This window comes from Haliotis rufescens, unplaced genomic scaffold (genome assembly GCF_023055435.1).
Source record: "Haliotis rufescens isolate VD_foot unplaced genomic scaffold, xgHalRufe1.0.p SCAF_144, whole genome shotgun sequence".
NCBI lineage: Eukaryota > Metazoa > Mollusca > Gastropoda > Lepetellida > Haliotidae > Haliotis > Haliotis rufescens.
The window spans coordinates 44,661-116,749 of record NW_025963829.1 but is presented as its reverse complement, the minus strand read 5'-3'; the positions used below and the strand labels follow the sequence as shown (position 1 = coordinate 116,749).

Genomic DNA, 72,089 nt, shown 5'->3' with positions numbered 1-72,089 from the left:
GGACATATGTTTCCATGTTGAGTACTTGAATGAGGGACATATGTTTTCATGTTAAGTATTTGAAGGATGGACATATGTTTCCATGCAAAGTACTTGAAGGAGGGACATATGTTTCCATGTTAAGTATTTGAAGGATGGACATATGTTTCCATGCCAAGTTCTTGAAGGATGGACATATGTTTACATGTTAAGTACTTGAAGGAGGGACATATGTTTCCATGTTAAGTACTTGTAGGAGGGACAAATGTTCCCATGTTAAGTACTTGAAGGACGGACATATTTTGCCATGCCAAGTACTTTAAGGAGGGACATATGTTTCTATGTTGAGTACTTGAAGGACGGACATATGTTTCCATGCCAAGTACTTGAAGGAGGGACATATTTTTCCATGTTGAGTACTTGAAGGACGGACATATGTTTGCATGCCAAGTACTTGAAGGACGGACATATGTTTCCATGCAAAGTACATGAAGGAGGAACATATGTTTCCATGTTAAATACTTGAAGGATGGACATATGTTTTAAAGTTAAGTACTTGAAGGATGGACATATGTTTCCATGCCAAGTACTTGAAGGAGGGACAAATGTTTCCATGTTAAGTACTTGAAGGAGGGACATATGTTTCCATGTTGAGTACTCGAAGGAGGAACATATGTTTCTATGTTAAGTACTTGAAGGACAGACATATGTTTCCATGCCAAGTACTTGAAGGAGGGACATATGTTTCCATGCTGAGTACTTGAAGGACGGACATATGTTTGCATGCCAAGTACTTGAAGGACGGACATATGTTTCCATGCAAAGTACATGAAGGAGGAACATATGTTTCCATGTTAAATACTTGAAGGGTGGACATATGTTTTAAAGTTAAGTACTTGAAGGATGGACATATGTTTCCATGCCAAGTACTTGAAGGAGGGACAAATGTTTCCATGTTAAGTACTTGAAGGAGGGACATATGTTTGCATGCCAAGTACTTGAAGGACGGACATATGTTTCCATGCAAAGTACATGAAGGAGGAACATATGTTTCCAAGTTAAATACTTGAAGGGTGGACATATGTTTTAAAGTTAAGTACTTGAAGGATGGACATATGTTTCCATGCCAAGTACTTGAAGGAGGGACAAATGTTTCCATGTTAAGTACTTGAAGGAGGGACATATGTTTCCATGTTGAGTACTCGAAGGAGGAACATATGTTTCTATGTTAAGTACTTGAAGGACAGACATATTTTTCCATGCCAAGTACTTGAAGGAGGGACATATGTTTCCATGCTGAGTACTTGAAGGACGGACATATGTTTCCATGCCAAGTACTTGAAGGATGGACATATGTTTCCATGTTGAGTACTTGAAGAACGGACATATGTTTGCATGCCAAGTACTTGAAGGATGGACATATGTTTCCATGCAAAGTACATGAAGGAGGAAAATATGTTTCCATGTTAAATACTTGAAGGATGGACATATGTTTCCAAGTTAAGTACTTGAAGGAGGAATGTATATTTCAATGTTAAGTACTTGAAGAATGGACATATGTTTCCATGCCAAGTACTTGAAGGAGGAACATATGTTTCCATGCCAAGTACATGAAGGAGGAACATATGTTTCTATGTTGAATACTTGAAGGAGGGACATATGTTTCCAAGTTAAGTACTTGAAGGAGGAATGTATATTTCCATGTTAAGTACTTGAAGGAGGAACATATGTTTCTATGTTAAATACTTGAAGGACGGACATATGTTTCCATGCCAAGTACTTGAAGGAGGGACATATGTTCCTATGTTAAGTACTTGAAGGAGGGACATATGTTTCCATGTTAAGTACTTGAAGGAGAGACATATGTTTCCATGTTGAGTACTTGAAAGAGGGACATATGTTTCCATGTTGAGTACTTCAAGGAGAAACATATGTTTCCATGTTAAGTACCTGATGGACGGACATATGTTTCCATGTTGAGTACTTGAAGGAGAGACATATGTTTCCATGTTGAGTACTTGAAAGAGGGACATATGTTTCCATGTTGAGTACTTGAAGGAGAGACATATGTTTCCATGTTAAGTACCTGATGGACGGACATATGTTTCCATGTTGAGTACTTGAAAGAGGGACATATGTTTCCATGTTGAGTACTTGAAGGAGGGACATATGTTTCCATGTTAAGTATTTGAAGGATGGACATATGTTTCCAAGTAAAGTACTTGAAAGAGGGACATATGTTTCCATGTTGAATACTCGAAGGAGGGACATATGTTTCCATGTTAAGTACTTGAAGGAGAGACATATGTTTCCATGTTGAGTATTTGAAAGAGGGACATATGTTTCCATGTTGAGTACTTGAATGAGGGACATATGTTTTCATGTTAAGTACTTGAAGGAGAGACATATGTTTCCATGTTGAGTACTTGAAAGAGGGACATATGTTTCCATGTTGAGTACTTGAAGGAGAGACATATGTTTCCATGTTAAGTACCTGATGGACGGACATATGTTTCCATGTTGAGTACTTGAAGGAGAGACATATGTTTCCATGTTGAGTACTTGAAAGAGGGACATATGTTTCCATGTTGAGTACTTGAAGGAGGGACATATGTTTCCATGTTAAGTATTTGAAGGATGGACATATGTTTCCATGTAAAGTACTTGAAGGAGGGACATATGTTTCCATGTTGAATACTCGAAGGAGGGACATATGTTTCCATGTTAAGTACTTGAAGGAGAGACATATGTTTCCATGTTGAGTATTTGAAAGAGGGACATATGTTTCCATGTTGAGTACTTGAATGAGGGACATATGTTTTCATGTTAAGTATTTGAAGGATGGACATATGTTTCCATGCAAAGTACTTGAAGGAGGGACATATGTTTCCATGTTAAGTATTTGAAGGATGGACATATGTTTCCATGCCAAGTTCTTGAAGGATGGACATATGTTTACATGTTAAGTACTTGAAGGAGGGACATATGTTTCCATGTTAAGTACTTGTAGGAGGGACAAATGTTCCCATGTTAAGTACTTGAAGGACGGACATATTTTGCCATGCCAAGTACTTTAAGGAGGGACATATGTTTCTATGTTGAGTACTTGAAGGACGGACATATGTTTCCATGCCAAGTACTTGAAGGAGGGACATATTTTTCCATGTTGAGTACTTGAAGGACGGACATATGTTTGCATGCCAAGTACTTGAAGGACGGACATATGTTTCCATGCAAAGTACATGAAGGAGGAACATATGTTTCCATGTTAAATACTTGAAGGATGGACATATGTTTTAAAGTTAAGTACTTGAAGGATGGACATATGTTTCCATGCCAAGTACTTGAAGGAGGGACAAATGTTTCCATGTTAAGTACTTGAAGGAGGGACATATGTTTCCATGTTGAGTACTCGAAGGAGGAACATATGTTTCTATGTTAAGTACTTGAAGGACAGACATATGTTTCCATGCCAAGTACTTGAAGGAGGGACATATGTTTCCATGCTGAGTACTTGAAGGACGGACATATGTTTGCATGCCAAGTACTTGAAGGACGGACATATGTTTCCATGCAAAGTACATGAAGGAGGAACATATGTTTCCATGTTAAATACTTGAAGGGTGGACATATGTTTTAAAGTTAAGTACTTGAAGGATGGACATATGTTTCCATGCCAAGTACTTGAAGGAGGGACAAATGTTTCCATGTTAAGTACTTGAAGGAGGGACATATGTTTGCATGCCAAGTACTTGAAGGACGGACATATGTTTCCATGCAAAGTACATGAAGGAGGAACATATGTTTCCATGTTAAATACTTGAAGGGTGGACATATGTTTTAAAGTTAAGTACTTGAAGGATGGACATATGTTTCCATGCCAAGTACTTGAAGGAGGGACAAATGTTTCCATGTTAAGTACTTGAAGGAGGGACATATGTTTCCATGTTGAGTACTCGAAGGAGGAACATATGTTTCTATGTTAAGTACTTGAAGGACAGACATATTTTTCCATGCCAAGTACTTGAAGGAGGGACATATGTTTCCATGCTGAGTACTTGAAGGACGGACATATGTTTCCATGCCAAGTACTTGAAGGATGGACATATGTTTCCATGTTGAGTACTTGAAGAACGGACATATGTTTGCATGCCAAGTACTTGAAGGATGGACATATGTTTCCATGCAAAGTACATGAAGGAGGAAAATATGTTTCCATGTTAAATACTTGAAGGATGGACATATGTTTCCAAGTTAAGTACTTGAAGGAGGAATGTATATTTCAATGTTAAGTACTTGAAGAATGGACATATGTTTCCATGCCAAGTACTTGAAGGAGGAACATATGTTTCCATGCCAAGTACATGAAGGAGGAACATATGTTTCTATGTTGAATACTTGAAGGAGGGACATATGTTTCCAAGTTAAGTACTTGAAGGAGGAATGTATATTTCCATGTTAAGTACTTGAAGGAGGAACATATGTTTCTATGTTAAGTACTTGAAGGACGGACATATGTTTCCATGCCAAGTACTTGAAGGAGGGACATATGTTCCTATGTTAAGTACTTGAAGGAGGGACATATGTTTCCATGTTAAGTACTTGAAGGAGAGACATATGTTTCCATGTTGAGTACTTGAAAGAGGGACATATGTTTCCATGTTGAGTACTTCAAGGAGAAACATATGTTTCCATGTTAAGTACCTGATGGACGGACATATGTTTCCATGTTGAGTACTTGAAGGAGAGACATATGTTTCCATGTTGAGTACTTGAAAGAGGGACATATGTTTCCATGCCAAGTACTTGAAGGACTGACATATGTTTCCATGCCAAGTACTTGAAGGAGGAACATATGTTTCAATGCCAAGTACTTGAAGGAGGAACATATGTTTCTATGTTAAGTACTTGAAGGAGGAATGTATATTTCCATGTTAAGTACTTGAAGAAGGCACATATGTTTTTCATGCCAAGTACTTGAAAGGCGGACATATGTTTCCATGCCAAGTACATGAAGGAGGAACATATGTTTCCAAGTTAAGTACTTGAAGGAGGGACATATGTTTCCATGTTGAGTACTTGAAGTGCGGACATATGTTTCCAAGTTAAGTACTTGAAGGAGGAATGTATATTTCCACGTTAAGTACTTGAAGAAGGGACATAAGTTTCCATGCCAAGTACTTGAAGGACGGACATATATTTCCATGTTGAGTACTTGAAAGGCGGACATATGTTTCCATGTTAAGTACTTGAAGGAGGGACATATGTTTCCATGTTGAGTACATGAAGGACGGACATGCGTTTTCAAGTTAAGTACTTTAAGGAGGGACATATGTTTCGATTTGAATACTTGAAGGACGGACATATGTTTCGAAGTTAAGTACTTGAAGGAGGGACATATGTTTCCATGTTAAGTACTTGAAGGACGGACATACGTTTCCAAGTTAAGTACTTGAATGAGGAACATATGTTTCCATGTTAAGTACTTGAAGGACGGACATATGTTTTAAAGTTAAGTACTTGAAGGAGGGACATATGTTTCCATGTTAAGTACTTGAAGGACGGACATATGTTTTAAAGTTAAGTACTTGAAGGAGGGACATACGTTTCCAAGTTAAGTACTTGAATGAGGAACATGTTTCCATGTTAAGTATAAAAAGGAGAAAGATTTGTTTCACGTCGATTTCAACAATATCGTTAATCAGTTATTTCAGAGGAGAGCCCAAATTACAAGACGTTTACCTTTAGGGGAATATACGAAGGCGGATTTGGTCCTGACACACACACATTTTCCAAACGACAATCAGGTGTTCCGGGGACAACTCACAGACGTAAAAAAGCACCTCCATTTGAGGTGCCCTTTACCACAGAACCAACCCTGCCCCCTTTAAACACAGACATCAGCCAGACACACAGGCAAGTATGTATGATCCGCCGCTTCTGTCAGATCAATAAATGCCACACATAGATCAGCGCTCTACAGATAGGATTACACAGATGTTACACAACATACACTTCCTCCTCTTATTTCAGTACTTTGGAAATTTGTGCATTAACAGCAGTTTTATAGGTGGTCGGGTATACTTTTTACAATAATACCTTATTTGATAATCTGTTTTTGACAACATAAATTAATTTCCCCGAACATAAACTCACCAATGCTTATAACATTATATCCAAATTAGTGTATCTTTATCATTTTTTTATTAAAAAATGGTGAAATAGGAAAGTGGGAATGTGTACATACTCATTAAGGCAAATTTTGATTTACCTGTACCATATCCCTTTTGTGGGTTTCATCTAATAGCTTCAGATTTGTGCTACCTTGGATTTTTCCCACACAATAAGGTTATATGCAGTGATATACATTACTTACATACTTGTGTTGAGAACCTCCTAAAGATGAGGGAGTGGATGATTACGTTTCATCGTACCTCGATGGCCGGAGTTGTTGCTCATGCCTTCAGTCACGGGTTTTTCTGGCCCAGCCTCGATTATTTACAGGCCGTCGCGATGTAGCTGAGATATAACTGATTGTTGTGTTCATTCAATCCATACTTCTAGAGATTATAACCAATTATGCAATGATGGGTCGTATATTCAACAACTAAACAACAAAGAAAAAGTTGTCATTGCCATACAATATAGTGTTAATACGTGAAATAATCAGATTGAGAAAAAGATGTAAGTTTTCGATAGGATTTACTTCCGGGTTCATTATATTGAAATATTTTGATGACATTGGAGTTTGGATAAACAGTATTCAATTAAGTACAACTGATCAATTTAAATGTTGGTTTAAATACAAACGTGATAAAGGTATGTCGCCTACAGGGAGTTCCCAAAATATTTTTAATGCTTACATCACTGAGGTATCACTCAAAGAGCCGTTCTAAATCCATTGGCTAGTTTTGTGAAAACACATTGTCTCTGGAATTATGCCTTTGTGAAAAATACGTTACCAAGTACGTTAGTGATATTGTAGACTATACAACTCACATATCCTTCTGTTAGAGTTATATTTTCTCCTGCCATAAAACGAAATGACTGATTACTTTAGACAAACGGTCTGTGGTTAAATGTTACGACTTACGATCACCTCAGTTTTAATGTTGTTTAATGAAATATGGCCGAGAAAGATATCATGCTTTGACAAAAGTATGAGATATCCCAACATGCATGCACACGATAATATCAAGAATATTACACATATCAAGTGTGTACGTGCATTTGCTCTGATCAGAGCATTAATGATACACGGATATGAATGTTGTACAGATAGGAGTAAACACCTGTGACACAGCATCACAATCGCCGCTACATTACACCTGACGTTGAAGGAGGCGTGGTATTACAGTGATAGACATTGTAGTGATGTACGTGTACGTGTTGCAAGCTGACAGTTGCGGTGGGCGGCGTCATATTTATGGGGCTATGATATATAGGACATCATTATTATTGTTGTTATTTCTGACTCACACGAAAACTGGACCACAGTCAAAACGTGGCTGTCAAGATAACGAAACATACAAACTGAATAACCCCACTAGTTCTAATGTTACAATATTCAGATATATGTGTTTGAAATACAAGATGGTTCAATTGCCAAACTCAGGACACGTTTAAGTTCGGTTCACGTACACAATCGCTCTGGTACTGGCGTTTTCAACATGTATAGATGTAAAGTGCAATTTTTACGTGGTTGGGTATCTCACAACACTATTAATAACCCATCTAGTAATCTGTGTTTAACACAATTACTTGACCACCCCAAAAAATGCCAAATCAAAAATGCACCACTCCTTTTAAAGGAAATATGTCCTAACTGGTGTACCTTTGTCATTTTGTTTTATATATAAAAGGTCATTGTAAACTTGAATGCTTTTAAAGTCTGTTTTTATTCTAAGTGCTTTCATGGCAGTGATGCAATATGATAAGCAGTCAAGGGGGAACGTGAAAAAATTCGTTATGATTTAAGTCGAACAGCCTACTCAGATCCTTCGCGTATCTATGTTTTTTTAAATCGTGGGGTGTGTGCTGTGGATGATATCTGCTCATAGAGAATGTTTCAGGTTTAGCACTACAATTATTTTTTCACACCACTAACAGACACGTTAGGTCGGAAACCATAAGCAAGTCTCGTGTTCATGTTTTGCTTGTTTATAAAGCGAGACAATGTGTTCGTGGAAACATAGACCAAGCTGAAGGTGCTTGGTGAGTAATGGAACCGTTTCTCATTTTGTCATGTATCCAGTGAGCTAAGGAACTGCAACTCGCTCGTAGGATTGCATAAATTAGTCGTGCAATGATCTGCCGATAGTGTGTTCAAATCCTGCGTTTCCCTTCTTGCTGATCTGTTTCTTTATGTATATGAATCAGAATTTCTGCTCGGATTTGCAACCTCAAAACAAGGTCATTTGGCCAAGAAATTAACTTAAGCTTCGGGTAAAGCGATTTATAACCATCAAATAGCCAATTTCCTGATTTACCCACCTGAACTAGAAATAAATGATACCAGGTGTTCGCGAAAAGGTGAGCGTATATTTAAAATTCTATACGAATACCACAATAGTCATAAATACCAGAAGATCACTTTTCGAGTATCGACCTTGTTCTATATTAACCTCTCAATACACTGCTAGTCATTTCCTGGAAGTCGTGGGAATTATCTGAATGACGTTATTGAAATGTTTTCGAATTTCATTGAGCTAGCCTGATGAAGTACAGTGTCTGACAACAACATCGTGACCCTGTATTATATTATATATTAGTATTGCCCAGCTGACCAACGGGACAAATTCCCCTTCCCTACCGCCAGACACCTCTAGGATTCCAGGGATGTGTACGTCCCAAGTTCCCCATGCATGTGTTAAGAGCCAAGTGAAGAGTGAGTGAGTGAGTATGGTTTTACGCCGCTTTTAGCAATATTCCAGCAATATCACGGCGGGGGACACAAGAAATGGGCTTCACACATTGTACCCATCTCGGGAATCGAACCCGGGTCTTCGGCGTGACGAGCGGATGCTTTAACCACTAGGCAACCCGACCGCCCCCCAACTGAAGAGGACCAAGTTGCTGATTGCGTGTCGTCATACCGCGACCGCCTGGGTCGTTGCTCATGCTTTCAGTCAATGGTTTGTCTGGTCCAGCCTTGATTATTTACAGGCCGTCGTGATGTAGCTGAGACATTGCTCATAGTTGTGTTAAACAATATTCACTCACTCCATCCACCCACACAAATCTTACAATGAAGGAACGGAATGAAACGCTCATTATTTGTTTACAATAGGATCTAACAAAGCTTCTGTCCATTTCAGAAAAAAATAAAGGTTGAATGATCGAATCGTGGAGATGACCTGATTTAGATCAAGTCGACTTCAGATTCATGTCTCAATGTATGCAAAGTTCTTTGGGAAAACATTTTTGTTTGTATATTTCATGCAGTTGTACAAAATATATTAAAACACGCTAGTCGATATGAGTTGAATAAAGCGTGGCAATCTGACGTTGTTCACATTTCACAACTGTACAGCATGTTGAGATCAACTAGTAGTGAGTTATGTCTGTCTGGAAAGTTGGAATGTGTTTATTTATTCTGTTAAAATGCAGAATTTTCAAAGGAAATTCAACCACTAAACAATTGAGAAAATGTTCATTGCCATACTTTTTGTAAGCTAATGGCAACGCTATCGTATTGATACATACGTGAGATAATCATGTTTAAAAATTGCTGAAAATATTCGATTAAACTTCCGAGTTCCTGAAATATGTTAAAGACTTTGCAGTTGGATATGAAAAACATTTAAATAAAAGTGATAAAAGTTATTGTTGGTTTGAATATTAAAATGACAAAAGTCATACATTTTTTCACACTTTGGAGACAGTTGGGTAACAAGTTGAATACATGTCAGATTCTCTTGTTCACGGGTGCGGTCGGGTAGCCTAGTGGTTAAGGCGTTCGCTCGTCACGCCGAAGACTCGGGTTCGATTCCCGACATGGGTACAATGTGTGAAGCCCATTTCTGGTGTCCCCCGCCGTGATATTGCTGGAATATTGCTAAAAGCGGCGTAAAACCATACTCACTAACTCATTCTCTTGTTCACGCTTTAAGCTTGGCCAGATATGAAGAGAATGTTTATCATAGCACCGCAACATTCTTTACCCCAAATGCATGTGCAGTCAAACAATCTTTTGGTCAAGTGGTTTAGACATACTTGCTCTTCGAACATATAGCGTGCATTTCACAGTCATCACGCTGCATGGGTGTGTTGGGACTATGTTGAATTGTGTCTGTTCAATTATGAAATTGTTCAGCTTCGTAAAGTTTCCTTTGGCCGTATATATGTAAATTATACAGCATACAATTCAGGTCATCAAACTTGAGAGATAAAAGCGACAAAAACATTTCCATAATCATAAGAAATCTCTATTAAAAGTAGGGTCCATTGTACAATTCCTACTGTATCATATGTATGTGTTTATGAATCACGCTCAAGTAGTGATGATACCAGGTGTTTGCTAACGGATGAACTTACCCTGCTTAAGCAATGGAACCCGTCACAAATACATGCAAAGTCAAGCATGTGATCACAAGAACAGATACGGGAACATATGGTTTACGTCAAAGTCGGGAACTGCATAGAACATCAGTTTTGCCCCCTTGATGAGGTCATATAAAAATGTACACACACGACTACAATAAAACCTTTTGACAGCCGTACTAAGACCCTGAATGCTGTAACCCTGATCAACAAGGCTTTGTACTACAGTGTTAAACTCCACGAATATGTTATATTCTAATACACATTTTGGCGAGAAGCTGAAAGTTCTGGTATCCACACGTCATTTTATAAATGAGCAATCACTTAAATATGCAAGGATAATACAGAATGATAGGGATGTCGCATATGACACAATGACGTGGATATGTGCACATGTTCACTGACATGACCCGCACCATATCCGGGAGTCAGTTATGCTTCGTGGGTCACAGTGACACCAAATGACATATGGACACAGGAGATAACGTGTAGGCAATGATTGTGGGTGGTGTTACCATCACGTTCATTGCAGATCACCTACTGAGTATGATGTTATTACTAAAACTAGATGATCAGTATCAGATCAGATCCTCGTTGGAGTCCGTGAAAACATCTGTTTCAAGCCAACTGAAAATCAATCTTCTCTCTCGGTAAATGATGTGTAAGTTCCCAGTAAATGCATATGATATGGTTTATTTACTACATTTGGACATGGGGACAACACCTAGTACTGAAGCTAATACGTTAAACTATTAAATTGTGGCCTGTGAGTAACAAACTCTACATTTTAATGCATAAAGGATATATTGACAGGAATCACCAGTCTATGTAAACTTGAACAGTGACTTTAATGACTGTTGTCATGAGTTCTCATCTCATGTCTACTTGAACAGTGACTTGAAATACTGTTGTCATGAGTTCTTATCAGATGTCCACTTGAACAGTGACTTGAAATACTATTGTCATGAGTTCTAGTCCCATGTCCACTTGAACAGTGACTTGAAATACTATTGTCATGAGTTCTAGTCCCATGTCCACTTGAACAGTGACTTTAATGACTGTTGTCATGAGTTCTCATCTCATGTCTACTTGAACAGTGACTTGAAATACTGTTGTCATGAGTTCTTATCAGATGTCCACTTCAACAGTGACTTTAATGACTGTTGTCATGAGTTCTAGTCACATGTCCACTTGAACATTGACTTGAAATACTATTGTCATGAGTTCTAGTCCCATGTCCACTTGAACAGTGACTTTAATGACTGTTGTCATGAGTTCTAGTCCCATGTCCACTTGAACAGTGACTTTAATGACTGTTGTCATGAGTTCTAGTCCCATGTCCACTTGAACAGTGACTTTAATGACTGTTGTCATGAGTTCTAGTCCCATGTCCACTTGAACAGTGACTTTAATGACTGTTGTCATGAGTTCTAGTCCTCTGTTCACTTGAACAGTGACTTGAAATACTGTTGTCATGAGTTCTAGTCCCATGTCCACTTGAACAGTGACTTGAAATACTATTGTCATGAGTTCTAGTCCTCTGTTCACTTGAACAGTGACTTGAAATTCTATTGTCATGAGTTCTAGTCCCATGTCCACTTGAACAGTGACTTTAATGACTGTTGTCATGAGTTCTAGTCCCATGTCCACTTGAACAGTGACTTTAATGACTGTTGTCATGAGTTCTAGTCCTGTGTTCACTTGAACAGTGACTTGAAATACTGTTGTCATGAGTTCTAGTCCCATGTCCACTTGAACAGTGACTTGAAATACTATTGTCATGAGTTCTAGTCCCATGTCCACTTGAATAGTGACTTGACATACTATTGTCATGAGTTCTCATCCCATGTCCACTTGAACAGTGACTTGAAATACTATTGTCATGAGTTTTAGTCCCATGTCCACTTGAACAGTGACTTTAATGACTGTTGTCATGAGTTCTAGTCCAATGTCCACGTGAACAGTGACTTGAAATACTATTGTCATGAGTTCTAGTCCCATGTCCACTTGAACAGTGACTTTAATGACTGTTGTCATGAGTTCTAGTCCCATGTCCACTTGGACAGTGACTTGACATACTATTGTCATGAGTTCTAGTCCCATGTCTACTTGAACAGTGACTTGAAATACTATTGTCATGAGTTCTAGTCCCATGTCCACTTGAACAGTGACTTGAAATTCTATTGTCATGAGTTCTAGTCCCATGTCCATTTGAACAGTGACTTGAAATACTATTGTCATGAGTTCTAGTCCTGTGTTCACTTGAACAGTGACTTTAAATACTATTGTCATGAGTTCTAGTCCCATGTCCACGTGAACAGTGACTTTAAATACTATTGTCATGAGTTCTAGTCCCATGTCCATTTGAACAGTGACTTGAAATACTATTGTCATGAGTTCTAGTCCTGTTTTCACTTGAACAGTGACTTTAAATACTATTGTCATGAGTTCTAGTCCCATGTCCACTTGAACAGTGACTTGAAAATCTATTGTCATGAGTTCTAGTCCCATGTCCATTTGAACAGTGACTTGAAATACTATTGTCATGAGTTCTAGTCCTGTGTTCACTTGAACAGTGACTTTAAATACTGTTGTCATGAGTTCTAGTCCCATGTCCACGTGAACAGTGACTTTAAATACTATTGTCATGAGTTCTAGTCCCATGTCCACTTGAACAGTGACTTTAATGACTGTTGTCATGAGTTCTAGTCCTGTGTTCACTTGAACAGTGACTTGAAATACTGTTGTCATGAGTTCTAGTCCCATGTCCACTTGAACAGTGACTTGAAATACTATTGTCATGAGTTCTAGTCCCATGTCCACTTGAATAGTGACTTGACATACTATTGTCATGAGTTCTAGTCCCATGTCCACGTGAACAGTGACTTTAAATACTATTGTCATGAGTTCTAGTCCCATGTCCACTTGAACAGTGACTTTAATGACTGTTGTCATGAGTTCTAGTCCTGTGTTCACTTGAACAGTGACTTGAAATACTGTTGTCATGAGTTCTAGTCCCATGTCCACTTGAACAGTGACTTGAAATACTATTGTCATGAGTTCTAGTCCCATGTCCACTTGAATAGTGACTTGACATACTATTGTCATGAGTTCTAGTCCCATGTCCATTTGAACAGTGACTTGAAATACTATTGTCATGAGTTTTAGTCCCATGTCCACTTGAACAGTGACTTTAATGACTGTTGTCATGAGTTCTAGTCCAATGTCCACGTGAACAGTGACTTGAAATACTATTGTCATGAGTTCTAGTCCCATGTCCACTTGAACAGTGACTTTAATGACTGTTGTCATGAGTTCTAGTCCCATGTCCACTTGGACAGTGACTTGAAATACTATTGTCATGAGTTCTAGTCCCATGTCTACTTGAACAGTGACTTGAAATACTATTGTCATGAGTTCTAGTCCCATGTCCACGTGATCAGTGACTTGAAATACTATTGTCATGAGTTCTAGTCCCATGTTCACTTGAACAGTGACTTGAAATACTGTTGTCATGAGTTCTAGTCCCATGTCCACGTGAACAGTGACTTTAAATACTATTGTCATGAGTTCTAGTCCCATGTCCACTTGAACAGTGACTTGAAATACTATTGTCATGAGTTTTAGTCCAGTGTTCACATGAACACTGAAGCGAATCAGACACATTTTATCGTGGGATTGAGTTCAAGATTTGCCCTGATTGTGTTTCTTGATTTTTCGAGCGCCATACCCGTGTTTGTTGGCTTCATCAAAGCGGTCTGGGATATGCATCACTTGCTTGCCTCCTACATGTCATACTGCTGTGACATGCTGTGACATGCTGTGATATGCTGTGACTTGCTGTGATGTATCTGAAATAATTTCAACGCGTCATTACCATCACTCACTCACTCACCAACCCACTGGTATTTTCTCACTCACTCAAGATAAAAGCAGGATTATGTTTGAGTGATAGGTTCAGTGTAAATCAAAACTCAGTGATATCGCAACACTACCTTGAGATATTTCAATGTTTGTTTATGTAAGTTTTGAAATAAATGACATAATATTATGATATACTTATCTGTTCATTGATATTATTGCTAATGTTATAATATAAGCAACATTAATAATCAACAGACCACCTAAAACTGCTCGAGTCCGTTTGGTGGTTACAGCAAAGCCATTAGGTCATGAGATTATCATTTGTCAAACAGAGCATATGTTGTGACTAATTGATAGCAACACGTTGAACTGTCGTGAGGTCAAAGGTTGTCGCTGCATATGACGGTGATGATCTAAGCTGTTACTGATGCCTGTATATAACTACTTTGTGTAGTGATCTAATTCATTAGTAGTTTCTAAAGCTATATTGACTCACTTATTCCAAAACCGGCCCTTTCTGAAGAGACGTATTGTGAGTATATGTGTTGTTGACTGTTTTGACTTCATTTTGGCTAAGAGTGAGTCATTATGCATACCATGCGCGGTTCCACACGCGTGCGTGAGTGCGTGCGTGCGTGCATACATGCGTGCGTGTGTAAAAACATATGATACAAAAACCGAAATATTTCCCGGTTGAATTATTTGCATTCATCAAGCATTACCTATACCTGCAGGAACCATTTTCAACTGAAGGATAGTGTATAAACATTTTTACAGTTATCGCCTAGAAGTGTCTGTATGCATTTTATTGTACACAGATTTTATCAGATTTTTCAATGTTTGTTATTTTAGATTTTGTTGTATAAACATTCAATGCAATGTCATGTAGTAGTATTTGTTTCCTATTTATTCCCTTTATCTGAAAACTGATAACCCATTTCGCAAATCACTCATTTTCAGTGATCCATTCATATTAATTTCACAGCTATTTTGTCTTTGCGTTGAGGTTTTTAATTTACATGAACTGGACACACACACAAACGCACACAAACGCACGCGCGCACACACACACACACACACACACACACACACACACACACACACACACACACACACACACACACACACACACACACACACACACACACACACAAACGCACGCACACACACACACACACACACACTCACACACACACACCACCCTTTCACTTCTCACGTTGTTCCACAGCTAAACGTGATGAAACTGCTGTTGCTGTTGCTGCTTGTCCTCGTGTGTTTAGAAATGCAACAGACTGACGGCCTTAGGCCTAAGGGACGTTGGTTGTTTCGGTCTAAGAGATGGAGGAGGAACGCGAGATGGTTAACCAGTACAACAAAGTTACACGGAAGAGGTGAGTACCTGATATTGTCTTCACGTTTTACAACCAATCATATCTTTGCTGGGGGCGATATCAAAGGCCCCGTTTATTGGCTAATAGAGAACAGATAGTACCGTACGCACGACCCCATCCCTACCCATCCCGTCAGTATGAAATAAGGTTATTCTATTAAATGCACACAAACTGATACATACCGTATATCAGCTGATAATTCCTGTTTATTTCACGTGTAATAGTAATGAGGTTGATTATAGAACAATACAGGCAATGATAATCTCAAAACATCTGTATCGACAGCATCTGTTATACCGTTATATTATAACTGTACCAATTCGGGACATAGCTATCACATACTACACAAGAAATTACGCTTTTGGAATATTCCATCCATATTTCTATGGAGGTTCACCATGTAAAGAATAGAGCCCGTGTCTCCGCAGCCTGGTTCCCTGGTATGCTGAGTGTAGCGCCAGCGCATCATACCCAGGGAACCAGGCTGGTGTCTTCGGCACTCCTTCAAACCGGATTTTGCTTTATTCTTTTTTAATTTCTACAGACACTATTTAGACCTATTTATGCATAAACGGGTTCAAGGTTAAAATTATCTGAACATGATGCGCTTCAGATCTTGAGGGCGAAGACATTTACAAGGAACGGAATACTGACCAATCACAGGACGAGGTGTCATTCAATGCGAGAGATGCACAAATGTTGATGACATAAGCTGATGCCGGTAAGGATTTCTGTACTTCCATAACCGCAAAGACAAGTTACGCTGCTTGTATTTCAATTTCACATCCATTGATGAAATAGTCACACTTGGTGTTCTGAAGTGTAATACGTCCGTGTGTACTTTACATAATATGGAGACCCGTGAAGATCCGGGGAAGAATAGGTCTTCAGCAACCCATGCTTGCCATAGAAGGCGACTATGCTTGTCATAAAAGGCGACTAACGGGATCGGGTAGTCAGGCTTGCTGACTTGGTTGATGCTTGTCATCGTATCCCAATTGCGTGGTTCGATGCTCATGATGTCAATCACTGGATTGTCTGGTCCAGACTCGATTATTTACAGACCGCCGTCATATAGCTGGAATATTGCTGAGTGGGGCGTTAAACAACAAACAAATAAACAAACAAACAAACATAATATGGACCATCCACACAAGACGATAGGAATATAAGCGTATATCTTTTGATACAATGAAATGAATATCAGCGTATTTTGTGAATGTGATAGTTAATGCTAAACCTGATGCATAGAAGGTATTTTAACATAATCTCGGTAACCTATTATTTATTACCTTTTCTGAAATGTTGAATAATTTTAGTCAGTTACTTAAATATGGCGATGTTTTGTATTTTGCAGGTACTGCGGTGAACGCGTGAGAACTACGACTAATCTGTGTACAGATCAGATCATGACATCATAAAATGTCTTCATCGTTCGTGTTTTTGTTTTTATTATTATTTTTTGTCGTGTTAAAAAAAAAGACTAAGATAAATGCTTGTGTAGTTATTATGGAACACGCACCCCGATGTTTTACTAACATTTAACTGTGCCTTGGGTATATTTTTAGATGCAAGACATACGTAAAAGCAAAACTTATTTCTGAGGGATTCTTTGACGAAGAACTTGAAATCATACGCGCATTCTGATTGGTTTGTCGTATTTTCGCACATAACATTCATCGATAGGGGGACGAGACTTCTTGCAGGTTACGGAAAGGGGCGAGTGGTGACGACTGGTCTAAGGGACTTAACTGTTCAAAGAGAATTTCGGCGTATGCATCTTTAAGAAGCGCACGTAAAATAATCACCTGCCACTCGCTTCCTGTCGCCTGCTTCCCCTGACGTTACCTGCTGTCCAGGCGCATGTGCCTGACAGACATATATTTTATACATCAATAAACCTGATTGAAAGGAAGCAGCAGGCATTATGTGCAACATTCCGAATTAATATAATGCGCAATTCCACGTACTGGTGTGTCCTTCAGATTCGTGTATATCATTCTGGAGATGAACTGTCAGTAGCGGACGCATTAGAACTGAACTATCAAACCGACCCTACAATGTTGACATTTATGCATTAGACATTCACACATTTGGATCTCGTATCAAAACATCTGTGTAACACGTGGAAATCATGGTATGGTCTCTGCGTATGACACGACAACACAACACACGTGTACACATTGAATGTACAGGAACATCTCCATTGATGGAAACAACAATTAAATAGGTCTGATTCTACGGAAGCATTTTAGGGCCATGTGTTTTTTTAAAAGAAAAGTCGATACTGTCTTGAAATTTCAAGATACTAAGTTGAAATTTCAAGAAACTAAGTTGATATTTCAAGATACTATCTTGAAATATCAAGATACAGAAGTTGAAATTTCAAGATACTAAGTTGAAATTTCAAGATAATAAGTTGAAATTTCAAGATACTAAGTTGAAATTTCAAGATACTAAGTTGAAATTTCAAGATACTATCTTGAAATTTCAACTTAGTATCTTGAAATTCCAAGAAAGTAACGAAAGAAAATTTTAAAAAGAAATGGCCCAAAAAGGGTTCCGTATGATTCAGTTTGTCACCCACTTTGGTTATGTGATAATGTGTGAGTTGTTTTGTGACGGATGTATTACATCATGTCTTCTCCACACGGTCTCATATGGCTTTACTTAAAACTTGTATGTCCAGCTATCATCGTGTGGACAGCCAGATTAAATTTATAAAACTGTTCATTTGTGTATTGAACACATACATACATACATACATACATACATACATACATACATACATACATACATACATACATACATACATACACATATATAAACGCATACACACACATAAACCTACACACACATAGCAATACAACACTTAAACGCGTACACACATACATAAATGTATAAAACTGTTCATTTGTATATTGAACATACATACAGACAGACAGACAGACACATATACACACGCACATAAACCTACACACACACATAACAATACAACACATAAACAAACGTACACACACATACAGTCGCATACACATACAAACATACAGACATGCATATATATGTACATACGCATACACATGCATATACATGTACATACGCACACACATGCATATACATACACTTACACACATCTCACATACATAGCACACACATGCACACAGATACTCATACATACGCACACATGCACACATACGCAGACGCGCACACACGCACGCGCGCGCACACAATTCACAATTACACACACACATTCACACACACATGGATGTGTGCAATCGAGCAGGACATTATCCGAGGACAGCAGCGAGACTCAAATGGAGATGAAACTTGACCCTTTCATTAAACAATATGGTTAGAATTGGTCTTCAGTTCCCCAAACTGACTATGCCTGTCAGAGACGAATATGCCTGTAACAGGTGCCTGTACCTGTAAGCCTGTAAGAGACGACTATGCCTGTAAGAGGCGACTATGCCTGTAAGAGACGACTATGCCTGTAAGAGACGACTATGCCTGTAAGAGGCGACTATGCCTGTAAGAGGCGACTATGCCTGTAAGAGGCGACTATGCCTGTAAGAGGCGACTATGCCTGTAAGAGCTGACTATGCCTGTAAGAGACGACTATGCCTGTAAGAGGCGACTATGCCTGTAAGAGGCGACTATGCCTGTAAGAAACGACTATGTCTGTAAGAGGCGACTATGCCTGTAAGAAACGACTATGCCTGTAAGAGACGACTATGCCTGTAAGAGGCGACTATGCCTGTAAGAGGCGACTATGCCTGTAAGAGGCGACTATGCCTGTAAGAGGCGACTATGCCTGTAAGAGCTGACTATGCCTGTAAGAGACGACTATGCCTGGAAGAGGCGACTATGCCTGTAAGAGGCGACTATGCCTGTAAGAAACGACTATGTCTGTAAGAGGCGACTATGCCTGTAAGAAACGACTATGCCTGTAAGAGACGACTATGCCTGTAAGAGGCGACTAAGCATGTAAGAGGCGACTATGCCTGTAAGAAACGACTATGCCTGTAAGAGGCGACTATGCCTGTAAGAGGCGACTATGCCTGTAAGAGGCGACTATGCCTGTAAGAGACGACTATGCCTGTAAGAGGCGACTATGCCTGTAAGAGACGACTATGCCTGTAAGAGGCGACTATGCCTGTAAGAAACGACTATGCCTGTAAGAAACGACTATGCCTGTAAGAGGCGACTATGCCTGTAAGAGACGACTATGCCTGTAAGAGGCGACTATGCATCTAAGAGGCGACTATGCCTGTATGAGGCGACTATGCCTGTAAGAGGCGACTATGCCTGTAAGAGGCTACTATGCCTGTAAGAAACGACTATGCCTTTAAGAGGCGACTATGCCTTTAAGAGACGACTATGCCTGTAAGAGACGACTATGTCTGTAAGAGGCGACTATGGCTGTAAGAGACGACTATGCCTGTAATCATTTATTATTTCCATTGTCAGTTAAACTTCTTTGCAGTCACCATACTTGTACTTTAGCAAATAAAACGTCAACACCAGAGAGCAACCAGTCTCGGTTATCCGCCGAAACAGATTTCACCGGGCGTGAACAACAAAATGTGGTGAAAATCACATGAATGGACCAATGAAATTCTGTGACGATTTCAGGTGAAATTTTCAGGTAATAACCAAATGGACAGTGTCCACCCTCGGGTTCCTGCTATCACCAGCCTTTAAAAACAGGCTCATTACTGCATGGATGGATGATTGATCAATGATATCGTTTTTCATATAACACTCGTGGAATTGCATACATGTAGACACACAAAGATTTGCTTTGGGTAGCCATATAGTAGTAGTAGTAGTAGTAGTAGTAGTAGTAGTAGTAGTAGTAGTAGTAGCATCAGTATATATACTGAACCAAATTAAAAACTTCACAATCCTTAAATTTTAACATTTTGACCAGTTATCATTTTGGGCCCTTATTGTGTATTTAAACAGTAATGGCCACATATTGTCTTCACATATTGTCTTGTGAATCGATCAAAATCATGTGCACAGCACTTTAGTAGCAAAAGTGGTTTTTCACGTGCAACTGGTCACGTGGCCATAATACCGCACATGTTTTCAGCCATACTTGTTAGCAGTCATTAAAAAAAACCAAAAAAAACCAAGAAAACAAAAGTCTTTACGGCCATTTGTCATGCCACGCCTTTCAAATGTGCAACGTGAACGTGCCATCGGCATGTTGCAGACGGGAACGCCCGTAGCTGAAGTCGCAAGGACGATGGGTTGTAGTCGACGGACTGTTTATGATTTACAGACGCGTCTACAGCAAACGGGTACCACCGCTGATTGCCCTCGGCCAGGTCGACCACGTGTGACGTCACATGCAGAGGATCGTCAGATTGTCTTACGTCACCTACGCAACCGATTTTTGACGGCTACATCAACCAGAAATCAACTGTTTAGGGGTAGACTGAGTGCGCAAACTGTTCGAAAACCGTCTGAGAACTGCTCACCTTCAAGCACGACGGCCGTACTGCGGGCCGATTCTGACTCAATTACACATACGTCAACGTCAATTGTGGGCACAGCGACACTTACGATGGAATTGGAATCAAGTCGTCTTCAGTGATGAATACCGATTTAATCTTCGATTTGCTGATGGTAGGGCGAGGTTGTGGAGGCGCCGTCATGAACGTTACGCCAAGTGTTGTGTACAGGAAGTTGACAGATTTCGAGGCGGAAGTGTCATGATGTGGGGTGCTTTCTGTTGCAATGCACGTTCCAGGCTTCTTGTCATCCGTGGCAAACTCAACGCTGCTGCTTACCGCGACCAGGTACTGGCACCAGTACTTCTGCCTTTTATGGCAGCACATGGACCCGCTTTGATCTTCCAACACGACAATGCCAGACCCCACACAGCAATTTTGAGAAGTCAACCTCATGGACTGGCCGTCAAGGTCTCCCGACCTCAATCCCATCGAACACGTCTGGGATGCTCTTGGCAGAAGTCTGCGCACTCTCCAGAACCAACCACAGAATTTGCAAGATCTTGGCACCATTTTGCAGCAACAATAGCGTCGTCTTCCCAATCATGTGTTATCTGTGAATCTGTGAATACACTACGCAGTGCCATGGACCTTGAACTTTGTTGTCTTAAGCTGTAGGGGAAATGGGATGTAGGGGTTTTGGGAGGTTACCCCCGTGATTGTGCATTTCATTCATTCAGATAGTTTTAATTATACAGATTAATCTGGATAGTAGTGTATACAGAACCTGTGAGACCTGTGAAGATCCGGGGTAGAATAGATCTTCAGAAACCCATGCTTGCCCTAAAAGGCTACTATGTCCAGACTCGATTATTTACAGATCGCCGTCATATAGCTGGAATATTGCAAAGTGCGGCGTTAAACAAGCAGGCAAGCAAACAAACAAACAAACAAAACTGAGTTACCACTGTTACTTTGCAATTCATCGTTCTCATTCAGAGCCAGATGGACTGTAATTTACGGTGGCCCATGAGGGACATGGAGTTTTTCAATATTTTGATATTTCACTTACTGTTAACGTAACCTTTTGCAAATTAACACGATTTGTCATACAAATGTGATAAACCATGTATAAAGTAGATATTGAATCGCTGAAAAGTGAAGAGAAAATGTCAAAAACAAAAACGAAAAGGTCAAAAACGAAAATGTCAAAAACTAAAATGAAAATGTCAAAAACAAAAACGAAAATGTCAAAAACAAAAACGAAAATGTCAAAAACATAAGCGAAAATGTCAAAAACAAAAGCGAAAATGTCAAAAACTAAAATGAAAATGTCAAAAACAAAAACGAAAATGTCAAAAACGAAAATGTCAAAAACAAAAACGAAAATGTCAAAAACGAAAATGAAAATACAGAAAACTATTTCCACCGCGGTGATAATATTTACATCATCAAACATATTCTGCTTGTTTGTGGCCTGTTGACTTCGTAACTGTAAGGGATTCACATTTTAAAAAAGTGAATCTGAAAGATCTTTTTTTTTCGTGTGAGCGGGCATCTGATCCAAAGTTACTTGACATAAATTGGTCTGTATCATACATTTTAAATATTTATGTGAATAACTTATTGCATGGTTTTAAATTCACTTGTTTAATCACATTGACCGAGAGAGGGTTACAGGATATAGCACAACAGGAATGGATCAGTAAATACTACCCGAGACAGCATATTTTGCCATTGCACATAAGCATGTTTTCGGGGCACAGTGACACACTATAGCAACAGCTTGTGTTTACATCCCCAGTGACTTCCTGGTTTGGCTATAATGCTGCAGGTAAAACCACTTTGCAATTCGGCAATGTAAACATTATTTTCGATGACCGACTTTTGTGACGAGGGTCATCATGACACGGAAACTGTATGTTTGAAACGTTTGCTAACTGATACCATAAACAGTATATGCAGATGGAGAACAGCATATGCTTAGACATAATGTTTCCATAATTTACAGAAATGGATTGGTTAACAAGCAATCTAAGCCCATGAAACAAACTCTACGGAGCAATAATATGAAGAAACATTCATTCTCGTGATACAATAAGATAAGGCTGTACAATACAGTGTAATACTTGTAGCTAGAAATTTGGAATATGTTAAATGGTTAAACAATCTATCTACGTTATTTCCTATGGTGAGTGAATCCGACTGTTTCAGTCTCCACGTTTATAGAAATCTGTGTTTTATCGCCTATATTTACGAGAACGAGATCGATTTATCTGCTGGTTTTCATTTGATGCTGAGATATTTAACTAACTTGGTACTTTACAGAGACCCGTGAAGACCTGGCGCAGAATAGCTCTTCGGCAACCCATGCTTGCCGTAAAAGGCGACTATAGCCCCATTCACATGGACACTTTTACTTACGTGAGAATATATACTTACATAAGTAAATTTACTTATGGTAGCATGTGAAGTTGTGAACGCATTTGCTTACGTGAGTAAATATACTCCAGGAGTAAATAGACATGAGTAAAAGTATATTTGCTACACCTGATGAGGTCTAGTAAAAGTTTATTTACTCATGAGTATAAATGCTCCTGGAGCAAGCCAGTAAATTCTTGTGGCCACCTTGTGATCCAGCTCCAATGGTCCCCTCACATACATTTCCTGTGCAGGAAAATACGGCTGTAGTTCCTTGCAAAGAACATGGAATATTTCGCGTGTCATGCGAAAGTTATCGATCCACAGTTTATCATCAAATGATCGTTTGACGACATTGTTCCACCAGTGTTGAGAACGTTCTCTCTTCCAAAGTTCTCTTTCCTGGCATAATCCTAAGACTAATCCCATACTAAGAAAGTATGGAAAAGTCTCTCTTTCGCCTCTGGTTGACTATCTTCGACAGCAACATGGCCTCAAATATTAAAAGTCCACAATTTATTTATGAAATGATGTTTACTTCTGCCTTGCATAAACTTCACGTGAAAGCAATGTAAATATACTTTTGCTTACATGAGTAAATTTTGTCCATGTGAATGGGGCTTATGCTTGTCGTAAGAGGCGACTAACGGGATCGGGTGGTCAGGCTCACTGACTTAGTTGATGCATGTCATAGTATCCCAATTGCGTGGATCGATGCTCATAATGTCAATCACTGGATTTACTGGTCCAGACTCGATTATTTACAGACCGCCACCATATAGCAGGACTATTGCTGAGTGCGGCGTGAAACAAAAAACAAAACAAAACAAAACAAAACAAAACCGCACCTTACAACCGTTTACAAACATCATTAAAAAATGTAAATTAAAGTTGGAGGACATTTTTCCTTCAAACCCTTCTCCATGCAGTATTTCTTTATGTGGAACCAAAAATGGCAAAACAAATACTGATTCAAATCTAGCTTTATAGCTAAAACATACTGCACTACACCTTAAAGAGGTGTGTCAAACGAAAAACTCAGTTATGTAATTGAATGTACACTTTCATAATTGATTTATGTTCGATAGACACAATAGATATTATCGACACCAGACGGCCGGAATAAATCGGGCATCAGCAGAAATGGTTCTATATTGTATTAGAAATGTCAATTCTGAAATCACCCAATCCTTTACATGGAAGTTAGGGTATTAGAGAAAATATACCATCCATCTAATAACCTTAAGTGCAGTCAACCTTATTGCATGTCCAGAGAAAATAGGGGCGGTCGGGTAGCCTTGTGATTAAAGCGTTCGCTCGTCACGCCGAATACCCGGGTTCGATTCCCGATATGGGAACAATGTGTGAAGCCCATTTCTGGTGTCCCCTGCCGTGATATTGCTGGAATATTGCTAAAAGCGGCGTAAAACCATATTCACTCACTATTACTCTTATGATACAAATAGCGGATCCTGAAACGGCTTGGGGACGCAACACTGGCGCTGTACAATGAATGGCGGCTAAAACGGAACATTGCTATTTCATTTCAGAAACAAGAGTGTGAAAGCTTAAATTTTGTGTGAATGTGAATGATTATATATGACCACTTGAACACGATATTGCATAGATCAGCTTGACTTACACATCTGAAACGGTTTGTAGCTTTGGGTCTTTATCACACTGATATCAGATGTGTTCATTACCTTGAAGCACACGTGACAGCAATCAAATTGGAAAGTGAGTGAGTGAGTGAGTTTGGGTTAACGCTGCTTTTAACAGTATTCCAGTTATATCACGGCGTGTCAGCTTAATGTGGGAGGAAAGCTCAAAGTGATGCAGGTCTTAGATGTTTACCACTTCGGTGAAACCCACGAGCACGCGTATGGTGCTGACAAACATAGAAACGTTATCGGGGCGAACCGGGATTCGAACCCACAATCATAGGTTTCTGGCGTGCCCAAGGGACGCAACTCTGCACAGCGAATTGCGGCGCCTTAGACGACTGGGCCACCCGTGCCCCCCAAATTGGAAAGAGTACTTGTGTGTATTGAAAGTTTTGCTGCATTGCTGATAGCGAATCAATTACCGCTAATCCATGGACGCTGAATCACGATGGACAGGGGTTTGCCGGAGCAAAGTTTTTCACAACTGCATCATGGTGGAGTCTATACATTTCGGCATGTAAAATTTAACGTTGCATCGGCATTATTTCAGCCATATAGCGACGAGACCAAGTTAATATAATCACAGTTGGGTTATTTATGCAGAGTTATATTTAAAAACAATTTATGAAACATATTTGAGCATACTATATTTCGAAACAATTTATGAAACATGTGAGCATAACAATATCATGTATACAGTTTTAAAACACGGGCTATATGCCACCAGTTACCGAAGCTAGGCCACCTCGCTGGGGATCATGGGGACTTTCAGTACCTCGGCTTCCTGCATGATACCCCAGCAGGATTTACGTCATCACTTTAGCTACTGGTGGTTGTGCATAATACTAGCCAATATTAAAAAGCAATATGAGTTGCCTTAAAAACACTGGTTGATGATAGTAACATCGATTATGATAGGATTACGTGTCACATAGGGGGACAATAATTGTACGATACTTTAACCCCCAGGACAGAACCTTCAATAATGAGATATTTATCTATACCATCGATGAACCATTTGCTAAATATATAACCGATGAAACAAATGAGTGGTGACTACTCGATCACAAGACTCACAAGACATTGGACTCATCTGAAGGAATTGTACGGGAAGAGCTCGCTGCTTGTTAGACATGACCGAAGAACAAATCGTCCAAGAACTTGTCCAACGGTCTGTCACAGCTGAGAAGCGACTTACTGTCCACCCACACCTATCTCTTCACTTTTGCCCGTTCTAAGATTCCACAATCGGCTAAAGCTGGTTATCGTAGCATTGGAGTGGAGGCGTACACCCCCAATCCACTCAGGTGCTACACCTGCCAAGCGTTTGGACATGGATTCAAGTCCTTAAGTGCCTCTGCTGTTTTTTACCGCTGCGGTGGCAAGCACGGGAGCACTGACTTGCAGGTAGGATGTGCAAGCTGTGGTGGGAACCATATCATCATGAATCTACAAAACATTATAAATGAAATTGCAGCGGTCTTAAGAAGAATTTTCCACCTGATACAGGGGGCACGGGTGGCCCAGTCGTCTAAGGCGCCGCAATTCGCTGTGCAGAGTTGCGTGCCTTAGGCACGCCAGAAACCGAAGAAAACCTTAGGCACGCCAGAAGTTCTGGGTTCGAATCCCGGTCCGCCCCGATTTTGTTTCTAGGTTTGTCAGCACCATACCATACTCGTGGGTTTCACCGAAGTGGGAAACGTCTGAGACCTGCATCACTTCGGGCTTTCCTCCCACATTAAGCTGACACGACGTGATATAACTGGAATAATGTTAAAAGCGGCGTTTAACCCAACTCACTCACCAACTTCACCTGATACAAATAATAAGGAAAAGTCCTTGAAGATTTTATCTCAACCATGTCGGTCCATGATGACCTTTGTGGAAGTGATCATTTTCAAACCATCTGATGAACCATCTTCAACAAGACGGAACTTTAATTTATTCCTAACACAATGTACTGAGAAACTATAACCTGACAATTTCAGGAATGTTTCAGATCAATTAAATGCTATTGGAGACTAAGCATTCCTAAGTAGTCGTCTGAAAACCCTCTTATAAGTAAACCATGGTTTGATAATGATAGGAAGAAAGCTGAGAAATATTTCCGCCAACATCCTCCCGTGGAAAACCTGAATAACGTTAAAATCACAAGCGCCAAGTCGAGACGTACTATTGAACAAAATAAACGTTAATCTTATGCATCAAAAATCAATTCTCGCATATCCATGTCTAAGGTGTGGAACATGATTCAAAATATTAAGGGCAAAGGTTCAAAGTCTTGAGTTCGTTATTGACAACTAAATCTAAAATTGCCAACAAACTTGGCGAAACTATAGCAAGCCATTCCTCATCATCTAATTATAACCCTCAGTTTCAGAGATTTCAAAAACAACAGGAAAAGACTATAATGATAATGGTGAGGACTACAACATAACATGTTCACTCCATGAACTATACTCAACAATAAAAGGTCCTGTGACACCAACATTTTAGTGTATTTTTCAAACAAGTAAAGTTTGGTTTTCAATATTGTAGTACATGTATGGAATCAAGTCACAAAAACGCAACTGCTACAGAACAGCATGCATTCCATGCAAAAGTTGACTTTTATGCAAGCCCCATGCATTTCACTACCCAAGAATGGGTATAAAAACATGTGCGTTAACGGGATTCCATATGCATTGTTTAGCATCGTGCTGACAACAACCACTCAGAAAAACAGAATTACGCAATTATTCAACATTACGAAATGCCACGCCTGTCCGAAAATGAACGTCTTCGAGCCATTGGTATGCTTGAAGCAGGATCGCGTCAACTTGATGTTCCAAGACAATTTAACGTCCACAGAAACACCATTTGGTGTTTATGGCAACGTTGGCAACAGACGAATGCAGTCAGAGACCATCCTCGGAGTGGCAGGCCACGCGTAACCAATAATCGACAAGACAACTGGATTCGAACAACACACCAACGAAATCGATTCCAGCCAGCAACAGTGACTGCAAGAAGCATCCCTGGCCTTCGACGGATATCTTCACAAACCGTACATCGTCGCCTCAGATGTGCAGGGATTGTCGCCAGAAGACCCGCAAGACGTCCCATTTTGACAGGAAACCACCGCAAGCACGTCTGCAGTGGTGCAGACAGCGTCTACGCTGGACGGCCATGCAGTGGGGACAAGTTCTATTCATTAACGACTCTCGTTTTCACCTCAGCCACAGAGATGGACGGATTCGAGTGTACCGACGTCGAGGTGAACGTTACGTCAATCATTGTGTCATGGAAGAAGATCGTTTCGGGGGCGGCAGCGTTATGGTATGGGGTGGGATTACAGCAAGACAGAGGACCCGTTTGATAGTGGTAGAGGGAAATCTCAATGGACAGCGCTACCGCGAAGAGATCATCGGCCCTGTTGTTCTACCGTTTTTGCGTCGTCATGGCCCAGGCATTATCTTTCAACATGACAACGCCAGGCCTCATATTGCTCGCTTTGTTCAGGACTCTCTTCAACAAAACAACGTGAATGTCATCCCCTGGCCGGCTCGATCCCCTGATCTCTCACCAATCGAGCACATGTGGGATGAGATGGATCGGCGCCCCCAGGAAGTTCGAAACATGCTCCAGCTGATATGGACAGATATGCCACAGGACTTTGTGCGACGCCTGGTCCATTCCATGAGACGAAGATGTGTTGCTTGCATCGCAACCAGAGGTGGACACACACGCTATTGATTTGTAAATCGACATTTTGGCATGTTCATGGATCTTTTATGAAATCACCCATTTTCTGAAGTCAGTATGGCAAATTAAACCATTTGAACACTTACAGGAGTCTTTTATCTGTTGCAAACCGAAATTGTTTCAGATTTGGTAAAAAACATAACTTTGCATTAAAACTTATTCAATGTCACAGGAACTTTGGTTGTTCAGTATATATACTGCCCTAAGCCAAGATCATGACACTGCAGCAGGAGCCGACAACATTCATTTTCAGCTGCTGAAATATTTGTCCGATTCATGTATGGAAACGCTGTTTAGTATATTTGATGAAATATGGACAACCGGAAAGTTCCCTCCTTCGTGGCACAATGTCATCATTCCTGTCCCAAAGCCTGACCGGGATCATACCGATCAATCCAATTACTGTCCCATATCATTTAACTAGCTGTGTGTGTAAAACCATTGAGCCCATGGTCAACAATCGATTAGTCAATTTCAAGTACGTGTGGGATCTATTGGCATCATATTGGTCACACCTTTTAGCATAAAAATTAATATTCTCATTAAAGTTTTGAACAATTGTGTTGACGGTTCACTTTTTGTGGAAGATTTCAACCTTTCATGTTTTGGTTAGAATATGCATACAATAGAAAGAAAGCTACAACTATGTTCTAACAAAAGGTTAAATGGGCCGACGAAAATGGCTTAAAGTTTTCTAAATCCAAAACAAATTGCATTCATTTTTTGTCGTAAATACAAACCGCATAAGGACCCAGAATTGGTTTTAGATGATGCACCTTTGAAGGTAGTCGAAGAGGCAAACATTCTGGCCGAATATTTGACCCTCATCTAACATTCATGCCACATATCAAATATCTAAAGGCAGAGTGCCTGGAGTGGGGAGGGGATCAAACAACTCTCCTTCACTTGTACATGTCACCAATACGCTCTAAACTAGATTATGGTTCCGTTGTCTATGGTTGAGCCTTCAAAATCAACTTAGATAGGCATTATACACCATCACGGGCCTAAGGCTGAGTACTGGAGCTCTCCTGTTGACAATCTGTGTGTGGAGGTTGATGAACCTCCCCTTTCACAACGCCGCATTATTCTATCATTATACTATCACTAAATTGCATTCAAATCAATCAGACCTAGCATACAATTGTGTCTTCAACCCTGTTTATAAAGGACTGTTTAGAAATTTATCAAACCTGGTTCCACCACTCGGAATCAGAAATCAACCACACATCACTAAAGCTAAAATAGATTTAAATTTTATTCCCCTTATCGACTTCTGCCTTGTCCTCCCTGGCAGATGGTGAAGACAGAGGTAGACCTTAGCCTCATCGTGCTAATAGAATCTGAACAAATCCTTTGGTAATCAGCAAGAATATTACCATTTACGGACAAAGCATAATTCTCATAGATCCATTTTTACAGACGGGTCCATGAGTGGAGGCAAAGTTGCAAGTGCCACTGTCATTGGATCCAAAACTATCTCCTCAAGAATCACAGAAAATAGTTTAATCTTTGCTGCTGAATCATCCGTTTCTCCTTGACATTTGAGAACGTTTCAATGATCCTTCTACTGGCCAATGTGTCATGGTCTGTTGCTATTTGCCAAGTCATGTAGGCAGAGCATGTAACTCAAAAGCCGGTGCCCGTGAAGATCAGGGGTAGAATAGGTCTTCAGCAACCCATGCTGGCTGTAAAATGCGAATATGCTTGTCGTAAGAGGCGACTAACGGGATCGGGTGGTCAGGCTTGCTGACTTCGGTGATGCATGTCATCATATTCCAATTGCGTGGATCGATGCTCATGATGTCAATCACTGGATTGTCTGGTCCAGACTCGATTATTTACAGACCGCCGTCATATAGCTTGGATATTGCTGAATGCGGCGTTAAACAACAAACAAACAAACAAAATTGAGTTACTCAATTTATCGTTCTCATTCAGAGCCAAATGGACTGTAATTGTATCCCACGTGATGAAAGATTCACCATCAAACATATTATGCTTGGCTGTAGCCTGTTGACTTCGCAATTGTAAGGGATTCACATTTAAAAAAGTAAAAGATCTTTTTTCTCGTGTGAGCGGGCATCTGATCCAAAGTTACTGGTTTTACAGTGCTAGCCCATTGAGATACCACGCCTCAGTTTCACATAAATATCCACAGTATACTGACTCCGAGCCGACCAGTCCTTGTTTTAGCCAAGCGTCAGGCAGGGTGACAACAAGTACCATATTTTAACGTCTTTTGGTATGACGCGGCTTGGAATTGAGCCCCCGACCTTCCGCTCTCTGGGCGGACAATCTACTAGACCATGGAAGCGGCAAACTCATAGCTGAACATGTTTTTTTATTATTATTATGGCTAGAATTGTGCACAACTAACCGTAGCGAAACTGATGACGTAAATATTGCATTGTGGTATTGTGTTGGGTATTGTGTAGGAAGCTAAGGCACCCATGATCCACAGCGAGGTGGCCCAGCTTTGGTCGTAAATAATAATTATTGTTATGATAAAATATGTTTGACAAAATTGATTTACAATATAACTTTGTATTCATGACTTAGTTGTATATATATATCAACTTCTTCTCATCGCTATATTGCTGAAATTATGCCGATGCGACGTTAAATTTAAGTAACTCGCTCATTCTTTTGTGCTAAGATTGATCTGCGAGAATTAAAATCAAATCTATATAGAACTAACTAAAGTCAACAGTGTCTCAAACTCTGTGTTCCTCCCATGGTGAGATGTTTTAAGGGACCTTGCTCCCGTTCCACAAAGCGGATCTTAGCGCTACGACTATCATAAGCCTATGTCAATGTATGGGAGTTACGATCACCTTAGCACTATGATTGCTTTGTGTAGCGGGTCCCTGTTGTAACCATTTGTAACCAAAACCATGTGAAGCAGGTCTGTTTTATGACGCAATAGTATATTACTATGGACGCTCCATACACCAGAACTCAACACTGACACATCCTGTTTGCACAAAATGCTGATTGGTCTGTATAACCAAACTAGATACAATCAAATGCAAGCCTAGGGGATGGTCTTTCATCCACAGATGATGTTTACACGCTGGGCAGTTACGTTTATTTTAAGTTCATTGAAATCCTGGAATATGGAGACGTGGCATTGATGCAACTGATGATTGCAGGATTATGCTCCAGGAGCATTTGTACATGTGAAATAAAAAAAAGACCCCTGAAGTTCCCACGCGGGAATAGAGGATACGTGGAGTGTGAAAGCTTTTAAATGACTGGTTCAAAGAAGAAGGTGTTAACACACCGCGTATTTGTCACACCGTTTGTCTATATAATGCAACCTTGATTTTCAGAAATCATCATCGCAAGAAGATACAACTGCTCTGTAAGTATTTTCATCTACTTTTATTTCATCTGATTCTCTGTCTCTAAGATCACGAACTGGCTGAAATATTGCCGATGTCTCACTCTATTTTAAAGAACATATTGGTATCTAGCTATGTGCTTACTGGTATTTACCTTGCTTGCCGTAAAAGGCGACTGACGGGATCGGGTGGTCTGGCTCGCTGACATGGTTGATGCATGTCATCGTATCTCAATTACGTGAATCGATGTTCATAAAACCAATCACTGGATTATCTGGTCCAGACTCGATTATTTACAGACCGACGTCATAAATCTGGAATATTGCTAAATGCGGCGTTAAACAAAAAACAAACAAAGAAACAAACAACAACAAAATCTAAAATATTACAAATCAGGATGAGAGTGCATGAACATCTCAGGCACAGCGAGGCAAACTTTCTTAGATAGCAAGGTTTGGGTTAATAATCTCTTTTGGGGATGTTTTGGTTTGGAATTTTACGTCCTAACTTATCAGGACACAGAGAAAGGGGCCCCGGTATATTGGCATACATTCAACTGTCATCAAACGGCCTTGTAACTTCACGATCCAACGTATGCGATAGGTGTCGTTAATGCTTTACCAACTCTATTATCGTTTGACCAATACTGAAGCGCGTACCTGTCATTTTAGTGCATAACCTGTATAAAATAACCAGTAACACACATTTTGTTGACAACGTAGACAATTTATGGATAACAAATTCTTAGTTTTTCTGTAATGTCTGTCCATATCCTTACACCTTTGTCAGGCAAGACATTGTACAGACATCAGGAAATTTGCTTGAAATTAAAAAAAGGGGGATGTTCGTTTAGGGCACGATTGGTTGGTTGGTTTGTTGTTTAACGCCACACTCAGTAATATTCCAGCTTTATGACGGCGTTCTGTAAATAATCGAGTCTGGACCAGACAATCCAGTGATTGATATCATGAGCATCGATCCTCGCAATGTGGGATCGATGACATGCATCAACCAGCGAGCCTGACCACCCGATCCCGTTAGTCGCCTTTTACGGCAATGTCATAAAGGCGTTCCATTAATTAAACAGACGCGAAAACACAAAACACTTTCAAGATACACGAAGCAGATGCAATTGTCCCTCAGAAAGACGTGATGAAGCTGATACTTGTCGCGGCTCTGTTGGTGTGCCTGCTGGCGATACACGCTGATGGACAAAGACACTACAGCCCCTACCGGATCAGGATGTATTGGAGAACAACTACATCATGTATCTATAGAGCAGCAAGGGTGTTGTCTCGCTGTCCGGGCGTCAGATCAAGGTTCAGGTACCGAAGATTCAATGGGAAGAGAGGTATGATTTAAGCTTGTTGTTTCAAGGCAGTTGTCAAGGTGTTAAATGTGAGATCAAGAAAGAAAGGTAACTTCTTGTGTTTTTCATCTATTTTGATAAGAAGACATGTGTCTCAAGGTGATTCATTATATATGCGTATTGAATTTGTATCGTTTAGACTTAGACAGACATCAAATCACGTGCATCTTCATAAACAATTCCTTAAACAATTCCTGAATTGATGTTTGATGTTTTGTTTGCTAATTACCATCGCATGCATCATTAATCTAGGGGCTCTGTAAATATCTGAGTGTGTACGAAATGAACTAGTGATTGATATTATGAACAAAGTCCCACGCTGTTGGAGTACGATGCCATACAATCAACAAAATCACTTGAGTCTGATTACACGATTTTCTTGGGGTCTATTCTAACCCGGACACCCCACGGAGATGTAGGATGTAGGATGTATACCAATAGTAGTCATTTTACGTCAGTATTCCCCCGAACCATAATTTCTAAGATTCATGCCTTTTACAATCCTGCCTTTTACAATCAACAAATACATGTGGTGAAAGTTTATGGGGGTGGGTCTAACATTTGTGATTTGTTTTATGACAGGACAAGGGTGACGGTTACCAGAAACACATGTTGGTAAATCCATGCAGGGAAGGCAAAGAGTGATATTTCGTTGAGAAATGTAGCCAAGCTGGGAGGCAATCAATGACAAAAATATGTTTAATGTGTTCATGCCTTTTTATTAGAACAAACCAACAGTCAATCCTCATTCTTTTGCATTTTTTATGCTTTTCAGAAATCGAGAACGCAGATGAGAATGCTGACCAATCAGAGAACGATGAGCAGCTGATCAGCGCCAGAGATCTGTTTGAGACAGCCAATCGAGGAAGTCATGGAGGTAATACTGCGTCATTAAAAAGATAATAAAAGCAACAAACGCCTTTCCATTTCATTACACATCTCTTATAAAAGCAGAGTTTTTTTCCAGACTATGCCTTAGGTGTGTATGAATCACTTTCAGACCCGTGAAGATCCGGGGTAAAATAAGTCTGCGCAACTCTGCACAGCGAATCGCGGCGCCTTAGACGACTTGGCCACCCGTGCCCAAATAATGAAGTGAACAATTGTAAGATTTTGCTAAGATTTATGTTCTTTAAGAATGTTGAATACAAGTAGGTTCAGGAACCTCATGTGATATCCATCCATATTCCAGGCAACGGCGCAGGATCCACAGGCGGGATTCGTCAGCCTACTGACGCATAGAAACACAGGCGACACAGTGTGGGTAGGAGTCTGTCATGTCATGTCTTGTGTTTTCAGGATCCATTCCGGATGATGAAAGGCTTTGTGCAGCTTGTAAATCACTCGGACGTCCCTGATTATGTTAACATAATAAATCCTTGAAGCAGAGTTTGTCGTTGTGTTGATGTTTTAGTGTTGCTGTTCTCTGGGGATTTAAGGGGAGGGACGTAACCTTGTACGTACAGTATTGGCATGTCACTTCGAAGACCTGGGTTCGATTCCACTCAAGGGAACAATGTCTGAAGCCAAATATCTTTATATCCTACTTTGATATGTTTGAATATTGCTATCCGGGGTAGATTAGGTCTTCAGCAACCAATTCTTGCCGTAAAAGGCGACTATGTTTGTCGTTAGAGGCGACTAACGGGATCGGGTGGTCAGGTCAGTTCCGTCATTGCTCAGTGGTGTTTAACTAACAATTCAGTTAGTTAGACCACGGTCAAAGACAAAGCAGCCATGGTTTGAAGATCGCCATCAGTTGAAGGTAGATCACCATCTTTTGCTACCTACATGGACCCCAGCTGGATTTAAATCATCCCTTCAGCTGTTGGGGATTATTGATAAATTAAGCCAAAGTTAAATGAACATATATACTACGATTAAAAATGTGGTGGAAAAAAACTACTTCGAATGACGTGGTCTAACATTCCCTCTCTGGGCACAATCATTTTACACTACTTCAACCCATATCAAGGGTAAAGCCACAAACAATCTCAGTTAACAAATTTCTTTCAACCAAGTCTCAAAAAATCCTTACAAAATTTACAAAACCATGTTTCAAAATGTATTCAATAATTCTATTTCTTTAAAAAAAAACAATAATTAAATGAGTACTTACCTGATTAAAAACATCCTTGAGCCATGAAACTTTGAAATGGTTATCCTTTGTTATGGAAAAATCAACACAGTCAAGCAAGACATGCTTGACCGTGATTCTTTCATCAATGGATGCAGAATGGAGGATTCTCACCTTTTAATAAGTATTTATGAGTATACCGAGAATTGCAAATACGACATCGTCTTAAAACGACTTCTTCAAATCTAGACTGACAACCGAAGAGGGTGTAACCGATATTTTAGTTTTATTGCATGTAATGTATTAATTTTATAACTACGTGGGTGTCCCACTTCTTCTGCATGAGATCTCTGATGTAACATCTAATTACAGGTTTACATTCACTGTAGGGTATAAGAAGTGGTGTCACAGATTTGTTGAGTGCTGCCTTAGCAGCAGCAACAGCAGCAGCCAAAGTGTTACCAACGATCCCAACATGGCTGGGCAACCAACAAAAGTCGATATCGCATTGACCAGTCGCAAGATTGTTATGTAATTCAATTATGTCACGTACAACTGGATGCTGACACGAAGTATTCTTTATTGCTTGGAGACGGAACAGCGAGTCTGAAAAAATAATGAATTCCTTATTTTTAGTCTGTTTATTCATATATTCTAGAGCAGTTAAAATGGTATTTGATTCAGCTGGGCAAAATGGATGAGTTATAAAGCTCTGGATCCAATGATAGTGGCACTGGCAACAGCATCACCATCCTTGGATTCATCAATAAAAATAGATTTATAAGTATCATATTCACACCTGAACTGATTATATTTTTGTTGATATTGTAGTTGATTAGTGTCAGATTTCTTGAGCTTTGATAAGGTAAGATTCACCTGTGGCTTTACCAATTGCCAAGGGGGAGAAGAAAGCAGGCGGAAAGGAGATATATTTTCCAGTTTAATACCAGCAGCAGAAATATAAGGTTTTATTCTTATTCCGACAGTCGGAATAAGAGAGGACTTCTAACTATACAGATTCCAATAAAGAGGATTAAACACACAGTTGTATGCAGGGTTAGACTGATAAGAGTATAGCTTTGTGATGCACTGTAGAGATAGTTTAATACGGCGTTGTTTAAGAGATGACCCATCGGCCTCAACATACATACTGTCAACGGGAGAAGTTCTGAAAGACCCAAGACAAAGCGTTAGACCCTGATGGTGTATTGGATCGAGTAATTTAAGGTTACTTTTACAAGCTCCACCATAGATGATGGAGCCATAATCGAGTTTAGAACGGACAAGTGATCTATATAAGTGAAGGAGGGTCGTTTGATCTCCTCCCCACTTGGAATAAGAAACAACCTTTAATAAATCTAGTGCCTTCAGACATTTAGCTTTCAAATATTTAATATGTGGCAAAAACGTAAGGTGATGAAAAAAAAATATTCCTAAAGATTTAGCTTCTTTTACATGTTTAATTGGAGTTCCAACTAGATGTAAATCTCTATGTGGTTTATATTATCGACAGAAATTAATGAAATTTGTTTTTGACTGAAATCCGTTCTGCTCTGCCAAAACATTGATTTTATTCAGACAAAGTTGCAACTGTCTCTCAATCGTGTGCATGTGTTTACCTCGAAGTGATACATTAAAATCATCAACAAACAAAGACCCGTCAACAGAGTTATTTAAAACTAATATTTTTTATGCTAAACAGCGTTACTGATAAGAGGCTACCTTTGGGACACCTTGATCTTGATCATAAAAATCAGACAAGGTGGATCCCGGACAAACATGGAAATTTCTATCTTTTAAAAACTGAGATACACAATTTGGCAAAAGCCCTCTCAATCCCAATTTCATGAAGATATTTTAAAATTCGAAAAATAATTAACGTAATGTTATTTTTTCCACAATGTTTGAAACGCACGTAAAATCTTTAAATCTTGAAAATTAAATCGAAAAATATTGATACCGCATGTTGTTTATTAATGATAGCATTTTTCACTAAAGTTTCCAGTCTAACCAAATGGTCAACGGTACTTCTTTTTTTCTAAAACCACTTTGAATATTTGTTAAAAGATTATTTGTTTCTAAATACCATATAAGTCGGTTATTTACCATTCTTTCCATGGACTTGTATACACAGCTTGTAAGCGGTATCGGCCAGGTTTCGGTATTGGCATATAACAACAGCCGTGATAAAGGGAAATCCCCCGTTGTACAGATATGATTGAAAATATTAAATAATACGACACTGGTATCTTGGCAAATTTTGTATTTATCAAATAGTGTGAAAATTAATATGCATGAACATTCAATCATTTCTGTCATAAACAGACTTTCAAGCCAAAGAATAAAAAGAGCAAGAAAAGTAAAGTGCTCAGGGCTTGGCATGACCAGCCGATTGATAGAATAGGGCCCTTTCTACCACCCGTCTAGGCAAAGTTAGGATCAAAGTGGTGTGTTGGGCTGAGGAACACTATTGCCTATGGAATACTCTAAGGGACATTCTCGCGATCTCGCATTCTCGCATTCTCGCAATCTCGACCTTTGGAAACGAGGTAAATATGCCCAAAACACGAGAATGCGAGATCGCGAGAATGTCCCTTACAGTATTCCATAATTGCCGGATCCGGCACCCTCAACCACCAAACTACCTTTTTCTGCTGACACAGGGGCGCAACCCACGGCAAACAGGCTGCCTAATTTAGTCGCCTTTTACGACCAGCAATGGGCCGGGGTTTTGGGGACACATTCTACCCCGGGTCAACACAGGGGAAGAGCTATTGGCGCTACCCAGCATTCACCACGTGGAGGTTGCTCTTCATGAGCGCCATATCGCTTATAAAGTGATATGTATGACCTGTGTGTGTCCATGCACGTGTATGTGTGTGTGTGGCTGTTTGTACTAGTCCGGACTGATGCCGATTTATAGTGCTAGCACACTGAGAAAACCATGCCCCAATTTAACATGAATACCCAACTCAGACACAGTATACTGACTCCGAGCCGACCAGACCTTGTTTTAGCCCCTTAAATGCCAAGCGTCAGGCAGGGTGACAACAAGTACCATATTTTTACGTCTTTAGGGTATGACGCGGCTGGGAATTGAACCCCCAACCTTCTGCTCTCTGGGCGGACGCTCTGCAAGACCATGGAGGCGGCCAACTCATAGCTGAACATAGTTCTTTTATTATTATTTTGGCTAGAATTGTGAACAACTAACCGTAGCGAAAGTGATGACGTAAATATTGCATTGTGGTATTGTATTGGGTATTGTGTAGGAAGCTGAGGCACCCATGATCCACAGCGAAGTGGCACAGTCGTCTGAGGCGCCGAAATTTGATGTGCAGACTTGCGTCCCTTGGGCACGCCAGAAACCTATGATTGTGGGTTCGAATACCGATTCGCCCCGATTATGTTTCTAGGTTTGTCAGCACCATACCCGTACTCGTTGGTTTCACCGAGGTGGTAAACGTCTGAGACCTGCATCACTTCGGGCTTTCCTCCCACATTAAGCTGACACGCCGTGATATAACTGGAATATTGTTAAAAGCGGCGTTTAACCCAATTCACTCACTCACTAAAATGTGGGATTAACGATCACCTCAGCACTAAGATTGCTTTGTGGAGCGGGTCGCTGTTATAACCACTGGTAACCAAAACCATGTGAAGCAGGTCTGTTTTATGACGCAATAGTATATTATTATGGACGCTCCATACACCAGAACTCAACACTGACACATCCTGTTTGCACAAAATGCTGATTGGTCTGTATAACCAAACTAGATACAATCAAATGCAAGCCTAGGGGATGGTCTTTCATCCACAGATGATGTTCACACGCTGTGCAGTTGCGTTTTTTTTAAGTTCATTGAAATCCTGGAATATGGAGACGTGGCATTGATGCAGCTGATGATTGCAGGATATGCTCCAGGAGCATTTGTACATGTGAAATAAAAAAAAGACCCCTGAAGTTCCCACGCGGGAATAGAGGATACGTGGAGTGTGAAAGCTTTTAAATGACTGGTTCAAAGAAGAAGGTGTTAACACACCGCGTATTTGTCACACCGTTTGTCTATATAATGCAACCTTGATTTTCAGAAATCATCATCGCAAGAAGATACAACTGCTCTGTAAGTATTTTCATCTACTTTTATTTCATCTGATTCTCTGTCTCTAAGATCACGAACTGGCTGAAATATTGCTGATGTCTCACTCTATTTTAAAGAACATATTGGTATCTAGCTATGTGCTTACTGGTATTTACCTTGCTTGCCGTAAAAGGCGACTATGCTTGTCGTAAGAGGCGACTGACGGGATCGGGTGGTCTGGCTCGCTGACATGGTTGATGCATGTCATCGTATCTCAATTACGTGAATCGATGTTCATAAAACCAATCACTGGATTATCTGGTCCAGACTCGATTATTTACAGACCGACGTCATAAATCTGGAATATTGCTAAATGCGGCGTTAAACAATAAACAAACAAAGAAACAAACAACAACAAAATCTAAAATATTACAAATCAGGATGAGAGTGCATGAACATCTCAGGCACAGCGAGGCAAACTTTCTTAGATAGCAAGGTTTGGGTTAATAATCTCTTTTGGGGATGTTTTGGTTTGGAATTTTACGTCCTAACTTATCAGGACACAGAGAAAGGGGCCCCGGTATATTGGCATACATTCAACTGTCATCAAACGGCCTTGTAACTTCACGATCCAACGTATGCGATAGGTGTCGTTAATGCTTTACCAACTCTATTATCGTTTGACCAATACTGAAGCGCGTACCTGTCATTTTCGTGCATATAATAACCAGTAACACACATTTTGTTGACAACGTAGACAATTTATGGATAACAAATTCTTAGTTTTTCTGTAATGTCTGTCCATATCCTTACACCTTTGTCAGGCAAGACATTGTACAGACATCAGGAAATTTGCTTGAAATTAAAAAAAGGGGGATGTTCGTTTAGGGCACGATTGGTTGGTTGGTTTGTTGTTTAACGCCACACTCAGTAATATTCCAGCTTTATGACGGCGTTCTGTAAATAATCGAGTCTGGACCAGACAATCCAGTGATTGATATCATGAGCATCGATCCTCGCAATGTGGGATCGATGACATGCATCAACCAGCGAGCCTGACCACCCGATCCCGTTAGTCGCCTTTTACGGCAATGTCATAAAGGCGTTCCATTAATTAAACAGACGCGAAAACACAAAACACTTTCAAGATACACGAAGCAGATGCAATTGTCCCTCAGAAAGACGTGATGAAGCTGATACTTGTCGCGGCTCTGTTGGTGTGCCTGCTGGCGATACACGCTGATGGACAAAGACACTACAGCCCCTACCGGATCAGGATGTATTGGAGAACAACTACATCATGTATCTATAGAGCAGCAAGGGTGTTGTCTCGCTGTCCGGGCGTCAGATCAAGGTTCAGGTACCGAAGATTCAATGGGAAGAGAGGTATGATTTAAGCTTGTTGTTTCAAGGCAGTTGTCAAGGTGTTAAATGTGAGATCAAGAAAGAGAGGTAACTTCTTGTGTTTTTCATCTATTTTGATAAGAAGACATGTGTCTCAAGGTGATTCATTATATATGCGTATTGAATTTGTATCGTTTAGACTTAGACAGACATCAAATCACGTGCATCTTCATAAACAAATCCTTAAACAATTCCTGAATTGATGTTTGATGTTTTGTTTGCTAATTACCATCGCATGCATCATTAATCTAGGGGCTCTGTAAATATCTGAGTGTGTACGAAATGAACTAGTGATTGATATTATGAACAAAGTCCCACGCTGTTGGAGTACGATGCCATACAATCAACAAAATCACTTGAGTCTGATTACACGATTTTCTTGGGGTCTATTCTAACCCGGACACCCCACGGAGATGTAGGATGTAGGATGTATACCAATAGTAGTCATTTTACGTCAGTATTCCCCCGAACCATAATTTCTAAGATTCATGCCTTTTACAATCCTGCCTTTTACAATCCACAGATACATGTGGTGAAAGTTTATGGGGGTGGGTCTAACATTTGTGATATGTTTTATGATAGGACAAGGGTGACGGTTACCAGAAACACATGTTGGTAAATCCATGCAGGGAAGACAAAGAGTGTTATTTCATCGAGAAATGTAGCCAAGCTGGGAGGCAATCAATGACAAAAATATATTTAATGTGTTTATGCCTTTTTATTAGAACAAACCAACAGTCAATCCACATTCTTTTGCATTTTTTTATTTTTCAGAAATCGAGAACGCAGATGAGAATGCTGACCAATCAGAGAACGATGAGCAGCTGATCAGCGCCAGAGATCTGTTTGAGACAGCCGATGGAGGAAGTCATGGAGGTAATACTGCGTCATTTTAATAAAAGCAACAAACGCTTTTCCTTAATCATTACACACCTGTTATAAAAGCAGAGTTTTTTCCAGACTATGCCATGTTGTGTATGAATCACTATTAAATAGTGATAATACCAGGTGTTCAGGAAAATGTGGCACATTGCATGGCACATTGCATTTTTGTCACTGATGCGTTAAATGTGGCAATTTCCTCCACATGAAATGTTTTGAAAGCTTTACTAGGGGCTTGAATGTGGAAACCCTGATCAAAGAACTTTTAGATAAGCGTCGTAGAAAGAGGGAGCTCGACTGTACCTCAAGTTGTAGAAGTTGTAGACACCAAAGACTGTAGCTGCTTGAATATTGCTCGTCATGAAGTGGAAAGTTGAAGTCATTCGTCTTGTCATACAATATTGTGGATAGTTTTTGTCACTTTCAGTCCTTATGGTATATATGTAAATAGCATACAGATGAGGCGGTTTCACTGGACCCGTGAAGATTCCGGGGAAAGAACAGGTCTTCAGCAAACCATGCTTGTCGTAAAAGGCGACTAACGGGATCGGGTGGTCAGGCTCGCTGACTTGGTTGATGCATGTCATCGATCCCAATTGTGTTGATCGATGCTCATGATTTCAATCACAGGATTGTCTGGCCCAGACTCGATTATTTACAGATCGCCGTCATATAACTTGAATATTGCTGAGTGCAGAAAACACTAAACTCTTTTCACGAAAATGTTGATTGTAAAAATATTTTTAAGAAACCTTGATCCAAATAGGCATACCCCAGTAGCCTGACAGATAAATAATTTCAGTTTGATCAACAGGTAGAATGAAGTGAGTGAGTGAGTGAGTGAGTTACGTTTAACGCCGCTTTTAACATTACTCCAGTTATATCACGACGTGTCAGCTTAATGAGGGAGGAAAGCCCGAAGTGATGCAGGTCTGAGACGTTTACCTCTTCGGTGATGGGTATGGTGCTGACAAACCTAGAAACATAATCGGGGTGAACCGGCATTCGAACCCACAATCATAGGTTTCTGGCGTGTCCCGGAGGCGCAACTCTGCACAGCGAATCGCGGCGCCTTAGACGACTTGGCCACCCGTGCCCAAATAATGAAGTGAACAATTGTAAGATTTTGCTAAGATTTATGTTCTTTAAGAATGTTGAATACAAGTAGGTCCAGGAACCTCATGTGATATCCATCCATATTCCAGGCAACAGCGCAAGATCAACAGGCGGGATTCGTCAGCCTACTGACGCATAGAAACACAAGCGACACAGTGTGGGTAGGAGTCTGTCATGTAGATGACCCTGTAGATCCTTAATATTAGCATTAGTAACTAAAGTAATCATCTACAGTAAACTACGGTTATAACGAACACGCTTATAACGAACTGACGGATATAACGAACTTACTTTTTTGTCCCTAAAATTTGCTGTAGTCATGCTGTATATTTGAACATATGATTATAACGAACTACGGTTATAACAAACTAAAATTAGTGGTCCCTTTGAGTTCGTTATAACCGTAGTTTACTGTAGTCAGATTAATTAAACAGGAATTGGATGTATTCAGCTGATATATAATTTTGTAATCTTGTGTTTTCAGGATCCATTTCCGATGATGAAAGGCATTGTGCAGCTTGTAAATCACTCGAATGTCCCTGATTATGTTAACATAATAAATCCTTGAAGCAGAGTTTGTCGTTGTGTTGATGCTCCAGTGTTACTGTTCTCTGGGGATTTAAGGGGAGGGACGTAACCTTGTACGTACAGTATTGGCATGTCACTTCGAAGACCTGGGTTCGATTCCACACAAGGGAACAATGTCTGAAGCCAAAGATCTTTATGTCCCACTTTGATATGTTTGAATATTGCTGCTATCCGGGGTAGAATAGGTCTTCAGCAACCTTTGCTTGCCGTAAAAAGGCGACTATGTTTGTCGTTAGAGGCGACTAACGGGATCGGTTGGTCAGGTCAGTTCCGGCATGCTCAGTGGTGTTTAACTAACAATTTAGTTAGACCACGGTCAAAGACAAAGCAGCCATGGTTAAAGATCGCCATCAGCTGAAGGTAGAATACCTTGCTTTGGTCCATGGGGACTTTCTTTTGCTGCCTAAATCATCCCTTCAGCTGTTGGAGATTATTGACAAATTAAGCCAAAGTTAAATGAACATGTATACTACGATTAAAAATGTGGTGGAAAAAAACTACTTCGAATGACGTGGTCTAACATACCCTCTCTGGGGGGACAATCATTTTACACTACTTCAACCCCCATCAAGGGTAAAGCCACTAACAATCTCAGTTAACAAATTTCTTTCAACCAAGTCTAAAAAGATCCTTACAAAATTTACAAACCATATGTTTCAAAATGTATTCAATAATTCTATTTCTTTAAAAAAACAATAATTAAATGAGTACTTACCTGATTAAAAACATCCTTGAGCCATGAAACTTTGAAATAGTTATCCTTTGTTATGGAAAAATCAACACAGTCAAGCAAGATATGCTTGACCGTGATTCTTTCATCAATGGATACAGAATGGAGGATCCTCACCTTTTAATAAGTATTTATAAGTATACCGAGAATTGCCAATACGACATCGTCTTAAAACGACCTCTTCAAATCTTGACTGACAACCGAAGTGGGTGTAACCGATATTTAGTTTTATTGCAAGTAATGTATTTATAACTACGTGGGTGTCCCACTTCTTCTGCATGAGATCTCTAATGTAACATCTAATTACAGGTTTACAATCACTGTAGGGTATAAGAAGTGGTGTCACAGATTTGTTGAGTGCTGCCTTAACAGCAGCAACAGCAGCAGCCAAAGTGTTACCAACGATCCCAACATGGCTGGGCCACCAATAAAAGACGATATCGCATTGACCAGTCGCAAGATTGTTATGTAATTCAATTATGTCACGTACAACTGGATGCTGACACGAAGTATTCTTTATTGTCTTACAGCGAGTCTGAGAAAATAATGAATTCCTTATTTTTAATCTGTTTATTAATATATTCTAGAGCAGTTAAAATGGCCTTTGATTCAGCTGTGAAAATGGACGAGTTATCTGGTAATCGAGTTGATGAAGTTCTGGATCCAATAATAGTAACACTGGCAACAGCATCACCATCCTTGGATTCATCAATAAAAATAGATTCATAAGTATCATATTCACACCTTAACTGATTATATTCTTGTTAATATTGTAGCTGATTAGTGTCAGATTTCTTGAGCTTTGATAAGGTAAGATCCACCTGTGGCTTTACCAATTGCCAAGGAGGAGAAGAAAGCAGGCGGTAAGGAGAAACTGATATATATTTTCCAGTTTAATACCAGCAGCAAAAATAAAAGGTTTTATTCTTATTCCGACAGTCGGAATAAGAGAGGACGTCTTCCTATACAAATCCCCATGAAGAGGATTTAACACACAGTTGTATGCAGGGTTAGACTGATAAGAATATAGCTTTGTGATGCACTGTAAAGATAGTTTAATACGGCGTTGTTTAAGAGATGGCTCATCGGCCTCAACATACATACTGTCAATGGGAGAAGTTCTGAAAGACCCAAGACATAGCGTTAGACCCTGATGGTGTATTGGATCGAGTAATTTAAGGTTACTTTTACAAGCTCCACCATAGATGATGGAGCCATAATAGAGTTTAGAACGGACAAGTGATCTATATAAGTGAAGGAGGGTCGTTTGATCTCCTCCCCACTTGGAATTAGAAACAACCTTTAATAAATCTAGTGCCTTCATGCATTTAGCTTTCAAATATTTGATATGTGGTAAGAAAGTAAGGTGTTGATCAAAAATTATTCCTAAATATTTAGCATCTTTTACAACTTTAATTGGAGTTCCAGCTAGATGTAAATCAGAGGTCCCTATGTGGTTTATATTTTCGACAGAAATGAATGAAATTTGTTTTAGACTTAGAAAAAACTTAAATCCGTTCTGCTCTGCCCAAACATTGATTTTATTCAGACAAAGTTGCAACTGTCTCTCAATTGTGTGCATGTGTTTACCTCGAAGTGATACATAACAATCATCAACAAACAAAGACCCGTCAACAGACTTATTTAAAACCTCAGAAAAACTTATAATTGTTATGCTGAACAACGTCACTGATAAGAGGTTACCTTTGGGACACCTTGATCTTGATCGTAAAAATCAGACAAGGTGGATCCCGGACAAACATGGAAATTTCTATCTTTTAAAAACCGAAATACAAAATTTCACAAAGGCCCTCTCAATACCATTTCATGAAGCTATTTTAAAATTCGAAAAATAATTAACGTAATGTTATTTTTTCCACAATGTTTGAAACGCACGTAAAATCTTTAATCTTAAAAATTAAATCGAAAAATATCGATACCTCATGTTGTTTATTAATGATAGCATTTTTCACTAAAGTGTCCAGTCTAACCAAATGGTCAACGGTACTTTTTTTCTAAAACCACTTTGAATATTTGTTAAATGATTATTTGTTTCTTAATACCATATACCATTCTTTCCATGGTCTTGCATACATAGCTTGTAAGCGGTATCGGCCTATAATTCGAAGGATCAGTATGATCACGGCCAGGTTTCGGTATTGGCATTGCAACAGCATTTCGCCGTGATAAAGGGAAATTCCTCGTTGTCCAGGTATGATTGAAAATATTTAATAATACGACACTGGCATCTAGGCAAATTTTGTATTTATCAAATAGTGTGAAAATTAATATGCATGAACATTCAATCATTTCTGTCATAAACAGACTTTCAAGCCAAATAATGAAAAGAGCAAGAAAAGTAAAGTGCTCAGGGCTTGGCATGACCAGCCGATTGATAGCATCGGGCCCATTCTACCACCCGTCTAGGCAAAGTGAGGGTCAAAGTGGTGTGTTGGGTTAAGGAACACTATTGCCGGCTTCGGTACCCTCAACCACCAGACTACCTTCCCCTGCCGACACAAGGGCGCAACCCACGGCAAACAGGTTGCCTATTTTAGTCGCCTTTTACGACCAGCAATGGGGTGCTGAGGACACATTCTACCCCGGGTCCACACGGGGGGGGGGGGGAGCTATAGCGCTACCCAGCACTCACTACGTGGTATGTATGACCTGTGTCTGCTTGTGCTAGACGGGACTTATCCCGGGTTGGTAGCGCTAGCCCACTGGGCCTTTCTATGCCTCTCCTATTGACCAATCAGATTCAACCTCTCGTATCACTTGCATTTGCTTCAAACAAAATGGTGGCGCCCAGTCAAGACGATCTGATCGATAATCAAGATCTGTATTGTGATAAAACGAGTCTTACATCGCGAAGTGCATCAAATCACGTGAGCACCTTGATTAAAAACATGAAAAGATTTAGAAAATATCTGTTGACAACGAGTTAGCGGTGGACATGCTTTGCAAATCCTGCAGTCGACCGAAATCTGCATGACACTTTACGAACCGGATTTCGATTTCGGTGCGCGATTTTGATTTGACTATGCATAGACTCGTTAGTCCAGCCAAAATGTAACTCCATAAAACCAGCCTTGTTCTGCAAGGGTGGAAACTGGACTTTTATAGTCAGTTAACTCACTTGCCTCGGGAAGATGCAGTCATGGATACCGTGAAGAACCGTGGTAGAATGGGTCTTAAGCAAAACATGCTTGCCGTAAGAGGCGACTATGCTTTGTCCTGTTTCATTGTACACAACTGCTCACCCAATGGGTTTGGCTTGGAAATGCTTTATTTGTTGCAGACTAAAATTGATGACTCAGTCTCACATTGAACACAACTAGATCGCCCCTTTGTCGCCTGGAAAAAACGGAATGTCGGTGATTCGATCCCCTCGCCGTGTCATACGAACATAGGTTAACAGATGGTACTTACCCTGCCTGGCGCTCAGCATTAAGGGGTAACACAATGACTGGTCGGCTCGGTGTCTGTGTAGTGTGTCTTACTGGGGTATCCATGTTGTTTGTTTGTCTGTTGTTTTACGCCGCACTCAGCACTATTCGAGTCTGGACCAGACAATGCAGTGATTGACATCACGAACATCGATTCACGCAATTTGGATAGGGTGACATGCATCAATCAAATCAGCGAGGCTGACCACCTGATCCCGTTTGAAGCCTCTTAGGAAAAGTACAGTCGCCTTTTATGGCAAGCATGGACTGCTGAAGACATATTCTACACCGGATCTTCACGGGTCACTCTTAAACCTAAGACAACCCCATGACCTACAATAAAAGAATCTTATTTCAATGCTTTTAGTAACATATGACGGTAACACTTTACTCACAAAAACACGTTTGTTATCAAGTTTGTATGCCATCCCATGTGATTTTATATGAAAAGAATCACTATATCATTCATATATCTATAATCACTATCATTATATGATGGTAAAGGTCAAAATAGGTAATATAATGAGCATCGATCCACGCAGTTGGGATACAATGACATGTACGAGTCAAGTCAGCGAGCCTTACCATCCGATCCCGTTAGTCGCCTCTAACGACAAGCATAGTGAACCCTGGTAAAAAAAAAAATGATATGACACTCTTTGAAATCTTCGTGGAAAGAGCAGGCTTGATTTACCACAGGAGTTATGAAATGTAGACAGTAAAGGCTGGAGCTGCTGGAATATTGCTTGACGTAAAGGCAAAGTTGACTATTGGAAAGTTGTCCTTGGCACACAGTCAAATGGGTTCTAAAAATTCTAAATTAACAGCTCGTGCAACTTACAAATCCTTAATGGATGTTAAATTGCACCCTTCATGTAAGACAAGCTCTATCAAGATTTCAAAGCGGGTGAACTTGACGCAGATCCAGATGAAGAATTTCGATCCCAAATAAACATGCCCGCGTTGCCCGACGGATTAACACTTCAGATGTCTACGTGTCGTAAATATCATCTATATTCTAGTTGGGAACATGCAAATGCATCAATGCATCAAGCACGCCAAAAGCCTGCACAATACAGTTTACGTTCATATAGTACGATATTTCCAATACAGAAATACTCAGTTAACAAACTATAATAACTTGAAGAAACCTCAGTGGAAATCTTGATTTGTAGAAACAGATATATTTATCTAAAGTTTTCAAAAATACCCAATAAAGGCTCGTAGTCAACAAGTTTGATTAATTAATTAATTTTTGTGATACATTATAAGTAACTGATATTATAAAACCAATCATCCATGTCAGTACCAGTTAAAGTATATCATGACGATAACTATCAACTATGATATTTGTTAACGTAATGTTATGTTTTCCACAACGTTTGAAACGCACGTAAAATATGTTTGACACATGCACTTTGGTGCTATCATCACCATCTGGAATACGAGTGTTGTCCATCGTATGACTGCAGCATGTTCCGTTTAGAAGGGTCAACCGATCTGGACCCACTTGCACAAAGCGATCTTAGCGCTAAGATGATCTTAACCCCCATACTTTAACATAGGCTTACGTTAGTCTTAGCGCTAAGATCGCTTTGTGCAAGTGGGCCCTGGACGTGATTAGATTTTCATATGATATTGTGTCCTAATGTCTACCTGGGCCCCGTTTCACAAAGCGAGCTTACCACTAAGGTGATCGTAAGTCCCATACTCTAACATAGGTTTACGATCATCGTAGCGCTAAGATCGCTTTGAGGAACGGGGCCCAGGCATGTTTTGTTCAGAAAGAATTAGTCACCATGGAATGTTCTGGCGGGAAAGGATAACACTCTTTTGGGGTTATGTCATTGTGAAAGCCGTTATAAAAACACATATTCACTGATGAGCAAAATAAACTACCCTTAAATCAAATTTATTCGAAATTGGACTCGAAAACGAAATAATGTTCCAAAATCCATTGAAACAAATCTTAGAAATGTAACAGACTACTTAAAATGTTGCTTTAGTTCACTGAATTCCGTGTAAAATTACTATATTTGTTAAACATAAAAATGCACGTGCAATATGATCAGTGGATGCATGTGATATAAAAAAACCGTTTATCGGTGGTAGAGAGATAACTGACATTGGTATGTTGCAGATATCGCTGCTACTTTGGTTGCATTCCTGCAACAATAACCTATGGAATACTGTAAGGGTCCTTTACAGTATTCCATAATCACCAGCCTGTTGTCCGATATCGGCAGGCAGGACAGACAGTGGTGAGTCCAAGGACAGTCCCAGAACAGGCAGGGTGTCGCCCCACCCAACGCACGTCAGAAACCTGAGGGGATGGGATATGCGCTGTAGAAGGCGACTAACGGGATCGGTGGTCAGGCTTCCTTACTTGGTTGATGCATGTCATCGTATCCCAACTGAGTGGATCGATGCTCATACTGTCAATCACTGGTTTGTCTGGTCCAGAATCGATAATTTACAGACTGTCGTCATGTAGCTGGAATATAGCTGAGTGAGGCGTTAAACAACAAACAAACAAACAAACAAACAAAAAGGATGTGCGCTTATCTGGTTTTCTTAGAAAGGTGTTTTCAATATCAATATGATTTAATCTCACTTTACAATTGAAAAAGGAAAAAGGTTAGTGTGCATTTAGCTCTTTTTGACGTACACGTAAACTACAGTGTCAAAGGCACACTTTGTTTTGGAGGCATATGGGGAAAAACCATCCCCGTTTTAACAGTTTTGTATAAAAATATAATTAATAGTGTTTAGCTTTCTAAATATTTTATCCATCTTCGGATAAAATGTTTATCTGAAGGAAATAATCATAAATTCTGTAGTTTCGTGTGTTAGCCTCCCAGCAAATGGACAAAAACTTTCGCATTTATGGTGTGGCACTTCTCACACAGCTGATAATAATATGCGACCTGTCGTAACAGAGTATATCGATTAATTGACGCTCTTACTTATGGTCTGGTATTCTCGGCTGTGAGTCGATGGATTCGCATAATATATGTTGTAAAGCACTCCCGATTCACGACAGTTGCGCAGTGACCACAGACCCACATCAGGGGACCTTATTGAATGAGTTATATTTTCGTAGCCTACAATATTAGATGTGATAGCAGTTATAACTGAAGAAAGACTATGGGCTTTGTGCAAATCAGATGGAATATTTTAAGGGAGAATGATAGTATCAGATATATAGATCAAGTGCACGAGGATTAAATGCAATGCCGACGTGAAACCAGCACATGGTGATAAACAAGCTCCTCGCATCTTGTGGGAAGTCATACATCATGTGAGTGAGTGAGTGAGTGAGTTGGGTTTAAAGCCGCTTTAAAAGTATTTCAGTTATAACCCCCCCCCCCCCCCCCCCCTCCCCTTATGGGTTAAACAATGCCGTTGATTTTATATTTCTGATGAGGGAAGCATGCACAAAACGACAGGCAACAGTTAAGAAATAAGTATATATAATGAGGTGAACTAGGGTTTAACATCGCGTTCGTGATTATTGCACGTACCTAGTGTGTGTGGCTGCTTGTACTAGTCCAGACTGATGCCGATTTATAGTGCTAGCCCTCTGCGATATCATGCCGCAGTTTAACATGAATACCCCCCTCAGACAGTATACTGACTCAGTGTCGACCAGTCCTTAGCCCCTTAATGCCGAGCGCCAGACAGGGTAACAACAAGTAATTCTGAGGGAAACGCCTGGAGCATTGGCTACTTACACTCGTATGAGGATGTGTGTACCCCTTCGGATCCGGAACAGGCTCGGTGTTGGAAGTGCGTCCACGTGTAGGGGGCGTGATATGTAGACGTGAAACTGTCACTGACATGGCATGTACTTGGTATAGACTGTTCATTGGAGTGAATGAGTGAGTATGGTTTTACGCCGCTTTTAGCAATATTCCAGCAATATCACGGCGGGGGACACCGGAAAATGGACATTGTACCCATGTGGGGAATCGAACCCGGGTCTTCGGCGTGACGAGCCAACGCTTTAACCACTAGGCTACCCTACCTCCCCTCTGTTCGTAGAAAGTATATCGGTAGTGAGACCCAGTGGTTTGTTTCAGTGAGTGAGTGAGTATGGTTTTACCCTGCTTTTAGCAATATTCCAGCAATATCACGGCGGGGGACACCAGAAATGGGCTTCACACATTGTACCAATGTCGGGAATCGAACCCGGGTCTTCGGCGTGACGAGCGAACGCTTTAACCACTAGGCTACCCGACCACCCGGTTTGTTTCAGCATAACTGCAGGTTTTTGTGATCTCTCACATAAAAAAAAAACACAAAGAGGATTTAACAATACAATATGGCTCACGGCGTTAAGTTATTTTCTGTAAATGTGAAATTATAAACCTTATTTAATTATGCACAAATCAATTCAATTCAGGTGAATATAGATCAAACTTATCCATAAACCCATGCTTATTATATGGACTGGATGTTACAATGGACTCTGTTATTTGCAGATATTTCGTATGATAATGGAAAGAGTTTTGTCTCTTTTTTTTATTTTTATAATTTTCGACAAACCATAAAAGTCTGAAAACGCATTCTTTATGCACCAATCAAATATCCTAGAACAACGGACTATTCCCGACGTGAATTCATTCCTGTATAAGAACATAAAATAGAATATAAAACATTTGATAGCATTACCAATTATCCGTCACTGACTAATGAAATTCGTTTTAAAGACCGCCAAGCCAAGAATAATTGGCGTCTGATAATAAGGATGTTTTATTCAACGCAAAGATGTCGACCTACCAGTCATTTTTATTTTTTTATTTTAGAAACAAAACACTCATATAACAAATTGAATGCATTTCACAAATAATACTCGTGGTATACGCTTTGCAATATCGATATATCCGTTTTCTTTCTTTTTTTAGAAAAATAATTTTGGTAACTTTGCTCAAATGAATATACAAATTAAGAATAAAAATTGGAATGAGTTTTTTAAGACCCTACAGACGTTAATGAAATGAATGAAAAATTCCACTCCCAACTATAAGATTAACTGCACGACTATATATATGTACCCTCAAAGTGTGACGCTCCCTTCTGAGGTCATTATCGAACCATGGTTCGATAATGACCTCAGAAGGGAGCGTCGCTCCAGAGACCGCTATCGAAAAAAAGCATTACGAACTGGTAAATTAAGCGATCTTATCAATTACAATATGCAAAGAAACAAATTTAATAATATGAAAAGATAGCCAAACAAAAATATTAAAGCAACATTAACGGCTTATTGGAAACACATTTTAACTCAGACAGTACCAACTACTGGAAATTGTTGAGATTTATCATTAAAAATGCTAATTCACCAGCATGTATCCCCCCTCTGTGTACAGACCTTAATAAACCTAGAGCATTTACCGATGTCGAAAAGGTTGATGTACTCAATAATCATTTTGTTTCTATTTGTGATGTTGATGACGGCAATCAGCCGCCTCCGTATTTCAGTCAACGTTGTGAAACCTCTCTCTCGGATATCAAAGTTACGGAATCAGAAACAAAGATGTCTCATAAAGACACTACCATGCAAAAAATAAAGCGGACCAGATAATATAAACCCCAGACTTTTAAAACCCTTGGCTGACAGTATTGCCATCCAAATATGTATAATTTCAATCAATCTTTCCAGAAAATTGGAAACTCGCTCACGTCATGCCATTATACAAGAAAGGTGACAAAGCACTACCCTCAAACTACAGACCAATTAGCCTGTTATCAATTCTTGGAAAATTACACGAGAGATTAATCTTTAAACGCTTATACAACTATTTCAATGTGAATAGTCTCCTGTACAAATATCAATCTGGCTTTGTACCAGGACATTATACTACCTCCCAATTAATAGAAATTTATAATGATATTGTCTCATCTATTGACAAGCATTAATACTATTGTATGGTATTCTGTGATGTATCGAAAACATTTGACAGAGTTTGACATAAAGGATTACTTCATAAACTACAAAAATACGGCAAGCTATTACTATGGTTAGAAGACTATGTTAGTCAGAGGAGACAAAAGGTTTTTGTAAACGACAGCTTTTCAGAGCCGGTGTCCCCCAGGGTTCGGTCTTAGGTCCCATGTTGTTTTTAGTCTACATCAACGATCTCGCTGTTAGTCTAGTGAATTCTACTCGCCTTTTCGCAGACGATACTTCCATTGGTACATAATCTCTTCACATACAAATGGTAGAACATAGATTAAACAGTGATCTAGAGCTTCTCAATACCTGGGCCAATATATGGCTGGTTAAGTTTAACCCAGACAAAACAACATTTATATTGTTCACTCAATGTAAAAAGCGCTCTGCAGATATTATTTATAACAATGTCGCACTATGCTCATCTATCGCGCACTAACATCTGGGCGTTACTCTCTCTCATGATATGAAGTGGACAACCCACGTTGATAACATTTGCCGCTCAGCTTCCAAAATGATTTGTTCGTTAAGAACCGTTAGATATTTACTTGACAGACCAACCCTGACAAAAATCAATCTCGCTTTCATAAGGCCTATATTAGAATATGCTTCAAAGGTATGGGATAACCGCAGTCAAGAAAATTCCGAAAACCTTGAAATTATTCAATTCGAAGCCGCTCGCATAGTAAGGGGTCTCCCTAAATTCTCCTCAAGATCGAGTTTATATTTTGAGACACGATGGGAATCACTATCTTATAGAAGAAACAAGAAAAATACTTACAAGTTACTGTATTGGTAATAATCTATGTCCATCGTATTTACATGACACGTTACCACCCAAAGTATCAACTATTAGTAGATATGAGTTACGAAATAAGAACAATATGAATTTGCCGCATGCACGAACAGCTGCATACCAACAATCATCTCCACCTTCTTCAATCAAACTATGGAATGAGTTACCCCTGAATACAGAAGTGCAACATAATTATCAAATGTTAAACATATGATTAAAACAACCATTGCAGCTCCACCTCCATGCTTCTCAAGCGGCAACCGAAGAGCTAATATTTTACATAAACGCCTTAGGCATTCTTGCGGTTCCCTAAATGCAGAACTGTAGTGTATGTATGTGTGCATATATGTACATGTATATAAGTGTATGTATGATTGTGTAATTACATATGTAGTCTTGCATGTATATTTGTGCTCTTGTGTGTTTATATTAATGTGTATATACAAGTAAATAGTGTTCATATAGGCCTTATGTATGTTTATGTCATTCTTGCAAACATCATGTTTATGTTCTCATGTAAATATATTTCCCTTTGTTACTATAAAATGTTATATGCCTATGTATGTGTATATGTGTGTCAATGTCTGTGCAAATATATTAGGGAAAGGGCCACCTAAGTTAACTTTTGCCCAATCCCGTTGGTTGACCATATATGTCAATAAAATATGTTTAAAACAGAAACTTATTAGGTTGAGGTTACATACCTATACACCAGACAGAAACTTTAAGTTGGCTTGTCATGGTACAGGTGTACAACAATGTTAACTAGTGGTGAAATTAGCAGGCTACATTTGCCATCGTAAACTAAGTATGAAGCTAAATCTTTACAGCACATCAGAGGAAATTGTTCATGCCCATAGTATAGACATATTAACTAAACACTTCATTTGCCATTTTTTTCATTTTCTGTCAAAGTGTCTTATTGTATTGATATATACTTTTTGATGGCGCAGATAACCACTGGACAATGTCTTTACGAAACGGCACCAAATGCAAACCTACACCAGTTTCTTTATTTTTCTGCATCTTAATCAAAAGCACGTGTACTATGCAGTAGTTCTGTGGGGTCGACGGCTATTCAGCATCCCGAAGGCAGAGTACAGGACATGCCATGCATCGTTTAACGTGATCGAGCACAACTGCAATCACTGCACTATACAGACAAACTCGTAAAACCAACAGGTGCGTGTTAATGAGCAAATAGTTAATGCAAAACATCCTGGCAACTTATATGTTCTTTCTATCGACCTATCATTTAACGGGATAATATAAATTTAAAATTTTAATTGTTAAACGGCATAGTTTCTATTAATCATTTTTTTCAAAGTATCTAATTTAAATTCGATCCTTGTAGTTAAATGTAAGCTTTACACCTACTATTACCTTATTACAGCGGGTCAGCGATCAGTGTCGTGGCCTCTTTTCATAGCATATGGGACACTCAGTAACGTGTGTCGTCTTTTGTTTTACACAGCACGAAGATGTACGACAAGGAGAGAGTGTGTTTAGTTCAGCGATGCTTAATCACTTAATCAAAACATATTACAGTAAATTACGGTTATAACGAACTCAAAGGGACCACTAATTTTAGGTCCTTATAGCCGTAGTTCGTTATAAGCATATATACAGCATATATACATCAAATGGCCGGGACTAAAAAAATAAGTTCGTTATATCGGTCAGTTCGTTATAAGCGTGTTCGTTATAACCGTAGTTTACTGTATTAGAAATATAATATAAAATATTTGCTATTTGGCATGCGAGAGTGTCACAAGATCGTGTCCAAACTTTAACAAAATACATAATATAACTCAGTTTGTCGTTTCATATTAACTGTATTTATTTATTTCCTTTTTTTTCTTCTTTTTTTTTCTTTCTTTTTTTTGGGGGTGTGTGTGGGGGGGGTGGGGGGGGGGTGGGGGGGGTGAGGAGGGACGGGATTGATTACAATAGCCAACAGTTTGGATGAAATCTCTTCTATGAATCGCTGCTGTAGCGTTGCCTCATTAGCGAAATACGGAACTGACACATTCTGTTCGCACAATATGAAAGATTTTATCATGCATTTATAAGCCCAACACTGCTATGGTCCATTTCCCATGATGAGTTTTAGCACCTTTTCGAAGCGCGGTACGATATCATCTCTCGTGAAGGGCCATTATCTAAACTGCTCACGCCGAGGTAAATATTTCTATATCATTGTTTATCTCTATACATAGCATCCGTGTAGTGTTCTCTAGATATGAAGTAAACACCATCCCATGGAGACAGAACCGAAAACAAAACAAAAGTTTTACTTATCGAGATCTGATTCACTGGTTTAACCTTAAGGAGACTATAACCATATTTGATCCATCAGTGATCAAAATAATGTCCGATGCAATTTCCTATATTGATTTGTACCATACCGTGTCTTTTAAGTAAACAATTGCCTTGCCTTTGCATGTATTTGTCCAGGTGCCACCCATGGAGGAGGATACGCTCACCTTTTCACCTGGTAGCGTGACTTAGATTGTGATTCAAAAACACATGCTTATGAAATAGTCGGAATCACATACCGCTCTAAGCAGAGATTATGGAAATATTTTGTCGTTTTATTTATGTCAGATGTCTCTTTAAAAAACATCTTTAATCGCTTGTATCTCATGAGTGATCAATATCCAGTATGATACTAATTATATCATGCAACCATACTAAAGACGCATAAACACATGTCTACTATAAAACCCTTTGAAAGCCTCAACTAAGGACTTGGGTGTTGAACCCTGATCAAACAGACTTTGTGCAAGAGTCGTAAAAAGAGCATGCTCGATTGTATCTCATACTAAAGACGCATAAACACATGTCTACTATAAAACCCTTTGAAAGCCTCAACTAAGGACTTGGGTGTTGAACCCTGATCAAACAGACTTTGTGCAAGAGTCGTAAAAAGAGCATGCTCGATTGTATCTCATTCTAATGACGCATAAACACATGTCTACTATAAAACCCTTTGAAAGCCTCAACTAAGGACTTGAGTGTTGAACCCTGATCAAACAGACTTTGTGCAAGAGTCGTAAAAAGAGCATGCTCGATTGTATCTCATACTAAAGACGCATAAACACATGTCTACTATAAAACCCTTTGAAAGCCTCAACTAAGGACTTGGGTGTTGAACCCTGATCAAACAGACTTTGTGCAAGAGTCGTAAAAAGAGCATGCTCGATTGTATCTCATACTAAAGACGCATAAACACATGTCTACTATAAAACCCTTTGAAAGCCTCAACTAAGGACTTGAGTGTTGAACCCTGATCAAACAGACTTTGTGCAAGAGTCGTAAAAAGAGAATGCTCGATTGTATCTGAAATGTAACACAAACCTTTGAGACTGACGCTGCCGGAATATTACCCAACAAAAAGGGAAAGTTGACTACAGGAAAGTTGAAGTCATTCTCTTGCAGACAGTTGTTAGTTAGTCTGAATCTTTATTTATATTTTCACTAGTCTGTTTTATTTCAAACTCCAGTTAACAACAATCTTCCCATTTTTATATTCCGTTTACTCCCTTGCCTCGGGAAGATGGTAAATTTGTGGAAGTGAATTAGCTCTTTGGCCATTTATGAAGGATATCAGATCATCGATAATTCTGGACCAAATTTCCTTGATTTGATTTGTAAATAACAGCAGAAATTCCTATTCACGTGCATATAGAAACGACCCGTGAAGATTCCGGGGTAGAATAGGTCTTCAGAAACCCATGCTTACCGTAAAAGGTAACTATGCTTGTCGTACAAGGCGACTAACGGTGTCGGGTGGTCAGGCTCGCTGACTTGGTTGATGCATGTCATCGATCCCAATTGCGTGGATCGATGTTCATGATGTAAATCACTGGATTGTCTGGTCCAGACTCGATTATTTTACAGACCGCCGTCATATAGCTGGAATATTGCTGAGTGCGGCGTTAAACAACAAACCAACCAACAAGCATATAGAAACATATCAGCAGCGAGGGGGCAAAATTGGTGCCAATGGGGATGCCTCATCAAGTCGAGCAGTTCATTTATTTTTTCCCCATTAAACCAAAGATGACATTTGCTTTCAAGTGCATTTATCTTTCTTATTAAGTAAGCTAGAGTCGTGAGATGATGATTTATATAAATTTGCGAATTATGTATGTAAGAAGCATGGCGGTATATAACCAGTTGAGTAAGTGAGTGAGTTGGGTTTAACGCCGCTTTTAACAGTATTCCACTTATATCACGGCGTGTCAGCTTAATGTGGGAGGAAAGCCCGAAGTGATGCAGGCCTCAGACGTTTACCACTTCGGTGAAACCCACGAGCACGGGTATGGTGCTGACAAACCTAGACACATATCCGGGGCGAACCGGGATTCGAACCCACAATCATAGGTTTCTGGCGTGCCCAAGGGACGCAACCCACAGCTTTGGGTTGAGTGCAACTTATACAAAGTCGTTGACACCATATTCAGATGCAGTACAGCACTATGACACATGGATAACCATCTGTGTTTCATCCACAAATTGCTTTCTGCACCTTGAAATCTATTGCACTCATAAACCTTGAAATCAAAGCGTGACATCTATACACTAGCTGTGAATTATATAAAAAGTGATATGGATCTTTACCGAACTGGGGCAGATGTGAAGTTTGAAAGCTTTGCAGTGACCAGGGATAGGTTCAAGTGTTATAACAAATATGACACCTTTTACTGACACTGTTTGTCTATATAAGGCTACATCGATACTTATTTGCAAGGAGATACAATCGCAACGTAAGTACTATTTATCTATTTGAATTTAGGTCTTTGTTCTTAGTATTTGACCATAGTTTTTAACGTACAGTTGGTTATATGCTACAATAGACAGCTAATTAAATTATTTATTAAAATTTAAAACTTAAGGTGAATGACATCGCATCAACAATATACTCGTATAACCCTCTGTAGCAAGTGTCTGACTGGACCTAATAGTGTTTGTTGTTGTTGGTTAAGCAGAACCGAATCCATGTCAAAAATGCAAATTTATATGAAAAAGGATTAGAAAAAATATCGTTTTATAGAATGAGACATTTTTAATCAATTTATGTTCTGTCCAAACCGGGCGGTCGGGTAGCTTAGTGGTTAAAGCGTTCGCTCGTCACGCCGAAGACCCGGGTTCGATTCCCGACATGGGTACAATGTGTGAAGCCCATTTTCTGGTGTCCCCCGCCGTGATATTGCTGGAATATTGCTAAAAGCGGCGTAAAACCATACTCACTCATTCTGTCCAAACCAGCACTATTTAGTTACTGGAACTCTCATGTCAAACAATATTTCTTATCATGTGAACTGCGTGTGCTCGCTGGTGTAGAACATGACAGATTTCTAACACCATTATAGTCTATGACCAGCTGGGTGTCGTGACTCCATTAAAATGAGATACGTTGTTTGAAATGTGATCGAGCGCAGCTCTAAAACATGTTCATACGTCTGTATATAGAGACATCCCCGCGGGAGTGCGGCCTTGATAGAACTAAACTATTTACATTGGTACTGCGTAATGAGGCACAACACAAAATATCGAAAATGAAAGTATTCAATAAAATGAAAATTAAATAAGTGGAATAATATTGAACACAGTTTTAATTTTAACTGTGTTCAATCTTACAATATTGTGCCTGAGAGTTAAAACTTTACTCTGATATCCATGATTGTAATTATATTATATTATATTGTATTGTATTGTATTGTATTGTATTGTATTGTATTGTATTGTATTGTATTGTATTGTATTGTATTGTATTGTATAGTATTGTATTGTATTGTATTGTATTGTATTATATTATATTATATTATATTATATTATATTATATTATATTATATTATATTATATTATATTATATTATATTATATCATATCATATTTGCTAAATGTAGATTTGAAACCCAATTCAAATCCTCATTTCCACTAAAGTATCCTGGCTTAACTTTCTGACAAAATAGATTTGTTTTAGTTCACACTGATATACTCAAATTGAAACACAGAACCTAAATGGATTATCCAAAAACATTTTTTGTCACAAAAATTATGTGCGATGAAATTACCTATTTTGACCTTTACCATCATATGGTGATAGTGACTATAGATATATGAATGATATAGTGATGCCTATCATATAAAATCACATGGGATGGTATACAAACTTGATAACAAACGTGATTTTGTGAGTAAATTGTTACCGTCATATGTTTCTAAAAGCATTGAATTAAGATTCTTTTATTGTAGGTCATGGGGTTGTCTTACGTTTAAGTGTGACCCGTGAAGATCCGGGGTAGGATATGTCTTCAGCAGTCCATTCTTGCCATAAAAGGCGACTGTGCTTTTCCTAAGAGGCGACAAACGGGATCAGGTGGTCAGCCTCGCTGACTTGATTGATGCATGTCACTGTATTCAAATATCGATGTTCGTGATGTCAATCACTGCATTGTCTGATGCAGACTCGACTATTTACAGACCGCCGTCATATAGCTGGAATATTGCTGAGTGCGGCGTTAAACAACAGAAAAAGACAAAAAAACTAATAAGTTTATTGTTTGTTTTATATTGCGTCTGTGACATAAACCCTACTAATGGACTGTACATGTTTTAATGAATGCATAAGATATTGTTGATGCGACGTTAAGCTTTAAAGGGGCACTGGTCTAAAGCAATTCCCCGGGACTGGTTGTTGCCTTTGTTATTGTATTTTCCCGTGAGTACCCGGATGATATAGCAGAAACCTAGACTAGTTCGCGACCTGTGCTGCGCAGTTCGTAAGCGCATTTGTCACTTTTATTGATAATATAAGAGCGTATGGTCACATTGGTCAACATAATGAAATACAGTTTGTGAAATAATAAGGAAATCTTTGTGGGGTAGCATCGGTAATGGTGACGAAGTTTGATAAGTCACTTGCTTGGTAATTGTGCGATTTTCGTTTACACTATTTTGCCTTGCAACACAAAGTATATATTTCTCCTGAGCATTGCTTATTTTATCGTGTTTATATTTTTACAGTCAAAATGTGCAAAATTTTCACTCAGGAAATTTATTAAACGCCTGAATATTCAGTTATTTTACAAATTGACTGAAAAGTATGTCCATCTGTATTATTATGACAACGAATTCCAAACATTTTTATGTTTAATATCATCTCCAAGATTTAACGCACTCACTCGGTTGAAAAACATGGTTTGGTGCTTAAACGTTCATGTGTTACAGTACACTGGAGCATTACACATGGACGTTGGCCATATGGTTAAACCTCGTCTCTGTATACATCACATCGCGTGTCATGTCAGAGTGTGCACATCCGTCTGTCAAAAATATTATGATATGTTGGAAACAGATGGCAATGTTGTTCTTCACCTTTCGTGATTTTTAGCTATTGAAACTACGCTTGATTACAACCCTTGCCTATGAACATAAACATGTTGATAGATAGTGTAAATGATAACATAGTTTCCTGTTAGAAAATATCCCATGCACGTATTGCATTGTTTTATCTAGTATACTTAGGGATGGGGGTGGGGGAGGGGGGGGGGGGGGGGGGGATGGTTTGGGGTATTAAGACAAGATATTTTTCAGCTTAATGAGTCTCGATATCATGAGTAATTCTGTGAGTGTCAATATTTTTTTGGAAAAAAAATTTGCAACAATATAACTTTTGTTTCAGACAGTTTCTTTTTCTTTCTTTTTTTTCAACAGTCTGGAGCATAATTATTTTTTCCACGAATTTTCTGGGACAAATGTTTTTACATATATAATTAAACAGGTCATAAAAACAGGTGATGCAATCAAATAAGCATCACCTTCTTTAAAGTGAACATTGCATACAGAAAAGATAAGCAGATGCTGCGATAGTAAAGGGAAAAGCAGGGAACAACTTCAATCTCAAGCGTGCTTTGTAAATTAAAGCGATAAACCTTATTCAAAGCCATCAGAAATATCTACTGAAAGTAGATAACATTGTACTTTCCGACAATATCAAAAGCATGATTTTGTGTTTATTAATACTATCAAATAGTCATGATACCAGGTGTTCATGAAAAGGTGAGCCTATCCAGCTTCAACGGCTGCCTCGGCACAAACACACGCAACGGCAAGTCAATTCTTCACCTGACAAAACACATGAACATATGGTAGTCAAAATACGGAATTGCATCGAACACCGTAAAAATGTAAAATGCTACCGTTCCAACAAGTATTAGTAATGTGCGGAATTAACTTTTAGAATACTTCTTTAACAACTTACACATTCAAGAAGTTGAGCCTGTTCATAGATACGAGCACGGGTGTGATGTTGACAAACCTAGAAACATAATCGGGGCGAACCACGATAACAGGCTTCTGGCGTACCCATGGGATTTCCTCATACGAATATGGCACCCGTGCCCCTATCAGAAAGTCACGACAATGGTTAAAATGTAAAGTGAGTGAGTGAGTATGCTTTTAAGCCGCGGGGTCACCAGAAATGGGCTTCACACATTGTACCGATGTCGGGATTTGAACCCGGGTTTTCAGCGTGTTAAAATGTAAAGTGTTCTTCATAAAGGAACGCACTTTAATAAGTACGGGTTATGTTTTAAATCGTGTAGTTTAATTATTAAACCTTACAAAAGTGCACACTGAAAACAAAGAATACAAATTGTATTCTGTCTTGGTACTACAACACGTGATCATCAGCATTTTGTGATTTGAAAATAACATCATCAACACATTACTTGAGTTGACCATCACCGCCGCCTTGTACACAATAAAGTAACGAAATGGGTGTCAGCTTTATACGGGGGATCGTGAAGTTCTAGCAGCCTGGTTGTTTTCACATAAGAGGTAGGGGCACGGGTGGCCCAGTCGTCTAAGGCGCCGCGATTCGCTGTGCAGAGTTGCGTCCCTTGGGCACGCCAGAAACCTATGATTGTGGGTTCGAATCCCGGTTCGCCCCAATTATGTTTCTAGGTTTGTCAGCACCATGCCCGTGCTCGTGGGTTTCACCGAAGTGGTAAACGTCTAAGACCTGCATCACATCGGGCTTTCCTCCCACATTAAGCTGACACGCCGTGATGTAACTGGAATACTGTTAAAGGCGGCGTTAAACCAAACTCACTCACTCACTCACTCACTCATACCAAGCATGATAATCATCTGAATCTGAAACTAGAACATCTTTTGGGTAAATGTCTAATGTTCAGATCCTTTAGAATGAAAAGGCCCAAACCAGCATCATTCACTGCACAACGTACGTCAGAAAATGCACGTTTAAATAATATTGGTAGCGAAAGAATTTTGTATGATTCAGGACCGTAAAGGTCCCTTGACTGAGCTTCAGTGAAAACACTCACCAAAGATGTTGTAAAAGATCAAAATATCAAATTTGATACGTGCGAATATGAACGAACATATTATTAGTCGATCAAGATCTTTCATTTCAAGTCCTTATTCCAATTCAATATTTACTTATATTTCTGAGACCACCGGAGAGCGGAAGGTCCGGGGTTCGATCCCCGGCCGCATCATACCTAAAGACGTTACAATATGGTACTTGTTGTTACCCTGTCTGGCGCTCGGCATTAAGGGGCTAAAACAAGGACTGGTCGTCTCGGAGATAGTATACTGTGTCTGAGTGGGGTATTCATGTTAAACTACTGCATGGTATCTCAGTGAGCTAGCACTATACATCGGCATCAGTCCGGACTTGTACAAGCAGCAGCACACACACGTGCATGCACGTCGCTATATAAGTGCTATAATCTTGGACGCGACGTTAAAACCAATTTCACCTCACCTCACCTTTTATTTCTGAAACGGACTCTGAAATCGCATTGATTTTGTGACACTTCGAACTCCATTAAGTTGCAATCTCTTTTTGCGAACACCTGGTGTCGTCACTGATTTTCAGTTATCCATTCATATACTTTTCATCCCTATTTTGACTATTTCTCCAGTGGATTCTGTTTGGTCGGATAATCGAGGCTGTTTATTCTCTGGCGGTGACGTGTTTTGTTTGATGTATGGTATGCTTTGGTCTTGGCTGAATTATAGTCGACACTGACATCCGTCACTCAAACTACGGATAAGTCGAATTTGTGTATGATCCCACAGACTTCGAGTGTACGATGCATCTCCATATTTCCTGATGCAGGATAGCCATTATCATCAGCTGATGCCGACGCCTGCTGTTGCCCTTCCATCCGGAGGTTCCTGCTCCTCGTATTACGGAAGGAGGGCTCAGAATCTGTTTGCCTGCATGATCAAACCTCATGTTCCCCAACATGTACTTGTGAAAAATAACACTGTTTTACTATAAATGAAGCGACAATATTTAGTACACCTCAAAACCCTTGGACAAGAGAGGTAAAGTGTTGTGTCTGTCCCTCACTCTTTTCATCTTTTTTTCTGCTGGGGAGGTATTTTATGCACGTAACAATTTTACAATTTTATATTTCAGCTCGGCTTTAGCATCTACCGCTAGCATTTACCTCTAACATCTATCGCCAGCATCTACCTCTAGCATCTATCTCCAGCATCTGCCTCTAGCATCTACCTCTAGCATCTACCTCCAGCATCTCCCTCTAGCATCTACCTCAAGCATCTTCTTCTAGCATTTACCTTTAACATCTACCTCCAGCATCTACCCCCAGCATCCACCTCTAGCATCTACCTCTAGCATCTATCTCCAGCTTCTACCTCCAGCATCTACCCCTAGCATCTATCTCTAGCATCTACCTCTAGCATCTATCTCTAGCATCTACCTCTAGCATCTATCTCTAGCATCTACCCCTAGCATCTATCTCTAGTATCTACTTCTAGCATCTATCTCTAGCATTTACCCCTATCATCTATCTCTAGCATCTACCTCCAGCATCTACCTCTAGCATCTACCTCCAGCATCTACCTCTAGCATCTACCCCTAAGTATTTCATGACAATCATTGTGTGGGCCTTTTTATTGTCATCAGTGACTGATTTTTTACTTTACGAGGACTTTAGCAATATTCCACCAATATCACGACGGTGGACACAAAGAAATGACGATAGATTGTACCTATGCGGGGATTCGAACCTGGGTCTTCAGCGCGTCTAGTGGATGACTTAAAGGGAGACTATGTTCGGGCTTATTACAGTTCTAGCAAAGTTGACTCAAGTGCCTTTAAAACCCACCTGTTTCACCGCTACCTTAATGTATTATGTACATCGGGGCGGTCGGGTAGCCTAGTGGTTAAAGCGTTCGCTCGTCACGCCGAAGACCCGGGTTCGATTCCCGACATGGGTGAAATGTGTGAAGCCCATTTCTGGTGTCCCCCGCCGTGATATTGCTGGAATATTGCTAAAAGCGGCGTAAAACCATACTCGCTCACTCACTCACTCACTCACAGTTTCACAGTGTACTGACTGTCGTATCTAGACCTAGGTTAGTAAAACGTACCGAATCATTGAACCACTGTGCTACCCCACCGCCCTTATTTTCACGAGACAGAGATCAAGACATGATGAACGTTGGACAAAAAGCTTAAACGCTAAACAACAATCTATGTCTACTACCCATGTTATGTTGAGAAAGTTATCACACAAAAATCATCTTGAAACTAATGTGCTCACGGGAATTATTTTTCTCCGAATGGCGATATTTGTTTTTTTGTGTGATCCGAATAAATTGGACGTCGCAGAACATTGCTTTACAATGTCAAATTACCATATTGTGTGTATCAGATATACAAATGTATGTCAGAAGCAACATTTTACATAATCGTTGTCACTATATGAGACGTAATTGAATAGCTCCAATGTACTGCAACTTAGCTTTTCCAGTAAACTATTTGCATGAATCAACAAAGATACATTTAATACTTTCCTGTTATTTCAGATGAAGATAGCTCTGGTGTTTCTCCTGTTGGTGGCTGTCCTTGTCATCCAAGATGCAGATTCCTGGAGAAGGAGGAGGTGGAGGTTCAGGTTCAGAGCTCCCAGAATACGCATCAGGAAGATATTCCGCCCTGTGAAAAAAATCATAAAGAAGATAAGACCAGTGCTGAAGAAAGTTGTCAAACCGATCTTGAAAAAATTCAAGGCAATTGTCAAACCCCTTCTGAAGCCATTACAGGCGAAGGTGTGTGCTACCTTACAACCCATCCAGTGCCTAACCGGCCGAGACATATCGTGGCAGACGGAGCATGTTGACAACTCCCCGGCCAAGAGAGAAGCAGTTGAAGGAAGAGGTGCTGAGACAGATCTTGAGGATGATCAGTCGGACGTGATGGTGAGGAGGGCACGGGAGATGGAGGACTGGTTGGAGACGTACGACAAGGAGGGGCAGGTCTTGCAGGGTCTGAATGACCTGGTGAATACCAAGCGGGACGTGAGGGAACTTCACCAGGTCCTGCAGGATCCTGCCAGGTCCAAGAGGCTGCTGAAGTACGTGAGCAAGGCGTTGTGTGGCCAAACCGGTGGAAGACAGGAGGGCGAGGAGGGTCAAGACCAAGAAGTGGATCAAGAGGTCACCGTCCCTCATACTGTCATTGAGTACGTGACAGCAGCTCCTGCCAGCTCTGGTGAGTCACATCTAAATCTTTCAACCTAAGAGCAATCAAAAGGGTAGGGAACGTTATAGATGTGGTTTATAATGGTCGATTTTGTCACAGTCAAACCGTTCTCAAGTGTGCTTCAATCATAATTAGTCAAGCAATCTACATCAGTATTAAACCAAGCTAGGAACCGCCTCCGTGGTCTAGTGGTAGAGAGTCCGCCCGGAGAGCGGAAGGTCCGGGTTCGATCCCCGGCCGCGCCATACCAAAAGACGTTAAAAGATTGTACTTGTTGTTACCCTGTCTGGTGCTCGGCATTAAGGGGCTAAAACAAGGACTGGTCGGTTCGGAGTCAGTATACTGTGTATGAGTAGGGTATTCATGTTAAACTGCGGCATGGTATCTCAGTGTGCTAGCACTATAAATCGTCATCAGTCCGGACTTGTACAAGCAGCCACACACACACACACACACACACACACACACACACACACACACACACACACACACACATGTCACTATATAAGTGCAATAATCTTGGACGCGACGACCGTGTGCGAAATACGCATAATGTCCGAAAACGCACGTTAAATCTCCAATAGTAAGTAAGTGAGGACGCGACGTTAAACCCATTTCACCTCACCTCACCAAGCTAGGATCACGGCCGCATACAGTGTTTTGTAATCTCGATCCAGCTCTATAACGCCATATTTGGTAGTATAACTGCGATAATCAGAACCACGGCAGGTCGGAGGCTACTTTGTGCTTTTCCCCGTCGCATGCCATGGGTATCGGTCGGTGCGGCGTTTGGCAAAAAACACTCAGTAATACGCTTGTGTGCAAATTGTGCGAGTGCTACAGGTGGAACAGGACATGCTTGCCCTTTTCGCGAAAACCTGGAGTCGTCACATATTTTCAGTGATCCGTTTATATCATTTTCACTATTCTACCTTTTATGCCCAATGGAATCTGTTTGGCCAGTTAACCGCGGCAGTTAACCGATTATTCTTTGACGTTTTATATTTGTAGAATGTAGTAACTGTTTATACTCATGAATACATTATAACTATCTGTCTGGGACATTAGCGAGTAACCTTTCAGTAAACTATATCTAGTATTACATCATATTATATCTGTGAGTAAAGTTGTGTGTGAGAGAGAGAGAGAGAGAGAGAGAGAGAGAGAGAGAGAGAGAGACACAGAGAGAGAGACAGAGAGAGAGAGACACAGAGAGAGTTGGGTGTAACGCCGCTTTTAACAGTATTACATTTATATCGCGGCGTGTCAGCTTTATGTGGGAGGAAAGCCCGAAGTGATGCAGGTCTCAGACGTTTACCACTTCGGTGAAACCCACGAGCACGGGTATGGTGCTGACAAACCTAGAAACATAATCTGGGCGAACCGGGATTCGAACCCACAATCATAGGTTTCGGGGGCGTCCGAAGGGAGGCAACTCTGCACAGCGAATCGCGGCGCCTTAGACGACTGGGTCACCGGTGCCCCCTGTGAGTAAAGGCACACTTTCGTGACTGAAGACATGAAATTAATAACTCACCTTTCTTCCTTTCAGGATAGACCTCAAGCAGGCTCCATATTATCCACAGACCTACGCTGCCTATGATTGTCTGAATAAAAGCAAGCAATGCAAAAATAATGGTTTCGTTTTTCGTCCAGTACAACATGCCGCGAGGGAACCGACCATTTCATATCCTGGGGGGTGCGGGTGGGGGCTCTGGTGGGCTAGAATTTTATCGGAAAAAAAGTGTAACTGAAAATTATTGAAAAAGAAAACCCGAGGAATATTATTTTTATTATTATTTTTTCTGTAACAATATATTTTTTGACAACAAGATCCCAGTCCCTCCCCACGATATCAAACGGTCAAACCCTAATCAGACAATAGTCGTGCCCTCATTTTTGAGAATGAAGGTGCCTCAATTTGACAGAGTACACACACCTATATAGACTAACATTTAGTCTCAGAAATCTTATATTACACAATATCCTTCTTGACTCTATACGTCCTGTCAGAGATGCACCAGCATGTTTGTTTGTTTGCTTGTTGGTTAGACATGTTCAGCTACGATTGGACGGATGCATGTCAATACAGTAGTGATATCCACTAGTGAAGGTCAGGGTTAGAATTGGTCTTCAGCAACTCATGCTTGTCGTAATGGGCGAATAACGAGATATGGTGGTCAGACTCTCTGATCGATGCTCTTGATATCAGTCACCGGATTGTCGTTTCCATACTTGATTATTTACAGACTGCCGTCAAATAGCTGGAATATTTCTAAGCGGCGTTAAACAACAAACAAACAGTAGTTATATGGATTAGTGTTAAAACGATTATAAACTGTGTGTTTCATATTTTACCTTTGCCCTGTATAAGCTAATGCGACCTTTTCTGTGCGTGTGTGTGTATTATATCCAAATGAAAATTAAGAATTAATTCAATAAGTACAGTTAACTACGGTTATAACGAACACGCTTATAACGAACTGACGGATATAACGAACCTACTTTTTTGTCCCGACTATTTGCTGTAGTTATGCTGTATATATGTTCATAACGAACCACGGCTACAACGAACTAAAATAAGTGGTCCCTTTGAGTTCGTTATAACCGTAGTTTACAGAACATTCATATTGCGCCAAATGTCCACGTGCGTTTGATGTAAGCACCTCACCTAACAACCAGGAAGTGCATTGTAATGACAGCCACGGTTTCAACCACTGCTTACACGGTCGCACATAGTACAAACAAACAAAATTGTTTGTTTGTTTGTTTCTTTGTTTAACGCCGCACTCATCACCCCAGCTATACGTCGGCGTACTGTCATGGAAGTAACGGTGGGGAGAGGCAGTATGTTATAAATGTTATATACTACAGTTACCGTCAAACCAAATAGTGACGTTATTAAGTCTTTGGATGGCATCTAGAAGTGATACACATAATGAAGAGTGAGTGAGTATGGTTTTACGCCGCTTTTAGCAATATTCCAGCAATATCACGGCGGGGGACACCAGAAATGGGCTTCACACATTGTACCCATGTCGGGAATCGAACCCGGGTCTTCGGCGTGACGATCCAACGCTTTAACCTCTAGGCTACCCGACCGCCCCCATAATGAAGAGAATTCATGGATGTCAACTTATGAATTTAAGGATTTATGAATTTATGGATGTCAACTACTTTATTATGAGGTTCCTGAAACTAAAGAAGTTGACAGCCATAATTTCTCTTCCTTAAGTTACGTTATTGTTTATGAAAAAAAAACATCACGGCAACATCACGGCAACGGGGGGCACCAGAAATAGGCTTCTCACATTATACTCATGTGGGGCATCGAACCCGGGTCTTCGGTATGACGAACGAACGCTTTAACCACTAGGCTACCCGACCGCCCCTAGAAAACAAAACCCTTTAATGTTGAAACATAATAGTGTATGGTTTCCCTTAATCATCTAACCAAAGTGCGACGTTATTCTTATGAATCAGACCAAATACGCTTCTCTGATGAAAAATAGTATAATATCACATACTGCCATGAGATTTATCACTCCTTGTTTGTGAGGCATTCCGTTGTGATGCCAGGTTAACATGCTTGTCGTGCAAGGCGTCTTCGCGGATAGGCTTGTCAGGCTCGGTGACCTGGTTGATTGTGTGTCATCGCATCCCGACAGCGTAGGACGTTTCTCATAATATCAATCACTGGATTGTCTGGTCCAGACTTGATTTTACTGGAAGCTTGGAATATTGAAAAGTGCGGCGTTAAACATCAAACAAACAGCATGCAAGGATTGTGTGATGAACAGAGTTAGCTCCCTTTGTTGCTAAGTAGCAAGTTACGAACCAAATCTACGTGGTAGAGGTTGTTAACATATCTAAGCCATTCCAAACAGTCCTTTCTTCATGGAAGAAAAATTGAAACGCCGTAAATCAGCACGCAATGATTGAGACCGAAATTACATCTGTGTGTGTGCGTGCGTGTGTGCGTGTATGCGCGCGTGCGTGCGGGTGTGCGTGCATATGTGTGTGCGTACGTGCGTGCGTTAGTGTATCTGCTTGCGTGCATTTGTCTGTGCGTCCGTATGTCTGTGTGCGTGCGTCCGTATGTGTGTGTGCGTGCATCCGTATGTGTGTGTGCGTGCGTGTGCGTGCGTGTCAGAGGTTTTAGAGTGAGTCAGTGTGTTTTACCTCGGTTTAAGCAATATTCCAGCAATATCACCAGGGACACCAGAAATAGGCTTCACACATTGTACCCATGTGGGGCATCGAGCCCGGGTCTTCAGCGTTACGAGCGGACGCTTTAACCACCAGGCTACCCCACCGCCCCCAGAGGTTTCAGATGCACTTATGTACTGAAAATAATTACCCTCCCCAATACTTGTCATATTTGTGTTGACCCTCTCCATGTCCTTCTTAAATATGTTCATGACCCTACCAGAAAAGAGAAAAAACAAAGACACGTTAAATTCCAAAATGTCCATTTTTTTATGACCGTCCCCAAATTGGGCCCTCTCCAAGACACTGCCATACAGTTAAAGACCGGTCCCAAACTACAGGCTAAAATACATGGGGGTAATGTCATACAGTCATACCCGTGATTAAGGATGAAACACGCTTGGGTTTGGTTAGAAAAGTAAACATGACGAAGGAAAAAGTATCTTATTTGTTTATGAATCG

The 72,089-nt window shown here is 40.0% G+C and overlaps 3 protein-coding genes and 1 long non-coding RNA gene across 6 annotated transcripts; all 4 read left to right on the top strand.

Annotated features, from left to right (window-relative positions):
• The first annotated feature begins 14,760 nt into the window (after nt 1–14,760).
• LOC124145263 lies at nt 14,761–17,212 on the top strand. Its single transcript, XR_006862535.1, has 4 exons — nt 14,761–14,917; nt 15,614–15,776; nt 16,390–16,497; nt 17,134–17,212. It is a non-coding gene; the product is annotated as an uncharacterized LOC124145263 (long non-coding RNA).
• A 15,071-nt stretch (nt 17,213–32,283) lies between these two features.
• LOC124145173 lies at nt 32,284–35,172 on the top strand. 2 transcript variants are annotated; one of them, XM_046514858.2, is made up of 5 exons: nt 32,284–32,434; nt 33,558–33,765; nt 34,559–34,660; nt 34,976–35,043; nt 35,083–35,172. In XM_046514858.2, exons 2-4 carry the CDS (start codon nt 33,567–33,569, stop codon nt 35,023–35,025), a joined length of 351 nt encoding a protein of 116 aa, XP_046370814.1. In that variant the 5' UTR covers nt 32,284–32,434; nt 33,558–33,566; the 3' UTR covers nt 35,026–35,043; nt 35,083–35,172. The 2 variants fall into 2 exon arrangements, with proteins under 2 accessions (XP_046370814.1, XP_046370816.1); XM_046514860.2 differs by having other exon boundaries at nt 34,976–35,047.
• A 4,662-nt stretch (nt 35,173–39,834) lies between these two features.
• LOC124145262 lies at nt 39,835–43,918 on the top strand. 2 transcript variants are annotated; one of them, XM_046515022.2, is made up of 5 exons: nt 39,835–39,984; nt 41,121–41,328; nt 42,121–42,222; nt 43,434–43,505; nt 43,829–43,918. In XM_046515022.2, the coding sequence occupies exons 2-4, from the start codon at nt 41,130–41,132 to the stop codon at nt 43,481–43,483; spliced, it is 351 nt and encodes a 116-aa protein (XP_046370978.1). In that variant the 5' UTR covers nt 39,835–39,984; nt 41,121–41,129; the 3' UTR covers nt 43,484–43,505; nt 43,829–43,918. The 2 variants fall into 2 exon arrangements, with proteins under 2 accessions (XP_046370978.1, XP_046370977.1); XM_046515021.2 differs by having other exon boundaries at nt 39,836–39,984; nt 43,434–43,501.
• A 22,803-nt stretch (nt 43,919–66,721) lies between these two features.
• On the top strand, nt 66,722–69,051 carry LOC124145172. The gene is made up of 2 exons (XM_046514857.2): nt 66,722–67,427; nt 68,971–69,051. Exons 1-2 carry the CDS (start codon nt 66,743–66,745, stop codon nt 68,973–68,975), a joined length of 690 nt encoding a protein of 229 aa, XP_046370813.2. The 5' UTR covers nt 66,722–66,742; the 3' UTR covers nt 68,976–69,051.
• Nucleotides 69,052–72,089: the final 3,038 nt, after the last annotated feature.

Excerpts from the sequence above, each read along its gene's own strand:
- LOC124145262 (XM_046515022.2), top strand. The coding sequence starts at position 41,130 with ATGAAGCTGATACTTGTCGCGGCTCTGTTGGTGTGCCTGCTGGCGATA. Across the intron at positions 41,329-42,120 it reads AAGATTCAATGGGAAGAGAG|AAATCGAGAACGCAGATGAG; the intron begins GTATGATTTAAG and ends TTTATTTTTCAG. Across the intron at positions 42,223-43,433 it reads CGATGGAGGAAGTCATGGAG|GCAACAGCGCAAGATCAACA; the intron begins GTAATACTGCGT and ends TCCATATTCCAG.
- LOC124145172 (XM_046514857.2), top strand. The coding sequence starts at position 66,743 with ATGAAGATAGCTCTGGTGTTTCTCCTGTTGGTGGCTGTCCTTGTCATC.
- LOC124145173 (XM_046514858.2), top strand. The coding sequence starts at position 33,567 with ATGAAGCTGATACTTGTCGCGGCTCTGTTGGTGTGCCTGCTGGCGATA. Across the intron at positions 33,766-34,558 it reads AAGATTCAATGGGAAGAGAG|AAATCGAGAACGCAGATGAG; the intron begins GTATGATTTAAG and ends TATGCTTTTCAG. Across the intron at positions 34,661-34,975 it reads CAATCGAGGAAGTCATGGAG|GCAACGGCGCAGGATCCACA; the intron begins GTAATACTGCGT and ends TCCATATTCCAG.